Source organism: Strongylocentrotus purpuratus, unplaced genomic scaffold (assembly GCF_000002235.5).
Source record: "Strongylocentrotus purpuratus isolate Spur 01 unplaced genomic scaffold, Spur_5.0 spur5_scaffold_12, whole genome shotgun sequence".
In the NCBI taxonomy this organism is placed as follows: Eukaryota; Metazoa; Echinodermata; class Echinoidea; order Camarodonta; family Strongylocentrotidae; genus Strongylocentrotus; species Strongylocentrotus purpuratus.
The window spans coordinates 4,685,457-4,757,545 of record NW_022145597.1 but is presented as its reverse complement, the minus strand read 5'-3'; the positions used below and the strand labels follow the sequence as shown (position 1 = coordinate 4,757,545).

Here is a 72,089-nt window from a genome sequence, read left to right as displayed (position 1 = left end):
CAGGGGAAAAAAAGAAAAAGGGGAAAGAAAAGAAAAAAAAGGAAAGGAAAGAAAAAGGAAAAAAAAGAAAAGGGAAGAAAAAAAGGAGAGAAAAAGAAAAAAAGGAAAAAAAGGAAAAGGAAAGAAAAAAGGAAGAAGAAGAGAAAAGGAAAAAAAAGGGAAAAGAAAAGGAAAGGAAAAAAATGGGGAAATTAAAAAAAAAAAAGACCATGGCCGTACGCACCAGGGGGGGGGGGGGCAGTTGACCCCAGATATTTTGAAAACGTACAGTTTTTTTCCTGCAAATGTAGTGTAGGCCTATACCAAATCCTTCAATTCTACTTTTGAAAATGCAAAAGTACCCTCATGACCAGTTCGGTCGCTCGAACTCCCTTCACTCCTTTTGCTTTTGAGATTCTTCGAAAACTTTTAACGCATCTTTCCCCCCTCCCCCACCAGAAAAATATTCCGCATACGGCCCTGAAAAATTTAGACAAATGAAAATATGAAAATATAAGTGATATAACAAATTCGAAACTCTTCGCTGGCGCGAACTGCTTGCTAGCCTATTTTGTATTAAATGTTTTCACTTGCCCGTCCCCCTGAAAAAAAGAAAAGGATTAGCATTGCCTAGAATACAATTGTGCCTGCCCCGACGGGCCCCGACCTGCAACCATGGCAACAATAACACACAGTGTATGTACCAAATGTTACTAAAAGAGAGTAATTCATTTTTCTCGCTCGCTACACTTGCTCGCGAATAAAATGAATAGATATTGCTTTGGAAACATTTGTGCCCACCCTTGACCTGCAACAATATCATTAAAAATGGAAGAGTTTTTACGCCCTCTCGCCAAAAAGGAATTGAATCGCGTTAAACGCGATTGCGTCCATTCTGACCTGCACCAATAAAAACTAGTTTATTTATTAATTTCTATTAAAAGAGAATTTTGTTTTGCTTGCTCGCTATGCTCGCTCACCAAAATGGAATTGACACCGCTAACGTGCCCGCCCCAACCTGCAACAACCAGTTAATAATTATGTACCAAACGTTATTCAAAGAAGTTTTGGTGTGCTCGTGCTCGCCAAAACGGAATTAATATCACCTTAGACATGATTGTGTAAGCCCTGCCCTGCAACAAAAAAAATGTGAAATTTATGAACCAATTATCATTACAAAAATTTTGCTCGCTCGCTACGCTCGCTCGCCAAAATAGAAATAACACCGCTTTTAATAATCACGTCCCTGACATGGAACAATGAACCCAAGTTTATGTACAATATTTTCCCTATAAAAGAGAAGTGATTCTTTTGCTCGCTCGCTACGCTCGCTCGCCAAAATAGAAATAACACCGCTTTTAATAATCACGTCCCTGACATGGAACAATGAACCCAAGTTTATGTACCATATTTTCCCTATAAAAGAGAAGTGATTTTTTTGCTCGCTCGCTACGCTCGCTCGCCAAAATAGAAATAACACCGCTTTTAATAATCACGTCCCTGACATGGAACAATGAACCCAAGTTTATGTACCATATTTTCCCTACAAAAGAGAAGTGATTTTTTTTGCTCGCTCGCTACGCTCGCTCGCCAAAATAGAAATAACACCGCTATTAATAATCACGTCCCTGACATGGAACAATGAACCTAAGTTTTATGTACCGCATTTTCCCTATAAACGAGAAGTGATTTTTTTTTCGCTAGCTCGTGGAATTATGTGCGCACCACTAACCTGCTACAATATCATTAAAAAGAGAAATGTAGGGGGTTGCCTTCCCGCCAAAATGGGATTGACATTGCCTTAAACACGATTGTGCCCGCCCCCGACCTGCAACAATGAAACAAATTTTATGTAGCAATTCATTGAGAGAAAGATGTATTTAGGCTCGCTAGCTAAAATGGGTATGAAATCACCATAAACACAATATTGTTCCCGCGCCCTGCATGGGACAATTGAACCAAGTTTAAGTGGCAATTATTAAAAAAAGAGTGATTTTTTTCTTGCTCGCTACGCTCGTTTGCAAAAAAATGAAATTAACGTCGCTAACAAGTGAATGTTCCCACCCCAACTTGCAACAATACCAGTTTATATACCAAACGTTACTTAAAGATTTTTTTTTGCTCGCTCGCTCGCCAGAAGTGAAAATTAGCATCGCCTTTTTTGTTTGTTTCGGTCGCTTGCCCCCCCTGACGCAGTACCCCAGGTACGCCACTGATTGTACCGAATGGTCGTACGTTTTATGCTGCGCAAAGATTCAATCAGTTTAATTTTGGCCATTACAAGAAGTGGGTTATTGATGTAGACAAATGCTCATGTACCCTTTACAGCTCATTTTATGTATGTTATTACCACAGAAGAAAACAAGCCAATCAGTCACTCAACAGTGTCTGACAGTGAAGTCTAGCAAGTAATCGGGTTTCCTTGCATAATTTGAATAAAAATTATGCTGACACCGCTTACGTTTAAATTTAACAGATATACATGACATATTCATAGTTCCTGCAAAGTTCTACAGAATTTGATGTTGGCTGCAAAAGGGACTGAAATCTGTTGTACGGCCGGGGTGCATTAAACAATTATTATCGAATTGGGATGATTCGATCTGCGTCCTGTATATAGCAGAAAAGAAATGAGTACGAGTGATAAATTCGCCTCCTGGGCATCGCCAATTTAGTCCTGGGACGTACGCCGAAAATTAGTTATATTAATGGGCCATTTTTTCAAATTGTTCTTAAATTGCCGCCAAAATTGACGCAAAATAAGATAAATTCACTATCAAAAATTGTCAACGGAAAACAAAAATCCTTGGAAAATAAGTTAATTTTGTTCAAAACGTGATCCCAAAATCATGCGATTGGTGATTTATTAATGGGCTTTTGGAGTTTATCTAAATGTTAACTAAAAGTATTTACTAAACTCGCATGAATTCAGTTTAAAAAATACACAATAAATTGTCCCCACTCACTAGGACTACATTTCGGTACTTAAGGTATTATTTACCTCATTTTATAATACCCTCGAAATCTAAAAAGATATTTCGATTATTGAAACGATTTTTTATTTTGCGAGTGCCGAATGGATGTAATCTCGTCATAGCGACTGTTCATTAAATATAGGCCTATGGGAAAAGGCTAGTTAGCCCGGCTATCGAAAAACGTCAAGGTAAGTAGGGTATAATTACGTATCACTGAAACAAATTGTAAGAGGACACTTATTTTTTTTTTTTTTTTTTGTCTCGAAATTTGGAAATTTGACATTTTGCTCCTTTGGGGGGGGGGGGGGGGGTAAGGTCAGCTTCTTTAGGTCGACCATGGGATTTTTTTTTTTTTTTTAATACATTTTTTTTTTAATCCAAAGGGGGGGGGGTTTAGGGGGGTTTAGTGGGGGTTTACACACAGAAAAATACCAAAGGGGAGGGTTTAACCCCCCAAACCCCCTCCCCCTGTGTACAGTGCCTCTCAGGAAAACAGTTGGAATACTGAAAGAGTTACCCCGTCTAAATAAAACGAATGAATAAATAAATAATAAAAAATACGTACAACACTAGCAAAGATCATCGCTAGATGGCGTGCTTCATCTATGATGGTTTCTTCCAATTAAGCTTGCCTATATAGCTAGGCGGGGGACGACCTCGTTTTTATAGTTTCGTTCACTACCCAGGGCAGTAAGCCTAGTCTTTAAAATAGAGGTTACAAAAAACAAACAAAAAACAGATTCCCAAAAGTCGTATCAGGAGAATTACCCCTTGGACAATCACCCCCGGAAAAACTACCCCCCCCCACAGGACAATTACCCCCGGACAATTACCCCCATCCCCAAGGAAAGTTAACCCTTGTTCATTGAAGTTGGTTTTAAGAAAAGCAGATTTTGTTTTCAAGGGGTAATTGTCGAAGAGGGTATACCTTATGTGTGTTTCTAGCTAGCTCTTTTGTTCGTTTGTTTTCAGTTTCGTCATAATTGTTTTGTTTCGGTGGCCGTTTGATTTAATTTTGTTTTATTTTTTTTTATTTTTCTGATCTGAGAAGTTTGGCTAAAAAAATGTACCCCCATTTGCTTTCTTGCTTGCTTGTCCGACGGGAATCTGGCAGCCTCCCCCCCCCCCGTCGCTTTTTTAATAAAAATATCAGTTCATTCCAGCTGGTTGTTCCTGCCTATACCCCCTACTGATGACCTAGCGGCTACCTCCCGCAGGCACGCAGTCAGCAACTCAAAGCAACAAAATATCTCACAAGACAACACTCAAGCAAAGGCGTCCTGGAAGAGAACATCAACAATCCATTCTAACTCCCTGTATCAACCAAACAGACGTAGATACTTATATACTCTCAGTTCAGCTCATAATATAGTACTCATTATGCAAACGAGAGCTTGAGGACCTTCTACCGAACCATGCCACCAGGAGCTAGAGCACATCGTCTAAAAGAGAAGATAAAGGTACCAAAATTCCAATTGACCCTGTAGCCTGTAGGAAAGGAAATAAGTTTTAGGCATATATCAAAGACAATAACGATGTGTCGAGGATTAGTTTAACCTATCATCACGGGGGTCTCAATCATGTAGAAATACTGTAAGCATGCGTGACCACAGGTTTTTCCAGACACCACCTATACGAAGATTTCGCGGGTTTTTTCCCCGAACTCGCACCCTACACGGGTATTTCAAAAAAGTGTACCACCCCCGTAAAAACTAGGGGTTCGGGGGTTCGCGCTAACCCCCCTAAAAAAAGGACATATATATATATAAATATGTTTTTGCTTAAGAAGGGGAAGGGGGTTTTGATTTAAAAAAAGAATTTGTGCTCCATCCTAAACAAGTATTGTTAAATTGTAACCCCTTTAGCAATTTGAAGTGCGATAGAGATTACCATTGAAGTTGTTGACAATGTAAAATAAATCAAATTGTACTTGTGATGTAAAATTCATAATGTAAACGTTTATTTCCAGAGAAGAGCAATAACACCAACCTGAAACAAAAGGGTTTAACCCTAATAAGGCCGGGGGGGGGGGGGGGGGGCCATTATGGCCCCCTCCCCTCCACGATTTTTCTGATTGCTCGAGAACGCATATGGATGGCGCCCCGCCACTCGCTGACTTTTTTCTTTCGAGTCTTGCGCAACTTTTAATAGATTTTTTTTGAAAATCGGACCTACGGTTACAAGGTCACGTGACCTTTTGTCTTTGCATGTCAGCCCGAAAATCGCTCATTTTCGTGATTTGTGTACAAAACATATGGAAAAGTCATTTTTCCTAAAAACAGATCAAACATGGGTTATTGGGTTTAAAGTTTAGGTGGTTGATTTGGGTGTCAAAATAGTTGAATTGTAGTAAGAAATGAAATAAAACAACAAAAACAATGAAATACATTAGTTAAAAAAACAATAAAATACATAAGAAATTATCAAAACAAGGGATAACATAAGGAATAAACTGGCTCTTCCAAATTGTGTTGTTGTATTATTATTCAGAATGGTCTAATGAATATATGTAGTGAAAAAAAATGCCTAATGATGAATAATATATGATTTATGGGTAAAAATGTGAGTTTTATGACTTTATTTGCATAAATTACCATAAATATGCAAATGAGTGAATTTTTCAAGAAATTGAAATAATCATATTATTCTATATACTTCATTTGACATGCGTGCAAATTTTCGCGGCGATTGGCCGCTTCGCGGTCGAGATCTTAAGGGGGGGCATAATGCCCCCCCCCCGGCCATACTAAGACCTCAAATAGCCCGGCCTTATTAGGGTTAATGCACAGCCATCATAAGTCCCTTTTTTGGAAAAAAATAAGTACATCTACAATTTTATCTATTTTATGAAACGTACATGTAGTGTTTACAAAAAGTACACCATGTACAACGAACGATTAGTATTCTACTATGCATTATAATTTAATAAGACCCTATTGGTGCATGCAACATGCTACCAACTCGCGCTAAATATTTTAAAGCTACCTCTCGCGGCCGTCGTCCACAGAGCTGACAGAGCGCCTATAACCAACTAGCAAGGCGGCAGGTGCAGGTGGCGGACGACAGGCTCGCCAATGGGCAATTGCTACCGCCCCCCCCCAAATCTCGTTTGAGGGCTAGAAAAAGTACCCTCCAAAAATGACCCAACACCGCGCGGCGCGGACCGCTTCCCATCTAAAAAAAAACACCCCTTTATGCTCGTTTTCTTGGTCACGCATGCTAACAGCAAACAGCATTTGTATTTGCCTGAGATATCGGGCTTCTCATTTAGCCAAGTGAGCATGCGCCTAAATATATCTACTTCATATATTTGGCCTAACAAAAATATTGTTGAAAATAATCTATTTGTGCATTATTTTGTTCATCTATAATCTCATTGAACACTTGTGTAAAAGATGGACAATATGTTATGCGAGGTCAGTGGGATAACCAGATTTTTAAACGGGGGGGGGGGGGGGGGGGGTGGGGGTGACGTACAAAATAACACAGTGGATTACCTTTTTTGTAGTGAATGTACAGATGGGGGTGGACATGGCCCTACTTGCACCAAGGCTAGATACTGTATATGCCTATCTCAGGCCTAATGAATTGCAAACTTATTTTCTCTCGTACTTTTTATTACAATGGCCCTATAGCTATTTATCAGAGTGCGGGGAGGCGGGCACACTGTTCTTACAAATTACAATGATTGGAAGAAAACAATTAGTAACTTCATCTTATTTGATCTTCCCGATGGTTTCGATGAGCATAGTATTTAAACTTGGACAGTAAATATTGTTATGAGGTTAGGTTTGTCTCAGTACAAGAACAATTTTTTCATTTCAATATAGCAGAAATTGAGACATCAGATAAGAAAATTGGGAAAATTTAAAAGAAAGACAAAATGTAACAATTTATGAAATTATCAAAGTTTTTTTCAATTAGCCGTATAGATAAACTTCAAATTTGCCGAATCGGTAATGTCACAGTGATGTATTGCTATGCCATACAACTTTCCCCAAAAATCTGTTCCAATACACACACAAATAAAAAAAAAGAAGGTCTATTACTTCTAGAGGACCTATGATAATCGATCTGGCGCTGCTCAGTGGCTGCCGGGCTCACGATCAATTGGGCAAAAAGAATTTCCGTTTCGGTTTAATAAAATTTGGAGTGGACTATTAGGCTATTATTATTATTAATATTATTATTATTATTATTTCTTTTTAGTAGTGTCAAAAGGGAGAAAATATACTTTGTAGAAAAACAAAAATTATTAACGGGAAAGTTGTCCATGAATACCTCATAATCCACTGAAAAAAAATACTCATTTGAGTTTCGCACAGGTTTAGTGATCTCGTATTTCAACATTCATAACTATTATTGGTCTACTTTATTTCATACTTTCGCCATTCTGTTCTCTGATTTTTCTGTTTTAATTCTTACAAAACCTTTAACAAAGGGTGGATCGTCCTTAAAACATCTTGTTTTCATGGGGGGGGGGGGGGGGGGCTGTGCATGTATAATTGTGTTTCAGCCCCCCCCCTCCCTGACGACACCACTAAATAGAGAATAGCAACATTTTGATTATTTAAGCAAAGACATGTGCCCACTTTGACCCCTCCCCCTTCAACATTTTCTAAGAAATTATTTATAGATCTACCGTGTGATTAAAAAAAAGTTTACACCTAGAGACTTGCTAATTATTATAAAACTCATCTATGAACAGTAAATTATAATACATCTCATGAAAGAGTGTTTTACCCCAAATCATTTGGTATCATTTTTGTGTGGTATATTTCCACGCTTGGATGAACAGGGGGCATTGTTTACGAGAGTGCAAAAATCGACTTGCGCCAAAGTGATGCCTACAAAATGTATTATGTTAGGATTAGCGGAGTGAGAGAATGAATTGAATGTATCAAATGAAATGCATTGCATATGCTTTTTGCAGAAGCAAAGTCACACACGCACACACACACGCGCACAAATGTTCTTTGATATTCGATACTTGATATGTGTGGCATGATTAATTTTGTTAGGGATGTTATTTGGATCTGCAAAAACCGATTTAATTTCCCAATCCCAATTGTTTTATTCAAACATCACATGAGCAACTTTGGCGCAAGTCGATTTTTGCACTCTCGCAAACAATGCCTCCTGTTCATCCAAGCGTGAACACATACCACAAAAAAACTGATACCAAATGATTTGGGATAAAACACTCTTTCATAAGATGTATAATAATTTACTGTTCATAGATGATCTTAAAAATAATTAGCAATTTTCTAGGTGTAAACTTTTTGTGACTCACACTGTAGTGGAAACGGTCCTTGATTCTCTCTCGTTCACTTAACTTTCCTTGCTTGAAGATGAATGTACGTTAAGGACCCTATCCGATGAAAATACAACTTTTTATCAATGGAAAACCGAAAGAACAAAATATTCCCCCGTTCAGTATTGCACAAAAGCGAATTAAATCCTTATTTTCTGCACCTCTCCGAATTGCAGGTCAAGGGGAGTCAAATTTGCCGGAGTTACAGTGACGGCATAATAATTACGTGTGATCCGCCTATATAGCTGATGCGATGAGTCGTGCTTAATGAATGTAAAGTCATTGTGAATATGCGTACTCCACATACGATTTTTTCTTTGTAGCATTTTTGTTTTGTATTCATTCATTCATGTCATCAATTCGATAGCTAGTTTTTAGGTCAACAACTCCCGATATCCAAATCTTTAGATTTAGAGTTTTTAAAGAGCTGTTACTCGTCTGACAGGCGGATACCGGCGCTATATAAATAACCATATTATTATTTTATTTTAAGTAGCATATAATTGGTATTTTGTAATCTATGGCTTGTAAGCTTTCCTTTGATATAGAATTCATCAATTTCATTTTCACTTCCGACAGGCTGTAGTTGGCTGTTCTGCCTATACCCCGCCTAGACCCGCCCTATCCCAATACGCAGTCAGCAGCTCTTAACAACCAAACATCTCATAAGGTCAGACTCAAACCAAGGATTCATGGATAAAAAGAACATCAACAAAACACCCGCGCTAAACGCGCATGTACAGTAGATATTCTCAGTATTATCCGCAAAACACAAAACACCACCAAAAACAGAAAACTAATCTGCACTGGCAAAAAGAATGTATACATATATTTATATATTTATATATTTATATATTTATATATTTATATATTTATATATATAATAATAATAATAGAATCAGTATTATAAGACATGCATAAATGATGACATAATAGATGCCATCAGTATAACAGAATAACAAAATACATGTAAATGCATTTAACGAGTTTTAGCAAAATTCTATACAGAAATCATAAAAACAATCTTCATTTGGTAATTTTTTGTATAAACCATCAATAAAATAATTTAACAATTCGATACATACATGATGATAAACGAACACTCAGAGAAAGATACCAAATAAAGAGGAAACTCGACAGAGGGAAAGAAAATGTTGCACCTAGGGTAAATAGATGATTTTTTTGCAAAATAATGTTTATGAATTTAGTACGATGTAAACAAAACCTAGAACAGTTGATCTATTATCTGCCAACATGTCTACTTTGAGAAAAAAAAATTATTATCACAATGATTATTTCTTCAATTGCTATACTCTATACTCATAGGCGTAGATCAAGTGATATAGAGAAGGTATATGATGCTGTGAAGGTATATCCGAATATATTTATAATATGTACACCACTATGCTCCTAAATTGATAACACTGAGATTGCAATCTTTTATAGACTATATTACTAGAATTTGGGCTTGTTCCTGGTTAACTTTGTGCACAATTCTGAAGAGCTAGAAAAATCCCTTGATTTATTGCATAATATAGGGATACGGTGTATATATCTCGTTACATGCTGAAAATCTGGCCATAACAGCTCAGTTATCACATGTGCATTAATTACTCCATGATTAAAACCATCTTTGGGATAGTTTGGTATAGTTGTGTGTACTAGTACTATGCAATGTTGGTCCCACACATAAGTTATTGCTACATGATCATATCAGTGGGGTCCATTTTGCCACGGAGTGGTCCATATATCCACCACGAAGTTGGACCCACACAAGCTACATTGTGTTACTCATTAAATCCCACTAAAAAGTATACACAGTGATCATGAAGCACTTGATTCTGGCTTAGACCATTTGATTTTCTGTCTTCTGACTTTTCCACCAAGACAGATCTTGTGCTTTTAAAATCATTCCTTTTATTATTGTTCTCAAACGGAAGGTGTACATCTCAGATGTTGAAACGAGTCACCATCTTGCATTAAAAAATAGGCAGGCCCTGTGACATGACCAGTTTGAATGATGGCAAAGTATACCAGGCAGTCCAAATTTTCATCTTCTAGGCAAAATTTGAGTAAATAATTTTCCTTTACAAACCCATACCTATATTCTGTGATGTGAAGAAGTAAGTTTTATGTTCTATCACATTGATCTTTAATTATTCAAACATCGATCTCCTTATCAGGCTAATAGTAAACTCTTGCACTTTTTCTGTCATGAAAACATTAAAAAAATGTAACCTTTGAGTACATCGATAATGCAATAGTTTTCCCTAACACTATATCACTTGATCTATTTATGAGTACGTGTATATCAGTAGAAGGCAGACAAATATATTACATTTAGTAGACTTCATTAGTTGTGATTTTCCCTCTGTTTTCAAAATAAGGTATTGTATCACAAAAGTTATAATGCTGTTTATAAACATTGCTTTAAAATATCATTGTTGAGGCTGAAGTGACTTTTACCATGATGACATAAATAAGATGACATAAATAAGATGAATTGAAACAGTCATAATGCTGTTTATGATGACATAAATGAGATGAATTGAAACAGTTATGATGCTGTTTATAAACATTGCTTTACAATATCACTGTTGAGGCTGGAGTGAGTTTTACCATGACATAAATAAGATTCACAAATAAGATAAATTGAAACAGTCATAATGCTGTTTATGATGACATAGAATAAGATATCATAAATGAGATGAATTGAAATAATTATACAAGGCTGATAGAACATAGGAAATACTGTACATTATACAGTAGGATCCCAGATAAATCCAGGAATATATACACGTATTTATTTTTCCTTTTTTTTGGAGTAAATAAATCTTTGAATAACATATTTGAATACATGTACAAATGAATATCATAAAACTTCAGAAAAAGAAATCTTGAATATAATAAACGAGGACTGAGAGCAAAACATATTAATAATAATATAATGGTAATACTATACATATGAGAACATGATAATAAAAAATGTGCAAAACCCCCCCCCCTCCCCCCCAAAAAAAAACCCTCTCCCCCCAAAAAAACACCTCTCCCCCAAAATAAACAACCTCTCCCCCCAAAAAACACCCCCTCCCCAACACCCAACCCCCCCAAAAAAAAGAACTGTAGAATAAAAACTGTCTTTATACATGTTTTGTTTGGTTTCATTGAGAAACGAAATGATGCTTTAAACTTTAATAATTTTGACTAAACAAAAATATTATTTTTCTCGAATACAAAAATCTACTCCGTCCTTCCAGACAATAAAACAACATATCATGAATATTTACATAAATGAGAGGCAGCTAGTTAGTAAACTTTCTAACAAGACTGACAAATTTGATAATATTTACACGTATTGTCACAAAACAATCCGCATGATTTTTGAGCTAAAGTAAGAAATTAATTGGTCTCGAAATTTGAAAATTTGACATTTTGCTTCGTTTGGGGGGGGGGGGGGGGGGGGGGTAAGGTCAGCTTTTTTAGGTCAGCCATTTTATTTATATATTTTTTTAATATCTTTTTTAATAAATAAAAACTAAATAAGAAAAAAAAAATCTAAGGGGGGGGGGTTAACCCCCCAACCCACCCCCCCCCCCCCTGTGTACGCGCCTGTAAGTGCCTATAACCACCCTTTACCTATGATGATTGCCCCTATTCAAATCTGAAAGGTGCCCATTTTTACTTTATCAAGTGCCCTTTTAATTTTTGATAAGTGCCCCTTCCCCTTCTAAAGGTGCCACTTCTCTCCTCTGCATGATATATGTGCCCCTTTTTATACTATGTCGGTTTCGTGGAACGCTGCATGCATCACCATTCTTTTAACACGTCGGCGAAATTTCGATTGGGCTTCTTTTAGCGACCAATAAGACTTTCGGTCAGCGACATTTGTGGTCTGCAATCTGGGGCTCGTTCCTAGAAACCAACGACAAGACAGTCATAACTTTATCCGCCAACTACGGAGATGTCTCTGATCTTCCTAAACCGTTTCACGAAGAGCTTACTAGCTAGTATCTCGTGAGATCGATATTATCGGCGAGAAGAGGAGCCGAGAATTAGCCTTAGTCGCAATACCACCAGATTATTACAAAATTAATATTAGGGAAAATGCAATTATTTAAATGAATTAGTAATAAAAAAAGATTAAAAATGATACCAAGAAATAAGAGATCCAATATACTTCCAAATTTGTGTAGATTAAACAATTGAAGTACTTGTAAAATATAATTGTGAGTTTTTCATTACATGACCAGTGAATCAGTTTTGTTGTTGAGATGGGCACCCCCCGAATATTTTCATTTAATAGTTTATAAAAATACACCCTTATATTATCCTTTGAAAAAATACGATGTAATGAAATTTGTGTTCAATATTTTTGGCGTCAGCACAATATAAAAATTACAAAACTTCAATATTTCAAACGTTAAAACATATGTTTAAACCATTCACTTTGCATAATTGAAAATAAAATTCATCTCGAAATTAATATGGGTCTGAAAACTAAAGAATACACTTCAAACTATGGCTTGCCTGCCGTGGCAAAATACATATCCCTTCGACGAGTTTACAATGTGGAAATAAAGGCGTATAATCAGTTTATTTAAGTGGGAAAATCCTTAAATACAAACATGGCATATTTTCATGAGATTATCAAATACAAAAAACGATAATTCACTGTTTAAGTGAATGTGTAGAAAAATCATAGTTGGAGGATTTATTGTCCTTTTTTGCCAGCCATAGTCTACCCAATAAATGACATGTGATGGCGCTGCCCATCGACTAAATAGTTATGACAGAGATACGACTGTGTCAGAGGTGTCATAACTCCTTAGTCAGGATGTTGTCGTTGATCTTGGCAAAGAGGGCTTGGTGAAACACGTAGCGGACAAGTTGTTCACTAACGCTGATTTAGTCAAGAAGTTAGACTTATGACGGTTTGTAGGAACGGGCCCCTGTCTGCAATGCATTTCTTCTGTACTACCGTCTTATTAGTCGCCAAAGGAGCAAGATCAAGTTCAGTCCGCCTGTCTGCTTTTCAAGACTGGCTGGTTATTATCTGTTAAAAGGAAAGGAGGTCACAAGATCTATAGGTAATATGTTCAATTTCACCGGATAATGGAAATAGTGACGGTTACTCCGGACTCTTTTTTTTCTCCTCCATATATACGCTTTTTTTTAACATTATTTTTTTGGAGATTGTTGAGCATAGTCCCATGTGTCCATATTGGTGTAAGTGAGCTATAAAAAGATAAATTCATTAATTATGTTCGTCCCACACCCACATAGATGCATTACTATCCTGGCTGTGCTATTGATTCTTAACATTTCAAACACCACTGTACAAAACTCAACTGATTTCATTAAAAATTGGTACTTTACTTTTTAGTGACGATTGATGACACCTAGTAGAATCTAACAGTTAGGTCTAGACCCTAGATCTAGATCTAGACATCTACATGTAACATTTACTAACAAAAGTTAGACGTCTAGATCTAACTAACTTAGATTCTAGGCTAGAGGTCTAGAAATCTACTACTAGGTCTAGATCTAATAGATCTAGACATAGGTCTACTAGATCTAGATCTAGATCTAGTAGTAAATTCAATTTGTTCAACTTTTCAATGTTAGAAAGAATAACTTAAAAATTCAAATTGTGAGTCCACTGTCAAACTTGCAGATCACCACATCGGCATGATTGTGTGCATTTGTGTGTTATGAGTGTATTGACTATATGTACATACATACTAGACCGAAAACTTCAGTCTCTCTAGTCGTCGGTTGTTCCACTGAGACTACGTCTGGCTCCACTAGACCTCCGATTATAGAGACTGAAGTATGGCCTATCGGGACTGTATGGGACTGTACGGAACAAATGGTTCGGTTCGACCGGACCGCGATGAATGAGATATGCAACGAGATTTTCACTCTTTACATCCTCATAACTGCTGCGATTATAATAAAAATTAAAAATAACATATATATAGCTTATTTGACTTTCGATAGCTTGCTCATTTAGATCCTAAATTAATGATTAATCCGAGAAAGTCTCGTCGTCAACATTATCCGTCTTGGTTTTAGTTGATGAATATTCATTTTTTCTTTTCGAACGTCCAATAGCTACCGTAGCTACGTACGAGTCAGCCCGGTTTGACCAACGAACTCCCACGAAACGAGTGCTCTGATTGGCCATTTGGCTATGTTTTGGTAGGTTGACCTGGAAATATTTTGGCCGCCGGGTCATATAGCCCTATGTTCGAGTGCTTGAACGTACTGTTGCACAGTTCTGAGATACAAATTGGATAATTCATATAAGTAAGTCCGTAAATTATACATTTAATATTAAGTTATCAAATTTTGATAACTGCAATTAGGACAAATGACATACCGACCTAATTTACATCTGATTTAGAAATCAGAAAATTAGATCTAAATAAAGAAAATCGGGGAGAAAATGTTTTGAATGAAAAGATGTACATTGTTGGCTCTAGCTACCCCCACGGTACGAGATCTCTGGGTTACCATCTGTATTGGGGAATGTCAACAAATGTCAGTTTTATTAAAGAAATGACCCAAATCAGATGGTTATTTCTGTCTACATACATACATACATACATACATATTGGTATTTATTTAGCGCCTTTACATGAACATGCTTAAGGCGCTTCACATTTTAAAATACAAACATAATAGTTATATACTCTCCAAGTGCATTACACTCTAAAAAATGACAATTACAAATAAAACAAATGAGTTATTAAACGTCTCTTAAATGATGCGACTGAGGTGCAAGAACGAATGCTTAAAGGGAGACTTCCAAATGGTGGGACCAGAAAAAATTATATTTTGTTGACCCTTCTTCGAATTGATGCGGGGGATTTGCAGAAGAAGGGGGTATTCAAATGCTGCCTATTAAGACGTAGTGCAGTGCTAGAGGTCAATATACATTAGAATTGACTCTCTAGTCACGTCTCTACTCTGCTTTGCTGGAGTGACTAGATATAGATCTATGTCTACATCCAGATGTCAAGCTCAAAGGAAAAAAGATTGCCCTTGACACGCCCCTATTTGATTCTTATAGAGGTGAAGCGGGAATGGTCGCTGAGCAGATAAAATGATATAAAACCAATCTCCACTTACCGACTTTATGCGTGTTGAGAAACTGCAATGAATCCTCCAAAATAATATACACAGTTCCAAATATTGCACCTTTTCCAAATGGCTCACAACAAAATCACCACAGATAAACTTAACTTGGCTAGCACAAGCGATTGTTCTCTGGGTGAATGATAGAGAAATGATATATAAATGATGATCCTCCAAATGAATTGCCGGAGATAGATTTGTTCCAAGTGTATGCAGGAACAAAGTATGAAGATGTTCTTGAATTGACGTGTTGCTTCGATGAAGATTTTTGAGAAGTCGTGTAGAGAAGAGAGTTAGAGAGAAGATGTTGTTTTCAATTTCAATTCAATTCATATTTATTTCATTTCCAACAGAAAGGTAAACGAAGATAGACTATTATATTTTTTTCATACAAAAACATAGACTCATTTTTTCTGGAAACTATACAAAAACACTTTGCACATAATAAAATTATTACAAGACATGCATTCTTAATTTATGAGGAAATGGGGGAGATCCACTAAAAAGCAGTGCTTGTAGTTCGTGGATCCCCCCCAAAAAAATATATAATTGTTTCAAATTTTGCCTACGAAGACTTGGAAAACACAAGACAATATTACAAAACAAGTCGAGTGGATACATCGCCGAACTAACGATCACAAGGTCCGCTGTTTACATGTAAGTCCCGCCGCAGCGTTGATGTCCTTAGGCAAGACATTGTTCTACATTTGCCACACTCCACCCAGGTAAAGTATAAATGGGAACCTGGTAGGGATTTATTCCTTGAAAAGCAGCACGTGTGCCAGCTACACTGCTAAAGCCAGGATAGACCTAATTATGCTGCTTTATTGTCGAGCGCTTAGAGACTTCTGATAAAGTAGGTATTAGGCGCTATATAAGCAAATAGAATTATCATTATTATTTCGAATGAACTAGATGACTCAAGTCAATACAGAACCTCTCACAGTCTCACCTGCTTTGCTCACATTCAGAGAATTAAATGTGATGTTACAAAGCACATATCATTATCAAGTAACACACATTGAGCCACTCCAGCAAAGCATAGCGAGTCGATGCTAATGCGTATTGACCTCCAGCACTGCACTACGTGTTAATAGGCAGAATTGCACTCACGAATAGTCCATACACACATAAATGCACGCAATAAAGACGATGTGGCTGATCGACAAGTTTGACAGTTAATTTACAATTTGATTTTGAAATTACTCTTTCTAACATCGGTAAGTTAAAAAAATGTATTTTACTGCTATTTAGGTGTCATCAATTGTCACTAAAGTACCGATTTTGAGTGAAATCAGTTGAGTTTTGTAAAGTGGTGTTTCAAATGTTGAGAATCAATGGCACAGGTTTTAATACACAGCCAGGATAGTAATGCAGCTAGATGTATGTGTGCATTGAGCAGGGACTTGTTATAAGTATTGATTCCTGTTTATTTTGTTTACAGGTGGATGTTAATTCAGTACCAGTACCACTATACATGTGGATCTTTATGCTGATGAAAACTTTGGAGGAAAAATAGACAAATAACCTTGGAGAAGATGAGGTTCACTGGTGCCCCAGCTGTCGTTTGGATATTTCTATTTGTAATAACACACAGAGTACACTGCAAGACAACACTGGGTGTTTTCAATTCTCTGCAAGCTGCAAAGGCCAAAGGACTCTTCGTTACAGAATTCTGTTTCACAGGTACAAAATCGAATCATTGATTGAAGATCCTGGATTTATGCTGGTACATGATGTTGGCTTGCATATTTTGGTGTACCTGTACAAGGTACATTTAAGTGATTGGGGGGAAAATCAATCAAATCTATATAAATGACTAAAAATTACTTACAAATTTATTCATTAATTGTTTTTGTATCATTATTATTATTACTATTATTATTATTATTATTATTATTATTATTATTATTATTATTATTTTATATTTATTATTTATATATTTATTTTAATTCATTTATTTTTCTTTTTTTTTGTGTGTGGGGGGGGGGGGGGGATAGTACTATTGACTTTGCTGATTAATCAAAAACAATGTTCTTATTTTGTCATAACCCTCGAAACCTTCAAGGCTTGCAGTGAAAATGCTATTCTGCAATTGTACTGCCATAACACATGTATATGAATGAATATTTATTTGTTCTGAGACTAGTTTTTCTTTCATATTGAAATTCAAAATGGGTTCATAAATGTGTGATGCAGTTTGATGCCATGGAATATGTTTGTGAAGCATACCAGTTTGTAAACTTGGGGTCAAGTAAGAATTAGAATTGAATTACTTTATAGTGAATAAATATTATTTTGTAATAATCTTAAAGTGATCTAGATTACATTCATGACAACCTATTATTCCCATTTATTTAGATACCACAGGAGGACTGAATTACACCTTGAATGCCACAACTCCAGGAGGCAAACTTTATTTCTACTCAAAGCAGAGCTGGGCTGAAGCAGAAAGCAACACAGATTGTGCACATAAGTTTATCAAGGCTGAATATAGTGGTGAGATGTAGAAATTAAATCGTAATCTGATGATTTTGGGCAAGGCCAAGGCATTTTGTCCCATAGTATACAAATAATACACAGCAGCGAGGGCATTAGTAAGAATTTCCCACACAAGGTACCTTTGGAACACGCCTAACGTCTAACACGCCCGAGTTGATAGCCGAGGGTGTTTGGACTGTTTTGAAGGTACAGAGTGTGGGTGATACTAATTTTACTAATGCCCGAACAAAATGATGTGTATTATTTGTTTTATAAGATTATGTTTTATTTGTTTTATAAAATTATGTTTTACAACATAATTTTACTAATGACCGATCTTTATCATTTGATAATGACCGGTTGTTATAAAAATTACGTCTTTGGCCAAATAAATGCCTGGTCACGTGTAGGCTCTTAACCATTTGTTTGATTAGGATCCACGTTATCATCTTATAATATCCATTAATGACACCACATTTTCTCGTATACCATAAATCTTACTTTCATTTATTTATTTATTCAATAATTTATTTATATATTTATTCATTGCAATCAAACCTTTGATTTCAAATACAAATAATAGCCCAAAGCAATACGTAACAAACTTGCAGTGTTAGTGTTTACATGATAAACTTATTAAAGTGTGTGGCACATTGAAGAGAAAATCCAGCCTTGAAAGCAAATTACATTAGAGAACTGCAGGAAAATCAAAAAAGTGGACGGGTGAAGTTTGAATGAAGTCATACCCCAAGAAATGAGAAGGTTATAAATTGTTAAAAGTTGTAGTCATTATAGGTGTGGTCTCTGTGATGTAGTGGAGGACAACTTTCCAATTTTTTTTCCAATACACAAAATGGTTATATTACAATTTTTCCCCCAAAATGTATGAATCTGGAGGGTCTTTTTCTTGAGAGGAACTATGATAATATGTTGTCCACAGTGTTATAGCTAGAGATTTTTTAGTGGTGGGGGCGACTTCATCAACACCATTTAAATCTTAAATCCAAATTTGCTTTCATATAAATGAATGTACATGTATTACAAGGCCCAAGTAAATTAGATGCTAGAACTAGATGTCAGTAATATTCCATAAAAAATAAAAACTAGGTGAGGTTGGTATATTTTTAGCAAGTTAGGATCAAATAATAAAGAGAGCATAGATCTATGTTAAAAATGACTTAGATTTATAATAAACGTTAAAGTTGATTAGGAGTGGTGGTACTAATATTCGTCTTTCTCGACGGTTTTTCGTTGTAATATGCACCACATTTTATTTACATCATCTCTAATATTAACTGTAGATATCATTCTTTATATTATTAAGTTGATCATGTCAAATTTATTTTAGAATTTGCCTTGTGTAGCCTTCCATTCAACAAAACGATTTGATATCTGTGTGGCCCTGCTTGACTATATTCTGTAATTTTTATTTGAAAATTTAAATGTAATCATATTTTTTTAAACAGTCAATCTGGTCCAAAAAGGAGGAAATCACACTACACTGCAGCTGAAACACGCAGGTCGCTGGCGAGTGATGTATGGAGACTCGTATACCTGTAGTCCTGTTTTACCACAAGAGAATCCAGTCTATATCAGTTATGATATTCGTCTGTTTAACTTGGATTCATTTGGCAAGCCGCTCAGTCATTTTGAATGCCAGGACAAAGGTTAGTCATAATACAGTAAATGGTGGTATTGACAACGATTCATGAAATCGATTTTTAAAAAAAGGTAATAATAACAATAACTATGATATTGTTAATGTTTATTATATTTTTGATCAATGAAATCTTGTTCAGTGATTGGTCAACAGAGCATCACGTGATCCAACATAACATTGCTATGATGTAACCGTGACGTCATCCATGGTATAGTGCACTATACCATAGCACTATACCATGGATGACGTCATAGATATGCAATCGATCAAGATCAATGTGCTATCGGTCCTGGTCGCGTTATGTCCGTCAGCGCTGCTCTCACCAGCCAGAGCACCAGTACTATACTCAACTTCAGTGTCAGTAAACATTATTATTAATATTTAATATATAAGGTTGGTTTGAAAAATATAAAACAAATATATCATGCATTATATACCTCACTTAAGAAATCCAGCCATCTGATTGGTCGAAATTGCAGTCATGGTTTTAGCCATTCCCGTTAATAAACGAAAAATGCCACGCCCATGTAATAGTTTGAGGGTAAAATTCAAGTTACATGTACGTGTGCAAAGAATTGGTTGCTAGGGCTAGCTTAATTTACCAATTTTTAATTCAGCGCAGCGCAGACGACCGTCCGTAGGCCTACGGCAATCTCGATCGTACTGAATTCCAAACAAGGCAAAAATGGCTGAAGAAACTCTCCCAAGATTTCAACTTCTTGATAATGATAAAATGCAAGACTTTATTAAATCTGAAGAACACCAAAAGGGTACGTGAAATTCTCCATAAACTTATGTTTATTTTGCGCTATATAAATATTGTATTATTATTATTATTATTATTGTGTGCTAAAACCTTCCCATAGAGATTGCACACATCTCTAGATCTATGCAGTCCAAGTGCATTGCGCACTCATGCTAAATTGGTCGATGTTTTAATTACCAAAATGAGATTCAAACCAATATTGCTCGTGATCCTGAAGGTGATACTCAATAAGTGAGGTGTCATATGAAAGAGCAGGTTTTTCTCCATATTCCCCACAGGGGCCCACCCCCCAAATTTTAAAATATCTTACTTAGAGTCAGAGTAGAAATAAACTCTCAAAGATACACTCATAAAAAACAACCGTGCAGATAAACTAGAGAAAGGCCAAGGTGGTGTCATAAGTTGACACTTTTTTTCGGCATATAAAAGTATTAATGACTGCTTTAATATTCGAGAAATAGTTGTTTTTATACGCTCTCGGGAAGGTTACAATTGGGCTATTGTAACCTTCCCTTGAGCATATAAAAACAACTATTTCTTTCAAAGCAGTCATTAATACTATACTATTTCAAGCCACTAGTGAAATTATGGATTCCTCAGCGACAGAAATAGCACTATTTTCTGAGGGACGTAGTGCTATTCCTGCCACCTCGATTCATAATTTCAACTAGAGCCTCTAAGTGCATGGTATATTTGTTTATCATACAACGCCTACTATGATTCTTGCAACCTCATTGGTCAATTCTTGATCACATGACATGCGCTAAAAGTACCATTGAACGGCATCATTTTCCAGCAGTGCAATTTTGTTTGATCCTTTCGCACCATTGCACTCTGACGTCACTAACGATGTACAAAGTATATGGTGAGCTAAGTGACGTCAGAGTGCAACGGTGCGAAAGGATCAAACGAAATTGCACTCCGTGTAACAATAAACATAAAGGTTGGTACGCGCCGTGCATGGTACGCCCGTGGTTTGCTGCCTGTTTAATAGTGCGCGCTCACTATCAGCAGTTTCATCAATTGAAAACAAACAAAAAATCGCTGAGATTTAGGCCTACGAAAACTGTTTTAAGCCCGTTAACGTCCGAGGTGTTGTATAAAACAAATAGTGAATGGTCTTTATTCGTGCAATGGAACAATATTTTGCATTCGGTGAAAGATGAGACGCTCCATTCAACTCGGCTGCGCCTCGTTGAATATAGCATCTCTTATCTTTCACCTCGTGCAAAATCTTGTACCATTGCACTCATGACCATTCACTATTTTTAAACTATCATATGAGAGGCTACAGCCTTTGCCTATATGCAATGGAGCTTCTACATTAAATTAATAAGGATGATGATAATCATGGTGATATTCATAATTCCAAATATAATGCTAATGTTAAAGTAACTTTCATTATTATGATAAATGTTATGATGATGATGTTTACATTGTAATGATAATTTTACTTGTATTGATTATTATGTTAAGAATGATTTATGAACATTGTTGCAATTATGATCATGATAATTCTAATAATCATAATGACAATAATTGTAATATTGATTAAATGGATTAAGAGTGTACATTGATTTCAATGATAATTTTTTAAATATGGTTATACTCATGATATTCAATGGTTATGATGATAATCATTATTATTATTGTAATAAGGTAGATTATGTGTACAAGTACAAGTACATGTATGTCTAGGGTATGTACAGATATGATATGTAATCTCTGAAACCAATCATGAATTGAAGTGTTTTTTAATGCTGGTGCTAGTATTTCCTTGAGATCAGAGAATGTGTAGTCACTGTAGTGTAGTGTACGGTTGACTATTAATCAGAGAAAGCATATGGAATGAAGCTTGCAGTATGCGAAATGCAACTAAAAAAAGAGTCGTGTTTGAATAAGCAAATAATTACCAAGTATACTGGGGATGGAACAAACTATCATTGCCGGCAGGCAGAGGTGGTCTTAATACTACATGTATCTTCTCCAGCTTAAGCTGAGATCACCAAGGCAATTATAGTTTGTCCAGTCATCAGAATATAGAAGACCTGCGATGATTTGCTTTATATTCCAAATACACAATACTTTTAGGTCTAGATCTAACATTAAATTGGTTAATGTTTTATACCTGATTATACAACTCACTCCCAGATCCTAATCAAATGATTGGTCATGCGCGGTCACATGTGATTCATTTACTGAGCCTATATTGCACTTGTTTTCATGAAAAGGAGTGCAATATTTTCCAGTACTATTGAACTCATTTTCAGAGCACAGTAGTGCGCGTATAGGTTAGAGCACTTAATAATGCGTGAGCATGAGCCCATCTTGGAAGGACAGTAGGCCTTCTGCCGCTTCTGGGTTACAGGAGAATGTTAATGTCCAATTTTCTAAACTTGTACATTTACCCGGTACATACACGCTATATATATCCTGTTTCTTGTTTCCTGTAAAACCCCCTTTTTCCTTGTGCTCCCTCCCCCTCTCTTGCTTTCTCTCTCCTTCTATCTCTTTACCATATTTCTTGACTCTCCCTCAATCTATCTCCACTCAACATTCTCCCACTTGCTACCTCATTTTCCTTTCAACGGCAGTAATCAGTACTTGGACAATTTAATGATTTGTCAATTGCATGTTTTGATCATACCATATGTTTATAATTAGTTACACTTTACAATTTTGTATTCAGTAATTAATATTTATTCTTTTTTTTTTTTTTTTTTTTTTTTTTGTCCAGGTCTGCTGACATACTATGAGCTTCTAACATTTGTGTATTTTGTCCTGGGTTGTATCTGTTCTCCTAAAGTATATGAAACACTCAAGAAAGGAGGGCCAATGCACGAGGTAAGTCTCATTTTATTCTTGATCATTTTGTTAAATTGATTATTGTGAAAATTGCCTTGTGCTTTATTAATTGTAACATTCATTATGTACTGTGGATGTGGATCTTAAGTCAGATGGCTCATTGAGTTTACCAAAAGCTTCAATCAATTTTACTTGATTGTTTACTCATTAATCCCCGTACTGGAGCTTTGAAAAAATACTCTTTGTGGTCTAAACATCCAACTTTGGTGGAATTAGGGATTTATGTATATACAAGTCTCCAAGTCAGCAAACCTCATGAGGTTTCATAAGGTTAATATTTATTGTCCATTTAGTGATGAACATTCATGGTGGTTCAAGGTTCCCTTAAAATATTATTTACAACAAAACCCTTTTTCCGTCAAAAGGGCCGCTTTTTTGGATGCCCCCTCTGATTGAAGGGGTGTTTGCATCAATTAAAAAAAACACCTCTGAAATATTGTGAATTATGATAAAATCTTTTGAAAAAATGAGGTGTGCTTAGTTTATGTGGTAGTGGCAGGCAACTCAAAACCTAAGCACGATATTTGACTTTGGCCCTCCACTTATATTTGCATTTGATATATCCATGTTGCATAAATAGAATGTTAACTAGATTATTCATACCCCTTGTAAATTTGATGTATTTTGGTGTTTTTTGTAACTTAAGAATGAAAAATGAAGGGTCTTTGTTGAAAACCTTAAGATTCTAGCTTTAATATGTCACATTCTCAAGAATGTAATATTAGGCAAACAACAACATTTGAAGGGACACAGGAAAATTACTTGAGATCGTCTTTGAATCCCAGAGCTGGCTTTTGAGGTTGTTGATGGAGGGTGCAGTGCTTTACGTAAGAGTAGTTAGTCATAAAAGTGAAGTCCACTCTCGGTGATTGAACAAAAAAAAAAAAGGTGTCCAATTCCCTGTGAGAATACACAGTTATGGGAGTTTAAAGCGACTCTGTAACATTGTTGAAGGTTGATAAATAAAACTGTGTAATTTTTTGATGAAATTTTACTATATTCCTACTACTGTACTAACCCTCTAACATGCAAACCATCCTGAAAAAATTCTCAAACCACAAAGATATTTATGATTTTCTTTGAAGGACTGTGCGACACCCTCTAACAGTTAATTCTCCCAGCCAATTTTGAATTTTTCCCAACTGTTTTTCCATGAAAATGAGACATCAGACAGGCTTCTAAAAATCTTTCAAATTTTAAATGTCTTGAATGGTAAATAGGGCAAATTCATTGCTTTGTGACGATTTACATTCACCTAAAATGTAATTAAATTGTAATAATATTGTTGGGAGAATTAAGGAATTGATCAGGTCAGTTTTATCCCAATTTTTATCATTAATGATAGTCTGTTTTCACTCAAACTTTCAGATTATCTTTAATTGTACATCTAGCATTGAAGTCATTACCTTAGCAACATTTTCTCTCTTTTGAACATTGTTACAAAGTCCTTAAATAGTTCAAATGATGTCTTTGTTCTTGCAGGTTATGAGCATGCTGGCCTCAGTACTGTCCTTCCAGGCTCTTGGTGCTTTCTCCATGTTACTCAATCTCTACAGATACTCCCAAGATGGTTCAGGATCTTCTCTTATGGAAAATCTAGCGGAATGTGAGTCCATCATTTATAGGACAAATGAGAAATATATTCAACTATGTGAATGAGTGCTTTTATTTTTCAATTGCTTGATCTATCTATTGAATATTTCATGTGAAGATTCTTTTTCTTTGTCAGAGTATGCATGAATCTAGTCTAAGATAATGAGAAAATTTGGCGGCATAATCATCAAGCAGAATTACTGTGACTTCAATTGGACTGTAGCATGTTTAAAATTTAAATCTTGACCTGACCTCTAGTGTTAGGTATTATATTTTGAGTATAAATGTCTAACTCATTGTACATTATGATCTTACTGGGCTGTCAAGTACCAGCATCAGTGTTAGATCATGCTAGTATTAATGTGGAATTTTTTGTTTTTATTATTGAATATCTTGTAGTGTTAGACATCGTAGCTCAGTTTATGATGCTGTATATGATGGTCAGTCTGTCATTGGGATGGACATTGACTTCAACCAAGACACAACTCAATGCTCATGTATGGAAGACATCTTTATTAGCCAAGATAGCAGCAGGTATAACTGCTTTACAGGTATGTCCAAAGATAGAACCAATAATCATCCTATTTGTTTTTCAATTCAATTCAAGGCATACACAAAATAAATTGGAAGGACCCCTTAGCTTATGAGGAGGGGCGGGCCCTGTACAAATATATAAAGAAAATGAGGTTAAATTAACTGAAGGTTTATAATTATGATTGCAGCATGAGCTGAATCCAGGATTTTGTTCAGAATCTGAGACAAAGATACCAAACCTCTATATAGCAAACAATGCCTAACCGGTGACCATTGGTCTCCCATGATCCTCTTTTTCTTATGTCATTTGAGAGTTGATTTGATGAGATAACCACCTGTCAGTGACCATGAAGGGAGGTCTAATCCCTCCTGGCCAAACTAGTGCAGTGGGGCTTAAGAAGTATAAATGGATAAGATAAAGGAAGCTAAAAGTATATCCGTATTTATTGCTATTCTTTGATTGTGCAGTACCTATCATGAAGTTGCAATCTAACACCTTAGTTCTTCTTTTGTTTTCCATTGCAGTGCTTTTCTATCTTACTGGAGCAGTTTCTCTTTACCCAACACTCTGCATACCACAGTCATCAGAGTGTGTTGGGTGTAGTGACCATGTTGGGCCGGGTTTGTTTGGCCCTCATCTTTGCTCATAACCTCCATCAAGTAGTATCCAAGGAGAAGAGTATAGTCAGAAGAGAATTCTACACTAACTTTGCCAAGGTACACTCACATTAGGCCTAACAAAAAAGATCTTCTATTGCCCTTTGTGACTGACCCACAAATCTTGAAATCTACAGTCGGCTTTTAAAAAAGATTTGTTTAAATTAATTTTTTTACTGTTTTTGAGAGAAAAAAAATATATTAAAGCATTTAAAACTGAGAAATATCAGCCCAAAGAGGGAGAGGAAAAAAAAAAAAAAAAGATTTCTGCCCGACCGACCCATGTTTTGACACCTAAAGGGCAATACAACATCTTTTTTTTTAAAGGCCTTATCACATCTTCATTCTTTTAATTAAATGTAATGTTAATTGTTATTATATAATTGTGTAAAGTGGGGGCACGCTACAAGAGTCCTATCTCGCACCCCGGGGCAACGTGTCTGACACGGCCGGTTGTAGCAACTACTCCGAAGATCAAGATACAGATCTAAGGAGACACGAACGAACGGAATCTTCTGTTTGGAGCCAGAAGGGAGAAGGGCAGGAGTTCATATACTTTAACACAGAGTGAATAATGCCCTTCTGTTCTGACTCTGAACAGACAATATTATTTACATTTTAAGAGAAGTTGGGATTTAGCGATCATGGATTCATACGTTTTGTTACTTTTGTTTTGAATAGATTAGTGATATGATAACATTATGTGAGCAGCAGTGAACCAATTTGATTGATCCATTTGGGAGTTTCCTTTCTAGAACTGCTGGTGTGACAAGCTGTCAACAATCATATGTAGGTACCTGAAGTGGCTACCAATCGCAGTTGCACAATTACAGTATATATGTATACGGGAAGAAAGAAAAAGCCTGTATATTACTAAAAATATTATTATAAAACGTTCAACCAGATGTTAGCTGGGTTGTTAGCTTGACAGCAATGGGTTACTTGGAGTTTCTGCTTAATATTCATATTCAACCTGAAAAGATTGAATGATGGTCAAGTCATTGCAAACCAAAATAACTTTATACAATAACAAATTAGGAAATCACCATCTTAAAGGTAAAGACCAGTTATGGTCATGCGATTGCATTGTGAAAGAAACGTTGTGGAATCTATCAGAAAAGGTTGATCATCTGGCATCTAGCATCTGCAAGGTTCTGGAATCATCAAAATGATAAGAAATTTGGCCCATTCTTTGTAAAGTTACAAGCACTATACACAGAAAGATGTATATGGGACTACCCTATATCTCTCACAGACCATGAGAGAAACAAATTTACCAAATATATGAATTAGTAGGCGGTTTCCCTGCAAATTTTTTATCATCATGTATTAGTCTAAACATATTCTTTCACATGATTGGTAATGAGAGCTTCCATTTCATTGTTTGAAATTGGGGCGTTTCCAATACTGTTCTTTACCTTTAAGTAAATAGGTAATGAAGAGCAAATGAAAGCACATCTTTTCATTTACCTTTATGTTGTAGTTTTATGCACATGAGAAGCTCTTCCAGTGCAGTAGAATATAGTTTTGACCAATCAAACTCCATATGCGGTAGCGTATATTTAATAGTCATTGTACCACCCTTTTTAACATGTGAACGCTCTTCGATAATTAATTAGTTTTAGTTTATAGATTTTATCAAAATAAGTGTCCTGCATTTACCTTTTCTTTTTTTTCTTCAGATGTCCTTTATATGGTTCTTTGCATATCCAGTTTTAGTCTTTATTTCATTGCTGTTCTCACATTACATCAGAAAACGGGTAAGACATTTAAGTCCATGTGGCTGACATGACACCTACTATATAAACTACTCATTTTATGACAATAAAATAATTATTTATGTATATTGAACTCTTCTGTATATAAGTATTATTATTATTTAAGTATATAATAATTCTGTTGTCAAATTTTCTCAAATTGATTTTTTTTCTTCAATATGAGAACTTGTTATTTAAATTATTTGAAATGTTTTGAGTATTTCATTATAATTTTTGTTGTTGAATTATTCAAAAAATAAAAATGTGCAGTTTGATTGATCTAAAGACAAAATTGTCTTGTCCAAATTATACTCTTAGTCTACCATTGTTGTTATCTGTTGTATTGTGTTTCACAAAGATCTTTTTTTTATGTTATAATGAATAGTACTCTTACTTTCTATCTACCTTTTATCTATATCCCTTGGTTACAGTTTTTAATCATGACTATAACGTCTGTGCAAGCAACCATCGTAGTGCTACTCTATCGTCTCTTCCTCTCCCGAAGTCTTTACTGGGAAATCTCATCGTTATCTTCATCATCATCCTTACCCCTACGACTAGAGAAGAACTTCAGTATGAAAAATTATTCATCATGACATAAAGCATCCAAAAGATTAGAATCATTAGATAGATAAACATGTACTCCTATTTCTCTTGATCATGTATTATTATGAATCCTTATATAAATGGAAACATTTTATTGAGCATGAGGTTTCTTGTACCCTTCAAATGTAAGACTGCAAGTGTTTTTTTTTTTAAATCCATATATTGTAGCAAAATACAATTCTATGCTTTCTCCCTCATTTTGTGGAACTAGGGTTTACGTTTGATTCCAGCTTGTTAGGTATTGTGCGAAAGCCCTAAATATTTATTTTTGGGGAAAAATAATGGTTTATGATAAAGTTGGGTATTTTAGTATGTCATTGCACTGTATTAAAGAGAAAGTGTCTTTTCAGAATTCACGATTTTCAAGGTGTTCATATATGCACTGAGGAAAGGTTGAAATATAAGGAAAATCCCTGATTGGGGTGTGAATATATCTTAAATGTTCATATATATATATGTAAATAGAATAAAACTGTAATACATGTAATAGTTTTTGTAGAAAATAAAGAGTATTTATCACATCGTATCTTGTTTTTTCTCCCAGGCATTACTCTTGATCCATGTATTGATGTGTGCAGCTAACTAGCTAAGACATTGCAAGGAAGCATGGACACTCAATATAATGAATCTATTATCCACGATCTATCTTGCAAAAGTATTTGTTTTATCAACTGCCTGTCCATGTTTAAAACTATATTGATGGTCTTCAATATCTTTTCAGCAATTTTGATGCTTTCTCTAACCATTTTTATTTTTTTGCATACCGGTATTACATTGTGGTAGAAATGTGTGCTTTAAATTTATGTTTTTAAATCATTATACATTTTTGTCTTTATATCCTTGTGTTTGTAGATCTATAAATGTATTATTAGATTCCTGATGTTACTGTAGTAAACAATTAATAGTTACTTGCATCCTTTTAAGTCTCAATAGAATAGTGATTAGTTGACGTATTATTTTTCCTTAAATCTTGGAAATACATGTATAGTATGCTAAGAATAAGAGTGGCATCTTTTATGTGCCAGGATATTGTCAGAATGTTTTTAATTACTTTTCTGTTCATGGGTTGAAAATCTCATCCAAGAAAGGAAACTTTCTGTTATACCAAGTCATATTAAAAGCTAAAATTAAAGATGAAATCCAGCAGTGAAAGTTTGAGCAAATTCTGATTAAAAATAAGTAAGTTATGATCTTTTGTAGTTGCGATCAATCAAACACACAATGGCAACTCTGTGACATATTTTGCGAGCTCTCTCTCGTTTGCTCCGTACATAAAATGTCATAAAACTTTCATTTTTTTAGAGAGAAAAGAGAAACAAATAGATCAATGTACATCCATCTACAGATGTTAACAAAGAATACTAAATGCAGTTGCCATTTTTTGCAATTTTATTTTTCTCACAACTCTACGACTCAACCGGCCGGCTGGGAGTGAGTTCTAGTTTGTTTTGTTTTGTTTTGTTTGTCTGTTTTTTTTTTTGAGGGGGGGGGGGGGGGGGGGGGGAGGTAATGAGCTCTAGATTTTGTTTTACTCTACACCCCCCCCCCCTTTTTTTTCTTAAAGCTTAAATTAACGTTACTATCTATCAATAACATAACATATTACATACATGAAGAATAGAACAATAGAAGAAAAATAACTAAAAATAAAGGACATATCTGTTTCTCAGTTCAGTAATGTATTTGTTTCCTGTGAAAGAAAATTGACTTCCTACATTTTTTGCGTGGATAGAGCAAAGCATAGTAAACGAAAAAGGGGGACCAGCACAATTATTTTGTGTGAATAGAGTTCTTTTGTATTTGAATTAACCTTTAGTGCCAGGTGATTTATAGTAATTAAAGGCAAATCCAACCTTGTTTGCAAACTAGTCTAGATGAAAGCAAAAACATCAGAGAAGTAGACTGGTGAAAGTTGAATCTACTGACCAAACTGGCAATTTGATATTTGTATAGACTTGGTGATCTCATATTTTGAACATTCAACACTTTGTTATTATTGTTGCAATATATTTCAAACTTTCGCCATTTTGTTCTCTGATTTTCTGCTTTCGTACAAATGAACTTATTACAACGGTTGGGTTGCCTTTAAAGAGCAATCTTTCTTAACAAAACATGCAAAATGCTATGAAGACACTTATAAGAATTTAGCAGTAAAACTACACACATATATAGCTTTTTTTATAAAACTTTATTTATAATTATATATCTTTATTTAGTTAATCAGGGTCAAATGTAGGATCAATACTAATTATCTTGGTGGGGGGGGGGGGGGGGTTATATCCCCCATTACCCCTTTAAGGACCATTACTTAAATGTGAACTTCTGTGGGTATTATAGTTATGAGCTAGTACAGGTTAATTGTAATTTAAATGGTAGCTTCCAAAAACGTACATGTAGAAATGTGTGTAGTATGCTCTCAAGTACTCATGAGCGAATACATGCTGGCTGTATATTAGAAATGTACAATGTATTTAAAACATTTGACTGCAGAAATGTAAATAAAATAATAATTTGTATAGAAATGTTGTCTTCCATGTATTTGCCAAACTATGTGGTGTATATCTTTCTCATTCATTTGATCCTTGTTTTTGGTTCTGTTTTTTTTGCTAGTGCTTTAATTTGTTTATATTCTCTTCTGAATTATTTTTCTATCAAGTTTAGGCTATTTATAATTTTTCACCAGCTCATAAGAGGTCTTGATTGTATTCAGCTGTTAGTAGGACAGCTGCACTATACAATAAGCGGACAACAACGATGACATATTTTACCCGATTTGGCCATGAAGTGCGACGATAAACTTGCCATATCCCTTCATCCAACCCCCCCCCCCCTCTATCCCACCTCCTCAATAATCCAAGGACCACATCTCTCAGAAGTTGACTTCTTCATGCGAGGATTAAAGATGGTGTTTATGTCCCGTTTGAGGGGATCGAGTTGTTTCCTATGTATTAGCAATTATCTAAACGTCTGTATGTTGCAAAATATGAGTTGTATGCAGCCCTGCACATCAACAGGAATCATCGTATATTTGAATTTCACCCTACCTTTAATTGATTTTGACCACTTTTTTCTAGCATCAGGGCACATTTTATTTTATAGAATAGGCCTATGAAATCTCCTTTGTCAAGAAAAATGATTACATGTAGGTAGCGCTTACCAAAAGTGACCATGATGGCCATTTGGGGACAAAATGTGGACAAAATGACCAAAACATAGTGAGAAGGGTCAATAATCTGTGCAAAATTTCACCCCGGAACGACACATCTGAAATTTTTGTCCCATAATGCATTACGTCAAATAACAGTGGTGTCACTAGATGGCACTGGATTTTGAAAAGCGATCAACCCCCATACATGTACATTCTACAAACATCACCCTTTACAAAAAGTGTAACACTGTGCCAAGCAACATGGGAGGAAAGAACAAAAATATTGTTTAAAATTCTTTTATATGTTATTCTTATATGTATGCTGTGTATGCTGTATATGCAGCCTATACAGAATAGCTTATCAGCTTTAATATAACAAAAATATAACAAAATTCAACACAAATCACATTGGTATATATCTCATGACACATTTGTGTAATATATACTTCTTACATAATCTTTACAAGAACATGAATATGAAAAAAAATGATCTGATTATTCAAACCTAAAATGAAATCCCCTGTCACCATATAATTTTTTCTCTCAAAATCACAGATACCCATGTACTGTGTTGTTATCAGAGAAACTGAAAGATTGTATCTAAGGACCGGTACGTATCACAAAATTGCATTCAAGCATTTGCCGGTGTTCTACATTCAATTCTCGCTACCCTAAATAGGTACGAAAATCTCGAAATTCGCGAGACGAGGCAATTTTCACTCTCTCGGGTCGTCACTACAACTTCCGGTATAGAGTCCCATCCCGCTGGCGCTAGCGCCTGTGTTCGCTGTGCAGAGTTTTCACGCACGCTAAAATCGATGCCAATCAGTGTAATTTGTACAGATTATAATATGCAATGGAAAGCTTCGGGCAGAATTAGTGACTTTAGCACAAAAGGCCGTTAAACTCTACCGTGAAAGAGAGGGTTGTGATCACGAACGCCTGCACAGGAAGCTGTAATGTCGAAAAGCTATCCCATAATGCAATGCGCGTTTTCAGGATTTCCCGGATCTCGGCAGAATCGCTATTTGGGGTAGCGAGAATTGCAAGAAACTCTTAATACATTCCAGCTTCAAAATCTCAATAGATATAGTATGTCCAGTGCAGTTACACTATATCGTCTAATAAAGTAATTCCCTTTCTGCCAAATAAAAGTATTGTAAGAGTCATTTACATTATCAAGGGAATTTTTATCAAAGTTTCAAATGAAACATTTTTAGCTTATTATTCAAATGGTATGTATACCCAGACATGTAAACAGTAGTATGCATAGCATGGGTGCCTTTTTTTCTTGTTTTGTTTAACAACATATGATTGAAATTCATTAATAGAACTGAATGAAATAAAGTCATTTTTCTATCAGTGTTGTGATGAGATGGTACATGTCATTGTACATGAAGTTTGTCAAATTACAGAATACCTGCAGGACAGAGATCCTATTAGATAGTAGATACTTACAAGTAGATCATTAAATGAGTATTTCGCTCATGAAAGCCTCTCTTCCAAATACCACCCATTCCATATATACGCTAAACTTTGCATGCCAATATCTAGGAAGATCGTAAAATAAATCCATTTCTACATGCAAGTGATGTGTATATGTAGAAGACTATATATGAAAAATAAACTAGATAATTAAGCAAGTGTTTCTCTATAGGCATTTTTTAATCGATTGGGCTAGACGATTTTCGTAATGTAATCAAATGTAATGCACAAACCTTTGTTAAGTGTATCACATTATGGCTTGTCCTACCTAACATTATCAAATATATGCAATTCACATTCTGACTATTGAAATACAAGTATTTGTAACAGGTGAATAAAATCATTTGTAACAAGGCACTTAACAAAGATTTGTGCTTTAAATTTGATTACATTACGAAAATGTTATATTTTCAGAGTAGATAAACGCTATTGCACTAATAGTAAAGTCTTTTAATACTATAAATTCTCTTCATTATAGCAAACTATATAATTTTTCCTTAAATAGATTCATAAAGGAACAAGCATGTACAATGTACAGTTTTAACAAATGCTAATTTTAAATAAACTTAACCTCTTTGAAAAGAAAATGGTGCTTCCATTACAGAAGCAGAGCCTGTTTGGTTATATCTGAAAGTGGATTTCAAAATAGAACTCACATGGGAAACAGTAAATGAGACTGATCAATTTACAAACATCAGAAATGTATAAGACGGGCAAATATAGAAATGTAACACATTTCATTCATTACAGACAAAATATTGAGAAGACAAAGTTTGATATTAAAAAAAACATTACTATGTGTGACATTTACAGTGAAGTAAAAGTGGGGTATATAGTGATAAATCTTCAATTGAAAGCAGCATAACCATACTACATGTTTATATCTTGGCTCCTTTTTCGTGCCTTTTTCTTTATCATGGAAGCACTCGTCATCAATTTTACAATAACAGAAACAAAGCTTTTTATTCAAGTTAATTTTTTGGAGCGATTTGTGAAATCAGAATAATTTTCAACCGAAATGCCTGACATATGACATATTTTCTTCGACATCCTGATCCACATGTACTAACACTGATTTTGTTCACGAAGCCATACAATGCTGATACTGCAGTCCCACTCACCTAAAAACATGTAGGTTGGAATGAGGAGACAAATGATTAACTCCAATGGCATGATGAGTTGGGCTAACATGTACATGAAACGTGATCTCTAGTCTGAACATGGCTCAACAACAAATGCAAGTTGTGCATGATGCAATCCAGACAAGCATTTTGTTTTTCCTTCCATCGAAAACGTCTTCTAACCTTCGTAATATGTTCCATACATTTGCATCAGGACCGCAGTTCACAAGAGATGATTAACAAAATGTCTTTTGTTTTAAAGATGGTATGTGACCTGAGCAAGTTCTATTTCTTTGCCAGGGCAATTCCAGCTCCAACTAGACCTGCCAAGGCTACTGCAGCTCCACCTACTATTGCCATTCCAAGAAGTCCATCTGCAAATAAAATGAGAGAAAAAAAGAGATGTGCAGTATGTAATAATAACAATAATATTGGTTATGTAGCGCACATATCCACCATGCAAGGTGCTCAAGGCATTCTGAATATTACCCGGCTCTGCTAGGCTGCCCGGCGCTGATAGCATTCAAGGAATTACAGTTACTCTACATGCAGGTTGCAATTAGAAATGGGATAATTGTACAGCTTATGTTCAGCATCTACTACTCTGTGGCTAATTTCTAACACTAAAGTTCCCAACTTCTAACTTGGATAAACACTATACCTGAACCTTAACTTTTAAGTAGTCACCCAAAGAAAATTCACAACTGATAATTATGGACAAATCATATCGGGTGGAAAGATTTTCTCTTAAAAAACATGAATAATTTGCTGAAAAATCATATAGATATCATGAAAAGGCGTAAAATGCTTAGTGGCTAGCTGTGTCTCGCATGTGACGTCACAAATCTTGACACTCTACAGAGGACCGCTGAAGGCAGAAAACCTGGATCTCAAAATTAACATTTTTGAGAGATGATTACTAAGGGCCCAATATTTTGAAGAGGGAAGTTGTTATATTTGATCAATAAGGCTCCTCGTTCGCAAAGATATGAAGTTTGCATCAGTTTAAAACATATTTGATTCTTTCGGTGACTACTTTAAACCAAATCGCATCTAAAACTCTAGTCCTGTATTGTTGAGCAAATATAGCTGCATCAAAAGTTTGATCACCAATGGGGGGTAGAAGGCATTGAGGAAGGGTAAAAAGGAATGACTCAAAGAGTGCTATCTATAACATTTGGGAGAGAGAGAGGGGTAAAAAGATGGATAGAAAAAGAGGAGAGGGGGACATGTACATTAACACATACAAAGGCACAGGATAGACAAAAAGATACAAACATGAATATAAACCCCCAAAAGAGAAAAGGAGCAAGAGATACCTATAGAAGTGGTATAGGAAAAAGGGTATCGTTTTTGATCGCCATAATGAAACATCCGGCTTATTCTTGTCATAAACAAATCAAGAAAACTGACTTCAAGCCTGGCCTGAATTCATTTCTAGTGACTCATCAATCAAGTAACAACCATGCTACAAGAATTATCATACCGTAAATAAGAATATTTAGCAAATTATGATGCAAATTATGATGCAAAGTGACAAGCTTGAAGGGGACATGAAGATATGTAACCCGACTAGGACAGTATAGCCTTACATGTAGACGTACAGTATATCACCTTAATTAATGAGTCAGTTAATGATAATCTGTTCTTGTGTACATTATGTCAATGTCCCTACGTGCTTCCAAAGGGCTTTGGCAATTATCACCTACCGGTAGCTTTAGCTCCAGCAGCCCTTATGAGCGCACAGTGCATCGTGAGGAATAATCCTACCAGGTACTTATTTACCTCACCAGGGTTGAGTATTGCAACCACAGATTAATGTCTTGCCAAAGGACGCTAGTACTGTGGCAGGGATTCGAAACCCATACCTACATGTAGTGGTTCACAGTCCGCAAACTTATCCACTGGACCACGACACCTCTATATTATTACTATTAATTATATCTATTCATACTGTCGTTAGTTCCAACCAGGACACTGTACAACACACAGGTTTATACAAGTAATAAATACCTGATTTCATCTTTTTCTTTATCAACCGTTCAAGCTCTGCTCCTTGTCTGTTGTTTGGCTCTATTTGGAGAAGGCCTTGAACATACTTCAGGGATTTTGTATAGTCCTAAAACAGCATTAAAAGGAGGCAAATATAGGAGAATGGTCTGAGGTAATAAAAGATTTCATTAACAATCAATATCATTATGATATGCATGATGGGTGATCAGAAAAATCAATGCCAAATAACATACTCTACCAGATCCTGTGCATTGCAAATATTTAATTTGTAATCATTTTTTAAAGAAAACTGATTACACAACTTTATACCATGATCTTAGGCGCCTTGGATCAATTCGAGTGGCAGTCATCACGCAGCTTTATGCAACGCGGCCTAGTTTGCGTGAAAGCCACAATCGTCCGAAACCCTCTATTAAAAAAACCCGTGCGAAAATCCCGCATAAAAGAGCATACGCTCCGACTCCAGAACAGAGCTCGACCTACTCATAATGCTTTCAACTGATACCAGTTGACCGCCCTCTATAGGCCATGTAACTCTCAAACTATTCAGGAGCTGCGGAAGCGGGTGGCTGTGGCTTTTTTTTTAGTAGACACGTTTCATAAAGCTCCGAAAAAGGGTTTATAGATTGTTCGCATGCTCAGACCTCCCCCCCCCCCCCACTCTCAAAAACGCTCTGCGGCCCCTGCTATTTAGGGTCAGAATTCAGATTCCCTTCCTCAAAGGGATAACTTATTAAGAAAAATTATTTATCACACATTTATACAAGTCATACATTAATGCTTTTTCTTCCTTAATATGTTTCGCTTTGTTGTAGCTTCATTTGTCTCGTTTTCGTTTCCAAACTTCATTAATCTGTGTTGGGTTATCCTAAACAATATTTGACTTCCGGAACATTTATAAACTTATGGGCAATACGCTTGACTAATCATGAAAAGATTGTTTAATAGTTAGAAATGAATGGCGCAAAATATGAGCTTTTTTAATGAAAGCGCCGTAAAAAAAGTAACAACAACAACAGCAGCAGCCCTCATTTTTTCTTTTATCCTCAAGCAAGGTTTTTATTTCCATAATTTCAATACATATTTACATTAATAACTCAATGATTGAGTGAAACGAGTGAAACATAACATAAAAATTAAAGTATATACAACAATTCTACAAGCTTAGTATTATTTCCTTTGAATGCACAATCATGCCTAAAAAAAAATCTTACCAACGACCCAGACTAGATAATCGTTTTACGTAACATTTTATCAACAAAGAAAATGGATATTATATTTAGAGTTCAGAAATAAACAATATGGAATGAAACAATAGGAGTGATCGAGAGGAAGGAAAAAGAGAGGTAGGAGTTGAAATAAGACAAAAATAATAGAAAAAAATTGTGGGAGAGAATTCAATAAAACAATCAACTTGAAGTTCATGTGAGGAACAAAAGAAGACCAAAAGTCTATCAAAGGTTTCAAGAAGATTCAAGATTCAAGATAATTTATTGTCATGTAAAAAATACATAAAATTTGCCTTCGGACATTTAAAGGTGCTTTACATGTACATACAAATATAAATATATAAATACAGACAAAATAATTACATTTCAACATAACATTTAACAATCATCACAATTTTAGGAAAGGTTACATTAAAAGAACAAGATAAAACTGAGGAAAAGGCAGTGCAGTTTAAAAAGCTTGTTTTGTTATGTTATTGATCTCGTCCATCCAGGCACCTCCATGCCGGAACACCTCTCCCGCTAACACGCATCAACACACAGAGAAAGACACACACAACACACCCCTAAACACACCCATATACACACCCCTATGCACACCGCTTACACACACGCACAATATAATCGTACACGCCCTACACATACACACGGACACTGCAATCAACATGAGAAGTGCTCCGGCATAGAAATGCCTGGATGGAGATGATTGAGACAATAAATTATCGGGAGTATAAAATAGCTATTACGCAACGGCGACTTTGAAAGAAGAGAGAAGAGAAAGGAAGAAAGAGAGAAGAAGAGACATTCATGCAAATTACAAATTACTAAGCTGGGGTGTGGAGGGCAATGTAATGCATTTGCAGATGACTGATGAGTTATTTGTTATTTGATTTGTTTCATTTTTATTTACAAATATTATATGTTCAGTATATGATAACAAAACCAAATTATTTTATTGCAGAATTCAAATATTTGTGTTCATTATTGAAAAGGCAAGATATTTGGTTCTGACAAAAATTTAATAAGAAAGTAGTTGTTATAGGATAGATTTCCTACGAAAGAGAAATCTGCAAATGCGTTACACTGCCGTCATTAAAATTAAGTACATAAGTTTTTCCCCAGGTATATGAAATGAAAAGAATCCAACACAGTTTATACACAGGTAATAAACAAATTTAAAATAAGTGGTGAAGTGTGATGTCATCAATAATCTATGTTTTGAATTTATCAATTTTTCTTTATTTCCGAAAAAGCATCAAAAATAATGTCCTAATATTGATAACAATTGAGTATAAGTATTGGCTGAGATATGACCATCTGAATAAATATATTTCCTATAGGAACTCAGTATTATTTGCTCTGGCTCCTAATGATTTATCTCGGACATTCAATGTTGCCTTTGCCCAACTCCGCGCGTTAAACAGTAGTTTATTGAATAGACCCCTCCCCCCCCTTTTCCCCTCTCCTCTCTCTATCAAACTCGCCTTTCATGTTTGTGATTGTGATAGATTTTGAGCGAAAGAATGGTAATTAGATAAGAAAAAAGTATTAAACAGGGAAACAAGAAGATGGCTTTCATATTTAGAGTTCAGAAATAAACAATATGAGTGAGAGGGGTTGGAGAGACAGAAAGTTGGACGAAGTCTGTACTGTATTCATTATTATGATATTTGTCTCTCTAATCACCCTCCCCCCCCCCCCCCGGCACTTTTTTTTTCTTTCTGTTGTGTTTGTTTATATATTTTCGCTTATGTATAATGTCCGACGTATATTAACACCATCAATATAGCATAATAAACATTTTTTGTTAGTTTGATGCAACAGAGATTTATATTCAAAAGTCTTAATTCTTATAATTATTATAATATTCTTCTCTCCGTTCATTTTAGCTTCTTCTAAATGTTTACACTATATTTCTTAATCTCTTGATGAAATATAAACACCAGAAGCTAGTATTTAGTTGATGCAAACAAAACATTGCAGCTGATGGGTTCGAAAATCCAAAACATGAATAGACTTTCTGCTTTTTCACTGCAGATCATAACAAAGCGAATGAAAATGGGCAGACCATAGTTCAGATAATCCGGCTATTGTTTTCTATCATTGGAATAATCCACCAGCTCCATCTTCTCACGCAAACAGGCCGGTGAATGTACTGTCATTGTTGTTGTTGTTTTATTTAGGCAAGTCAGTCAGTTTATGACCACTATTGCCGAATAATATGAACAAGTTTGTTTTTAATTCTAATTTACGTATATGCACTCACATAATATGCGTGTATATTATGAATAACATATGAATAATATTTGTTTTTAAGATATATAATTATATATTACATTTTTTGGTCATGCTTTGCTTAAAATAGATTATGATTATGTCCATCATACGGACAGAATGAATTGAATGTGTATTTTCATTATATTATATTGCAAGCAAATGGCGGAATAGAAAACAATATGAAAGATGAAGATGGAAAACGACATTGGCAGATATAGACAAAGAGAGACAGACAGACAGAGAGAAGAGAGAGAGAGAGAGAGAGAGAGAGAGAGAGATGAGAGCGAAAGAGAAAGAGAGAGAGAGAAAGAGATAAGAGACAGAGAGAAAGAGAGAGAGAGAGATGAGAGAGAGAGAAAGAGAGAGAGAGAGAGATGAGAGAGAAAGAGAAAGAGAGAGAGAGAAAGATGAGAAGAAAAAAAACGTTGAAAAAAACGAAATAACGCCTTAAATGCCGATGTTGGCCTTTTTGTTGGCATTTTCGTGTTGCTTATATTACCTACAATTAGCTGGCCCATTTAATTTAATAATTAATTAATGGTCGCCGTGTTTTTTTTTAAGTGTAGCAATTGGTATCGTAATGGCTAAATTTCACACATTTTGGGGTCTAAAATTACCCCCATAGCAATTTTAGGTTCTAACAGGGCACTATAAATGTCATACATGTAGATAAGAATAAGAGCAATAACCATGCACTTTGAAGGCATTTGCGGTCTGAAAACAGAACTCAACTATCCCTTTAATACAAGCGTTACAAAATACCCGGTCATTGGATACAGTGCCCTCCTTTCGGGATACAAACACCTGAAGCTAGTATTCATATTCATATTCATATTCATATTTATTTCATTCCCAACAGAAAGGTAAACAATTACATTTGATTTCATACATAATTCATTTTTTCAAGAAACTATACAAATAAACTTTGCACATAATAAAATTATTACAAGAATTTCTTAATTTCTGAGGAAATGGGGGGGGGGGGGATCCACTAAAAACGCAGTGCTTGTAGGTTGTGGATCCCCCCCCCCCCAAAAAAAAAATAGAAATGTTTCAAATTTTGCCTACGAAGACTTAGAAAACACAAGACAATATTTCAAAACAACATACAATTTACAAACACGAAACGAACAAGGAGAAGTAAAACAGATAAGAAGGAAAGGGGAAAGGGGGGGGGGGGGGGGGGAAAGAAGAAGAAGAAGAAGAAGCAAGGACAAATCATGACCAGAAAAAGTAAGTTATAATGTTAATTTGGGGAAGGTAAGATCATAAGACCAAATAAATATTAAATTAATCAAACAGATGATGAAGACCTAAATGAAAATTAAGATGATTACCAACTGTTATCAGATTATTCTTGTATATTACTATAAGATTTGAGCAAAAATGTTTTTAGATTTTTCTTGAAAGAATTTAGGGATGGACTATTTTTAATACTTTCACTTAGAGAATTCCAAAATCTAGGACCATCATACATAAAGACTTCTTCGCTAATAAAGTTCTAAAGAATGGAAGGTGAAACTCGTTTGACCGTCTAGTTGGGTAATCATGAAATGACCGATTTAGGGGGAACATGGCATCAAATATATGTGGAAGGGTCTTTTTTGAATACTTATACATAAATTGTCCTAAGTGAAGTAGATACAGGTCATTTGTTTTTAATAGTCTGCCATTAACAAATAACGGGTCTGTGTGTGAGAGTGGAGCAGAATTGTAAATAATATGGAGAGCCTTCTTTTGTAATAATAAGTCTATTTAATAGAGTTTGCTGCGTGTTGCCCCAAGAAGTATTCCATAATTCAGGTATGGTAAATCAAAGATGAATAAAGCATGAGTAGGGATGATGTCGGAAAATGAAATTTAAGTTTATTTATTATGCCAATATTCCGTGAAATGATCTTACATGTATTATCTATATGGTATTTCCACGAAAGTTTGTTATCAACAGTTATGCCTAAAAATTTAATGAATGAAACAACTTCCAAGGGGGTATCGTCAAAAATGATATTCTTGGGCAGTCTGTCAATAGAATTACTAAATAACATATATTTATTTTTTTGGAGGTTAAGGGATAGTTTGTTTGCTTTTATCCATTGGATGACTTTTTCAAGTTCAGAATCTACAACGTTGACTAGGGAATTTGGATTTCTATGGGAATAAAATAAATTAGAATCGTCTGCAAAAAGTATAAATGAAAGGACATCGGATGATTTACAAAAGTCATTAATATAAATAATAAACAATAAAGGGCCCAACAAACTTCCCTGCGGTACTCCACAATTTACGTTTTGCATAATGGAAGTATGATCATTCAAGAATACATATTGTCGTCTATTGGATAAGTAACTCCTGAACCACTCCAAGGCCTTCCCACGCACCCCATAATGAGAAAGTTTGAATAATAATATGTCATGATTGATGGTGTCGAAGGCCTTGGAGAATTCCAGGAAGATGCCAACCAGGTGAGAAGAATTGTCTAAAGCATGCGCTACTTTGTCAATAAAATTCAATAAGGCATGTTCTGTATTATGTTTTTCTCTAAATCCAAACTGAAAGTTGGAAAAAATACTATGAGTTTTTAAAAAGTAAACAGTTCTACGATAAACAACTTTTTCTAGAATTTTCGACAAGGAGGATAATAAAGAGATTGGTCGATAATTACTGACATTCAACTTATCACCTTTTTTGTACAGGGGTATGACTTTTGCGATTTTCATATTATCTGGGACTTGTCCATTAAGTAACGATAGATTAAGAATGTGTACTAAAGGATTTACAATTGAAGATATTACACCTTTTAGAATAAAATTATTAATGTCGTCATAGCCAGGACTCTTTTTGTTATTCAAATTAGATACAATATCAATGATATCTTCTTTAACTATAGGAGTGAGAAAAATAGTATTGGGGTTGGGTGTGCCTAGGTAATCAGAGAAATGTTTGGCTGAAGGAGGAATACCTTCAGCCAAGTTTGTCCCTATAGAGGAAAAAAGTTGTTGAAAGTATTGGCTATGTTTTCAGGATCTTCGACAATATCATCATTATACCTAATTTTAGTTATATATGATTTGTTATTGGATAAATTCATTGCTTGTTTTAAAATCTTCCATGTGTTTTGAATATTGTTCTTATATAAAGTTAACTGGTTAGTAAAGTAGCTTTTTTTTGCTTATTGTATTGTTTTAGTTAAAATATTTTTATAACTGTTGTATCTAGCTTTTGCCTGTTCAGTACCTTTCATTTTACATTTAAGTTATTTTTTCTGTTAATTGAATGTAAAAGTGATTTAGAAATCCATGGAAGTCTCGGTGATTTTTTGTAGGTAGTTCCTTTGTCTTTAACTTTAGGAATGTGAATATCTAATTGATCATGAAATATGTTAAGGAAATTATTAAAAGAAAAAAATTACGTCATTATTATCGTAAACACACGACCAGTCAGCAGAGTCTAAAGATACGCCAAGAATGGCAATGTTTTCATGGTTAGGTCTGCATCTTGATGGTCTGTGATGATTAACTAATGAGTGCTTAAGGGTAAAATGTGACATAATAGGAAAATGATCCGTTATATCAGATAGAATTACAGAAGAGTCTGGGGTAGGAAGAGTATTGCAAAAAACATTATCAATAAGGGTGGCGGAGTGATTTGCCATACGGGTGGGTTTCGATATCAAAGGCAAAAACGAGGCAGTCAAAAATATTTCAAGAAATTCATGGGATATATTGTTGTTATTATGCTTGTTGTTAGTATTCAGTATTCAGTGGATGCATACAAAACGTTGCAGATCACTGCAGATCATGACAAAGCGAATACAATGTGGGCAGACCGTAGTTCAGATAATCCGGCTATTGTTTCTTTCATTGGAATAATCCCCTAGCTCCATCTTCACACACAAACAGGCCGGTTAATGGGCTGTTGTTGTTGTTGTTGTTTAGCAATTAAGTCAGTTTATGACCATTATTGCCGAATACTATGAACAATTTGTTTTGAATTCAAATTCAAGTATTTACACTTACATGAATAATATACACAAATATATATATTTATATTAAAGATATACTAATAATATAATGATTTTCCTTGGTCACGCTTTGCTTGAACTAGATTATGATTGTACTATGTTCATCGTACAGACATAATGAATTGAATTTGTATTTTCTTTATACTATATTGTTTTCTATAATACAAGCTTGAACAGAAACACATAATAAATACTTGAATTTATATAACATTATTCATTACTTGACTGAATGGCAAAGTGATCGCGATCAATATCAATCATGTGCATTATTAGTTAATAACGCTTTCTTTCATACAAGTACTCCCAACAAAGCTCCAAAAGCTTAAATGCATACTATTTCACAAGAATTGATAAAACAATATAAATAATTGTAATGATACAATCACATGCAAATGCAAGATCTTTTTTTGAGTTTCTTTCTGCCTGAAAAAAAACTAATATTCATGTTAAAATTTATTGTTAACATGAATATTTGAAGCGATGCTAGAATTTGAATTTCACCTATCTGTTGAAAATAGGGGAAACTATTATTAACAGTATATCTAAACGTTGTTTTGATTTATTCATGATATTTATTAACAGTGTCATGAACATAATCATTCATGATCTAAACATTATTTCCATATAATAATATGGTGATCATTGAAGAATGATGATCATGATCATAAAGCGTTCAAACTTTTTAAACTTAACTTGCAGGTTTTATATTACACGTGTTTAATAAAAACAAATATAAAAAAGGGCGTGTGTATATAATTATGTACGAGTGTTGTATGAAGTGTAAACATGCGCCTGTGTATTATTGCGAGAGGATGGGAAGGCGTGCATGTGTGTTTTATTAGGGGTGAGAAGACATGAGCCCCTGGAGGGTAAGCCCTCTGGAATGTTTGCCCGCCCGCCCCCCCCCCCCCCCCCCCCACCCATCACAAACTGCATCCAGCGCGCCCGGCCGGGTTGTCTGTTCGTTCATCCCGCTTTTCCGTTATCTCGATATCTCAAGAACCACTTAAGATATGAACTTCAAACTTAATGATATTATGCATCTCCAAAGAAAAACAAACTGGTAAGATTTTTGGGACAGCAGGTTGAAAGAATAAAAATCGCAACTGAACTTTCTCCCTTTTCCCTTTCTTCTTCCAGTCCTCTTCTTCCTCTGTTTTGTATCACTTTTTCTTTTTCTTCACACTTCCGTTTCCTTTCCCTTCCTTCTTTCTCTCTCTCCCTCCTGTTTTTTTTGTTTGGGGTGGGGGGGGGGGGTGTAATGCCCACTCGGCCCCCCAGCGCACCTTGTTGGTGGGAAAACTCGCAACTGATCTGCCCTTCTTTTCCCCCATTTCGTTTCTTCTTCCTCTTTATTTTCTTTCTCTTTGATTTTTTCAAAGACTGTTGTAATTAGAAGTAGACCCTAAATTTTGTGTTGGAACTGGTTTTATTCATATAGGGCCTACCGGTTGCCGGTTTAGAAGCCATATTATCATGAAAGGCAATGCCATGCTCAGTGTGATGTGTGTTGTGGATATTGACAATAACAATGACAATGACAATCATACAACGTTTTTTTTAATTTCTTTAACAGCCCCTTCTGGGGCATGGAAGAAATACAGTTGAATAGTACAAATATAATGTTCAACAATGATATTCATATAAACAATTTTTAAATTGTTTTAATCAAATTAAATCGGCCAGATTCTGGAAGGGGGGGAGGGGTACTCAGATTATAGTTGGACGGGGGTGTGCGGCAGAGACCTCCGAACCCATACCCATATCCAAGGGTCCTTTTGCTGTAAATGGGTACCCATGTCTAAGGATTTTTTTGGGAAAATGGACCCATGTCTAAGGATTTCAAACTTCAAATATTACATTTTTTAAGCTGTAATAATACACTCCAGCAAAGCATATAGAGAGTCAACGCTCATTCGTATTGACCTTTAGCACTGCATTACGCGTTAGTAGGCAGCATTTAGATACATGAATAGTCAATACACTCATAACACACAGGTGGACACAATCATGCCTATGCTGCTGATCAGCAAGTTTGACAGTGGACTCACAATTAGATTTTTTTAATTATTCTTTCTAACATCGGAAAGTTGGAAGAAAATCTATTTTACTGCTATTTAGGTGTCATCAATTGTCACTAAAGTACCGATTTTTAGTGAAATTGATTGAGTTTTGTACAGTGGTGTTTGAAATGTTGAGAATCATTAGCACACCTTTTAATACACAGCCAGGATATTAATGCACCTTTGTGTGTAATAATAATGGCCAATGATTTTGCAGTTTCTCGATAAAATTCTTTGTTAGTAAACTGTACCATACTACATGTAGTTTACAAGTAGTTTATACACATAAAGATGAAAACATCATGCAACATAATTATACTGTGCTAGCACCTCTAGCATCTGTTTTAATTGAAGGACTTTTCCCGTTTTAATATAAAAGTACCCGTACGTACACGAGCTCTCAAGCGTTGGCTATATAGCTCCCTGCTTGAGCCCCGCTGCTGGCCGGCTGCTGGGCAGAGGGTACGCAGGGTATAGCTGCCGATCATATCATTTTCAGCGTGCGAAGCGCTACAAGTTCCCAGGGGTACGACCCCTATAAGGGCGGATACCATACCTAGCGCGCATTTTGCCATATGAGTACCCGGTATAGGGCCCATGGGGTCCTGATATATGTGGTAACCCGGGGTCTAGTTGAGTTTACGAGCTACGTACACCTCGTACACTGGAAATGCTATCACCGAAGGATTCTCCAATATTGTTTAGGCCCCGGATTTATTTAGAGATGGGAGAGATGTAGGTATTTATAATGTAGGCTCGAGTATTTTGGAGCAAATCCCAAAATCCGGAGAAAATGAGGGAGAAAAGAGGGGAAAAAATTAATGAAAAAAGGGGCCCAAGTTTAAGGATTTTTTTAATGAAAAGGGGACCCATGTCTAAGGATCTTTCCTGAAAAAGTCACCCTTCCGAGCGGCATATCCCCGTATACCCAATATACGTGACTACCCCCCCCCCCCCCCCCCCCCCCCCCGGGCTTGTACCATGCATTATATGTCGCAATTATGGTTATGGACAAGTTACGACCCAGGTAGTCATTCGTTTACGGTAAGCCTCCCGATATTCTTGTAATGTCATTTATTTTAAGTAAATATAGCTTGGCACTTTAATTTTTGGATGAAATCTCAATATTTGATAAATTATCGCATCAGTTTCTGGGTGCGTGCGTATCATGAATATTGATGATACCACATGACGTATATATACACCTAAAGTACCACAAGTGTCAATACTTTAAATGTAATAATGCATATTGGTGACAGCCTTTAAATTAATGTAATAATTTTTATTGACATGATTGACACCTCCCAGATACCCACCAGATAAAAATCTCCTTTAAAAAAAAATAATTCGGTTAAACATAGAGAAATCGTTGTTAAAAATTCTAAGAGTTTATTACAATATGAACTATGTAGACATCTGGTTGTTCAGATAGTATTGTAAACAACTGATTGCATTTTCAAACAGGTTGTATTGTTTTTAAACAACCCTTTTAATGAGATCACGATTCGACGTACTCCTAAATAAAAATAAAAATCTCTGTTGCATCAAAACAAAATTATATGTTCATTGTATGTTATTGACAGAAGTAATATACATCGGACATTATACTTAAGCACAAAAGGGTTATCTATAGAAGAAGGTGGACAACATTATAAGAGAAAGAATAACGATTTCTCTTTTATTTATACAAACATTAACAGCATAAATACCCTTACAAAAACAGAAGAAATCTTGAAGAGAGACAAGAAAAATGTGAAAAGGACCGAACAAATAAAAGTAAATAAATAATTGGATTCTAGAGCGGAGGATGATAGGGAAAACGTAATAGTTTGGTAGTATTGGCAAATTTTGACAATAATAGTTTGTAAGTAAATTGACAAAGTATACAAACAAAAACGACACAAAATGTTTGAAAGCATTTTAGAACTACCGGTATATAGAATGATTATATGAAAAGAGTTATGTATGAGGCCTATCTACATCTATGTTAAGTAAGAGGAACAATGAACTTGGCCAAAGGTAGAGTTCGTTGTCATGGTTATAAACTCGAACAATAGAAGGGCGGATTATGAGATACTAGGGTGCTTGCCGTCATGAGATTTCTTCAGGGCGAGCGCGGATTACGCTGCTCCCAATGAAGTACCAGCAGTATCAGAATTTCATGTGACAGAAAAATGGACATGCTTATGAAAAAAACCGATTATAATGAATAATACAACAAACAGGAGCAATTGATAATGTTAGTTTATATTTTGCACGATTGGAGAAATAAAGTATCTTGAATCGTAATCTTGAATCTTGTGCAAGAGTATTGATTTATCCTAATAAGTTTTTGTTTGTGATGTGAGCAAAATTAACGCAAATTTCTAAACGAATGTCAATCAATGATTTGTTACCTTCCTTCCATTACCCCAACCTAACAACAACCAAAAAAAAAGCCGAAGACACATTAGTATACTTGGGGAGGGAGGAAGACAAAAAAATGTATAATGAGGGCAGTTTTCACATTTTAATGAGATTTATTGAATGGAAGAGTAAAACCAACCCAAATTTTTAAACGATTATAAACAAATTATTATAATTCATTGCTTTCCTTTCATTATTCATCACCCTCCCCATCTAAATAATGATAATAATAATAATATGATGATGATTATAATGATAATAATAAGCCGGAGAAACACTAGCGTACGGGGGAGGGGGGCACGGGGCAGAATGCGGATAGGGAGGCAGATTGCACCCATAATAGGTGGCCAGTGAAGAAACAAAAGAGAGAGTGGGGAGAAAAGAGAGAGAAAGAGAAGAGAGGGAGGAAAAGAGATGGACAGGAGCAAGAGAAAATATTTTCTTTGGAGAGGGCTTTATACCAAGTTCAAAGAAACAAATAATATTTAAAACCTTCCGTAAAATGTGTTTTGCCTCTATGAGTTAAAAGACAATGGAATAGCATAGTCTCCAAACAAGAATTCATGAATCACCACATTGGCTTTATGGCCAGCACGCAATTGTTTATAGAGCAGGTCCAAGCTATTTGGATTGTGACGTACGGGACATTCAGAGACTTTAAACAAGAAATAACAATGGATGAAATTATTTATACGACTATCTTTTGGTCTGAGTCTGTGGCTATTATGGGCTAGTTCATTTGTGGAAAGTTTTAGTTCTGACCAATTCATAAATTAATTTTTAATGTAATTAATGGGCTGCGTGACGTACGGGACCAGAGAATTTCTGACTTTTTCAAAAATAAGTTCATCGTAAAAGTTCTCTGAATTTATTAAGTTATGAGATTTATGGTAATGATATCTTAATTCATCATGGAATCAAGCATTAATCACAACTATTACCATATTTTTCTGACCTTCTGTTGTTATGTAATATACCAAAACATAAATGTGTGTATGTGACGTATGGGACATGTGACGTACGGGACAACTTTTCCCTATGGGAAAATGCATTGAAATTAAGAATTTTCGTTAAAATTTGATAAATTTGAACATTATAAACTTAAATCAGTGACAGTTAGAGTGTTTTAGAAGCCAATAGATCCTCTGACCCTCACTTAATATCCTCTGTGTTAATTTATGAGGTAAATCAATCCAAATATTACTTTAATAAAGAAAACAAATTGAATTACAATTACATTCATACACACTACATTACCATTTTTATTCCATTTACCCATCTACATGTATCATGTACAGTCATGCTTCTTTTCTCATTTCTTTCATCCATTCCATTCAGCATTGCTAAATGTTTTTAAATAGTAATTAATGAAGAAGATGAACTTGAACTTGAAACCTTTTATTTAAACTTGTTTGAAACACAGGGGCACACTCGGCACATCATATTTTGTCAAAGAACATTTCTTATGCTCTACATGTAAGTGTTTGTGAACAAAGATACATGTACATTACAAGTATGAAGTCTTTTCTTCATAGCTTGTTTGAATTACTTGATAGTAATATCATAGAATTTTGAAGGAATTCAAAGATGATGCTGAACATATTGTCTTTTTGTATCGTTTTATCACAGATTAGAACATGTATATGTTGTTGTCATATATTCAAGAATTTTGATGTACATTAATGTACATGTTTGTGAAAGATCAGGGTTGGCATATTTCCGGCTTCGGAGGCTTATTTCCCGGACGCCGGGAAATAAGCGGTATTTACCGGTATTTACCACTTTTTACCGGGAAATACCAGGAAATACCGGGAAATATATTTTTCCACTCACTTGTTCATAGGGATTGTCCAATTTTGAACATAATAACAATGGTGGTGAGTATGGTTGCTCTTGTGTGTACTATTTGTGTGTGTGTGTGTGTGTGTTTGTCTATGTCTGTAATTATGTAATGCTGGAAAAAAATACAGGAAAAAGATACCAAATATACACCTAATCTTGATATGATGTTCTTCATTAAAGGGAACCAAAACCTTAATACTAAGTTACTTTTATTGTAAAGTTTAAGATATTTGAATAAAATCAGTGAAAAATTGAACAAAATCGGGCAAGGAATATGGGTTAAAGCTTTTTAAAATGACTAGTCACTAGAGGGCGATATTCAATTGGATGACGTCATTTGTGGACAACTCTCCATGCCTTTTGTACATCAAATTTCACAATTCTTTCGTTTTTTTCCTGTTTATTTGTGTTCTTGATCGGATTTTATAACATGTGAAGTAGAATATCATTTTGCATTCTATTATCTCAATCACAAGAAAGAAGGAAAAACATGAAATTTGATGTACAAAAGGCATGGAGAGTTGTCCACAAATGACGTCATCAAATTGAATATCGCCCTCTAGTGACTAGTCATTTCAAAAAGCTTTAACTTCCTTATTCCTTGCCCGATTTTGTTTAAATTTTCACTGATTTTATTCAAATATCTTAAACTTTACAATAAAAGTAACTTGTATGAAGGTTTTGGTTCCCAGTTGCTAATTACCATATTCATGAATACCTATTAATTAGCATATGAACAAAATGCCATTTGTTTGGGTGTGTACATGTATGCAGTGAGGATTTTATAAATCTGTTTGTTTGTTCCTACTATGAGTATTTTGCAAATGCAGGCACTGCGATTGTGTTGAGACACTGAACCATGTTCTTAATTGCTGTTCACTATTCCTATCTCAAGGGCGATACACCTGGCGCCATAACAATGTACCAAAATGCTTTGTAGAATTCATCACAGAAAGTACTTCGGCCGATACAAAAATCCTTCATGATATTCCCTATTTAATCGGCTACTCCCCTGTCTCAACAATCCCATTGTCTTGTACCCAAACAAACCTGAGACCTGACCTTTGTATCTACGATGAAAAAAGTAAAAAAATCATGATCATGGAACTGACAATCCCATTTGAACTTAGAATCGATAAGGCCTATCAATATAAAGTTGATAAATACTCGTCCCTCGTCAGAGACATTGAAGATAATGGCTATGAGGTAGAACTTTTGGCAATTGAAGTCGGTTCTCGTGGGTTCATTTCATCAAGCAATACCCAGAGACTAACAAAGATGCTGGGCTACTTGCATAAACGGAACACAAAACAATTTCGGGACAAACTAAGTAAAATGGCCCTTGTGTCGTCCTTTGCAATTTATTGCGCAAAGGGTGAACCCTCATGGCAAGACTGTAAAAATCTGTAATAACTGGATACTAAATGATAATAATGAATAATAATATTAATAATAATATTAATAATAATAATAATGACAACAATGATAATAATAAATATAAACACAATAATAATGATGATAATTAAAATGATGATGATAATGATGATAATAATGATGATGATAATGATGATAATAATAATGATAATAATTATAATAACAATGATAATAATAAAGCTAAAAATAATTATAGTAATAATAAAAGTAATAGTGCCTATAAGTAATAAAGAGGGCTATCGTGGTGCAACCGTGGGCTGAATGCATGCCACTGAACATGTTATATTTTGTTGCATCACGACCACGTGAGCCCTCTATTCCTCCAAAACGATTAAGCATTTGTATACATTATTTGAGTAAAGTGAATTATAAATTGTGTATTTTTCTTAATCTGAAACGAAACAATTTGGCATGAACACAACTACTGTTAAAGATCTCGGCGATCATGTTTTATAACATCTTTATGTCTTATATGTTTTGTATTGTATGCCCTGCTTTGGCAGTTATGAGCCATGACCTGGACTACTCTTATTATATGTCTGTGACTGTGCAATTCTTTTATGTTTATACCATGTTCCTTTATTGAAGATTGATAATAAAGCTGATACAAAATCAAAATCAAGAACAATATTTTCAGTTATGAGGCTCAAAACAAGTAAAATTATTAATAAATAGAGAATTAAAATCATATTTCCCGTTTTTTACATATTTACCGGACGCGCATCTTATTTACCGGATGGTATTTACCGGTATATACCGCCGGTAATTACCGCCACCGGTATTTACCGCCCAACCCTGTGAAAGATGGATACAAAAATATAAATCTTGAATGTATTTTGTATTGATTAAAGACATCTTATTAACACCACCAGATACATGTATATGAAATTAACCCTAAAGGTTTGTGTGACCTTTTCCACAATGCAAAAGATTAAGGTGTAAATCAACAAAAATGCATGGGTGTAAAAGTGATGAAAATCTTAAGTGGGTGAGAGTGTGAAATACTCAAATAGGCTATCCTTCCTTAAAAGTTATGATTTAGTTTTTAGGAGATCAGAATTCCCGAGCTGAGTCCAAACATGTACAGTGTATGCTGTAATCCTTTACCATCATACATGGCATTTAAATAGAATATCAAAAAACAACCTCGCATGGTGAGCTTGATACCATGTGTTATTCTTACCTGCAGCATCTATGAGTTGTAAAAGCCAGCTTCTGGTGCATCTACTACCATATCATTTCATTAGACTCATTCCATGAACTATTACACTATTATGATTTACATATTTAGCATCCTGCCAATGTTGGGGACATCAACTGGCAATACCAGGGGTCTGACTTGAAGACTAATCACATCAATAAATATTCATGATTGAATGACACATGCCTTTCAGACTAAAACAACAACAACAACAACAGTACAAGTAAATTCCTAGAAGGGACCCAGTTGGAATGTTCATATATCCCTGTATACAACAAGTTTCCTAACAAAGTATATATTCTCCTTTTGGTCATTTCCTTTTTCACATCTTGCATTGGTTTTATATGGGGTTGTCCCATACGTCACACACTTGTCCCGTACGTCACATTTTTAAAAATTTGATTATGTAATCAACACAGAATTTTTGTAATTTTTGTTAAACCTATTTTGTTAAAAGTATTCATCTAAATTAGAACTTCCTAGAATTTCTTTAAAAAAAAAAATTATTTTCATAATTAAAATTAAACAAATTAATGTCAAATTGTGACGTATGGGACATCAAACTTTGGAACCTACCTCATTTGCATAATTAATTAATTTTGAAAGTTTTTATATTTTTTTCCTATTTTCTAGCATGATGGTCTACATGTCCTGAGATATTTAATTTTAAAAAAATAATTCAAATGAGATACAAAAATAAAAATGTAATGTCCCGTACGTCACGCTAATTAATAAATATCAAAGTTCGTGACCTTGGCATTCTTCGTATTTTGATAATTTTTTAGTTTTTTTTTATCAGATTCATAACATTCATAGTTTCAGCTTTAAAATGATGTATAGTTTGTTAAATATACAGTATATAAAGATGAAATTTGACCCCCAGAGGGAACAATAGCTTGGACCTGCCCTATACTGGCGAGAGAGAAAAAAAACCACTAGTCTTTATTTCCGTTAATTGCTGGAGAATTAAATTTGAATGGGGCTCTCATAACCCGTGTGTCTAGATTGACACCTCCAAGTTACCTCCCCGAAAAAAAATTATTTTTTAAAAATTCATTCGGTTATATATACACAGATAAGCTTGCAGCTTTTCGTGGGCAAATCGTGCATCCGGGACTAACTCAATCGGCTTTGATGCATGCGCTCTCTGGTTAAAAAGCTGCAGCTTCTCGCACATGAGAATTAATCCAAGGCGCCTTATCAACTGCAAAAATAGTGATTGTGCTCCAATGTAAAACAAATATAGGACTATTTATTGAAAAAAAAAAACCAACTTTGTTTACTTCTTCAATCGATATAAGGCCATGTAAAATTGATTTCATGTTGATCGTCCCCGCCCGCTTCCTTTTTGAGGGCCGCCTCCTATTTTTTTTTTTTTTTTAATTTTATTTTTTTTATTTTTTTTTTTTAATTTTTTTTTGAAAGAAAAAAAACATGAAAAACACTGCTAAAATGGCTCTATTTCTGATTTAAAAAAAAAAATTGTCGGCGGCCATCTTGAAAAAAAAAAGCCTCGACTGTCAGGGAAAATCACTGATCTCTACGGAAAATTGTGGGGAAAATGTACCGAGCGGCCATTTTGAGCGGCCATTTTGAAATATCAAATATCAAATAACATGGTACACCCTCCTCCTCTTTTTCAAAAAATCCGGACGATCAACATGTAATCAATTTTACATGGCCTAAGAACAAATGAACAAGAAAATTGCCTTGGGTTATGGACTTCAAAAGCATATGCAATAAGCTCAAAGCTAAGTGTATAAATGAATAGAAGCTTTTGTGGTACCAAAAAACCTACCTAGGACCAATGGGATTCAATAGTATTCTGAATCATTCTACAGACAGACGGACTGTTTGTTTTAATATACAATGATCCCTGTACACCAGATTTGCTGGTGCATGCTCCTACGTTCTTCCCTCAGAGATGCCAACCTTCTTCAATAAAAAAAAGTATTCTTAAGAGCAAAAAACAATATTTAAAAAAAATCTCTCACCTTGAGATATCGCCCAATCGAGCAGCTAAAAAAACCCGGCAGTATCACGTATACGTACCCGGATCGGAGCGCGACGTGCATACATTATACATGGGTTGTTCGCAATGTGCGCAGTTTGGGGCCCGTATCACCATCATGCGTGCATCGTTTGAAGACAAAGGTGCATAATACACTTACGACACAAAGCCCATGATCAGAAATTAAGAAAAACGTCAACAACAAAAAAACGGAACAAAAACGGAACAGTTGGCATCTCTGTTCCCCCGTCCCTCTCTCTAGTACCCCCCTCTCTTTTTAAACCAGAGCGGTCTAACAGCGAGTGTGAAGGCACAAATGTGCCAGGAAAAGTATCTCTGGACTGGTTCGTTTCCTAGACCGCTCCAGACCACTCAACACCACTCTAAAGGCAGTGTTAAGGCAAACAACGCTTCGACCAGTATAGATGTGTTTCTAAGTCAAAGATTGCTCAAGTCAATGCAAGTCCTTTAAAGGTATTAACTTACGCTAGGTTGACTGTAATTTTGAACATTTTATAAATCTAACCTTGAGTCTGTAGTATCCTATGGCTAGATAGAAGAGACAATCCCGTTGGACCTGAGGGCTTCCACCATGTAGCAGTTCCTCTAGTAGTACTACCCCTCTCCTCATGTCATCTCTATAACGGCTTCTCACCAGGCACCAGGCATACTGGAACTGAGTCCCGACTGTCACCCTCCCCTGGGCAAGCTCAGCATTGTACAGTTGCTCATGTTTCTGTATAAAACATGAAAAAAGACATTTGAGCTCCAGAATTTGGAGAAGAATGATGAAAATTCCATTGCCGATTTGCCAGGTACATAGAGGGATGAGGAAGTACAGAGAAAAGCCAAAACTGTTACTCATGATCTTAGGATTACACAAGTAAGATTTAATGACTCTTGCTAGCTACATAATGTCTGGAGAATCTGGCACTGACAATCAACTGAGAGGGGGGGGGGGGGGGGGTGAGGAGTAGTGACAGGAGAATACTCTGGAGTGTACTTGGAAAATTTGAAGAAATTATTGACACTGGCCAACTCAAAGGCCTACAAGTTTGGTAAACAGGACTATTCTCAAATTGAATCTGAGAGCCTTAAGGATTGACGGAGGCAGAGGAACCTAGAGTCCATGAAACTGTATGGGTTTTTACACGTATGTGCATATGGACACATATGACACATATGCACATACAGGTCTATGGGCTATGGGCATATTGGCATATGGGCATTAGATATGGACATATATCTAATGCCCATATATCTAATTTATCTAAAGACGTTTAAAAATCTGCGCATGTCATTACGCAGGGAATAATTTTCCTGGTATCGCATCGCAATTTGCTATGCATTTTTGCATGACTGCTATACAAAATATCTTTTGTGTAGCAGTTTTCTTCCATAGAAATGTACAGAATTTCATTTGAAATATTTATCCATCGGCTGAAATTGCTAATCAGAAAATTTGAGGAAAATTATTCCCTGTTACGAACTCTTAGCTCGTTCACAGTTTTTCCGTTATAATCATTTTGCCTTTGTCGTAGACTAGAAGGGATGAGATTTAGATGACGTCATGCGCAGCGAGGGTTTAAACTACCGCTGCAAGATTTTTATCATGGATGTCGATTTTGACCCATAATTTCCTAAAAATGGACCATTAAACGGATTGTTTCAGTCAAGTTGGTAAGTGGAACCGAAGTAGTTAACTCTATACCTAATTTATAATATAAAATGCAGCGGATATGCATCCTGTGAAAGGAGTAATTCGGGGATAAGTTTTGCAAGTTTGGTGTGAAAGTTTACACACCTAACCTACACATTTGGCGGTATATAGTCCGTTTCCATCTCTAAAGAGAGAGCCAACCCTACCCAAATAAGAGGCTTAACGAACGAAAGAGATGGAAAATTCGGTCTAAGTCTAAGTAAGTCCGCAAATTTGCAATTTTATAATAGTTCGTCAAACGTTAATAACTGTAAATAGATAGATAGATAGATAGATAGATAGATAAATGGTATTTATTGATTCATTTCCATGTATCGCAGTTACAAGTAACTGAATTGTGCATGAATAAAACATTGATGGTGAAGACAATTATACATTTCAAGAGATATCACAGTAAAAAGTAACTGAATTGCACATGAGTAAATTGCTGGAAAAAAGCAAGTATACATTTCAAGATGTCACACTACAATCTACATAATTATGAAGAGCGTGTATATACTATATACCATTCATCTTATACAATATTTAAATTAAAAAATTTGAGTTAAAAAAGAAAGAGAGATGGGAAAGCAGGAGAGAGAGAAAGAAAGAGAGAGAAAGAAAGAGAGAGAAAGAGAGAGAGAAAGAAAGAGAGAAAGAGAGAGAGAAAGAAAGAGAGAGAAAGAGAGAGAAAGAGAAAAAGAAAGAGAGAGAGAGAGAGAGAGAGAGAGAGAGAGGGAGAGAGGGGAGAAAGGGGACAGATGGACAGAGAGGGAAAACAATTATGTACATGCTGATAAAATACAAAGATACATTGCAAGACAAATTTATGAATATTATAAGGTGAACATTAGAGATATTAAAATATAAATATAGATATGCATCGCATTCTTCATGTCATAAAAAATACATTGACAAACTTGGTAAAAAATCAGACCTCAAATTTATGAATTAATTATATACTAAGGAATATGAAATTGTAATTTGACAATTCAATTTGTTTCAAAGTATATTAAATACAATCATAAAAAACTTTTGTTATATAAACGGATCAAATCTGGGATTGGGCTATTCTGCATACGTTTAGTTTTGCACCTGGGTTAAGGGATCTTGTTAGTTCTTCTCAAAGTTCTATTGTGTGCTCTTTGGGGTATAAATTGTTTGAACTGGTCTGTGCATGATAGAGTTTTTTTAAAGAAGGTAACACATAAGTTATTTTGACGACTTTCCAATGTTTGTAATTTCGAATTAGTAAGAGCGTTTGCGTAACTATGGTAATCCTTTCCAAAGATAATCCTCAATGCACGTTTTTGTAATCTTTCTAAGATGCGTTGTTTTTGTGCACTAGTGAGGCCTCCGCTCCAAACTTGAGTAGCATATTCAAAGATTGGGCGAATATAGCCAATAAAAATAGTAATCAGATCTTCATGTGAAAGACCAAACTTCTCAAAAGAACGGAGCATATATATTTTGCATTCGCTCTTTTTTCAATATCTCTGACATGGGCTTCCCACTTCAAATCGTTTTGTATCATGACACCAAGTAATTTCACCTGTGAAACAGTTGAAAGAACACAATTTCCGAGAATGATGGAAGACTGATTGACTGGTACTCTAGAAAAGCAAATGTCCATTTTGATACACTTCGCAGGATTCAATTGCATTTTATTAATATCAGCCAACAAAGATAGACATTCTACAGCTTCTTGCATGTTTGAAATTTGGTTTGTTTTATGACACTCAACTAGGGTTAGATCATCAACATATTTAAACATATGTATGCTTTCAAAAGATTTGAAATAGGAGAACAATACATATTGTCTTTTTCTATCTGATTTATAAATCAGAAAATTAGATCTAGATCTAGAGTCTAGTCTAAATATTGAAAATCGGGGGAGAGAGTTCGCTAGTAAAAAGTGGTATGGCGGTGTGACCAAAGTTCGCGCGTGACCAAAGTTCGCTTTCTCAAAAAATCGGTAAGATTTCGAAAATCTGATATCACCAATGGAAAGAGGGTCATAAAATTACCCAGAAACGAAATTTTCTTTAGAATTGGGTGCGAAATTGTGAAAATATTGACAAAAGATCGGCAAATTTTGCAGTTATTTGCGTCCGTTCCGAAAAATTATCAACTTACCGATAAGGGTCTGGAAATCTTCATTTTGAGATTAGAAATCCTCAAAATTGTAAGTAAAGAGTGGTACTGACTGATTGTACGATATCTTGTCTTGCAAATTATGATATTACCTTATTTTTGATGGATCGAATTTTTTGATAAATCAACTGTAAACCACCGTGCGTGAAGTTAGGTCTCGTTGTTTTTATGACTTTTTTAGATGCAGCGCGCACGCACGATCGGACATCGAATTTTTAGATCGCGATATCTCCGAAATCCTTCGACGGTAAATTTTTCTAGTAGAACCAATCTGTAGTAAAAAACTTTGCCGTCCATTTGGTAATAATTGAAACAAATAAAGTTGTGTAGAATGTGAGAAATCATAGATTGAATATCACATTTTGTAATATGTTCTAAAATGTCCGCGAACTTTGGTCACCACTTCATACAGAAATCATGGAAATGGACCAATCTATCCCCCGGTGCGAGTCGTCTGGAGTACCGTCTGTGTATGGGGAATGTCAACAAATGTCAGTTTTATTAAAGAAATGACCCATATCAGACGGTTATTTCTGTCTATGACTCTCTATGCTTTGCTGGAGTGCCCCAATCCAATCATACCTCATAACATTATTAATACATCAAATAGCATTAATGGGACTGCACGTAACTTCACAATTTTTTTTCAAGAAGGTATTTTTTACATTTCTAAACAAATAAAACGTACGATTATCTAGTTGAAAATGATTAATGATACCTTTAAAACTTCCACTGCTACAATCTCCTCCACTATCGTTTCCATTATAGGATTATTTTCAGCTTTCTATCGAGCGGAGACAGCGATCAGGAATCAGAGTTCTTGAACTGAAATAGCGCTGAGCTGAATTTGGCGACCGCTAGTTCGCGACCACTAAAAGGTCAGTGTACGTTAAAATGGTTAAAACCTAGATAAAGAATAGTGCGTACGGTTTACGCACAATAGTCCCATCAGTATACTTTTCTGCGGGTATAAGATACTGTACAAATACTGCTGTGTCTTTCATCTCGCAACTAGAAGAAAGTTACCCTCCTCCCTACTTTTCGTTGACAATCCTTTTTCTTAATTATTTACACCAGGTGATAGTGGAGATAGTGCATGAGAACCCCATTATATTATACTCTTCTCAAAATTTGTCAGATTGATTTAAAGTTTGGGATAATTTCAGAATTTTTAGGAAATGATCACCGCCTTGGTGGTTAGTGGTCGCGGGGTAAGGGGAACTTCACCCCCTCCCTACCTTACGCCGACATTTCTGTTTCTTATTTATTTACAACAGGATATAGCGGAGATTGTGCGCAAGAACCCCATATGTGTCGAGTTCTAAAACACTCTCCTTAAAATTTGTCAGATTGATTCAAATTTTGGAATAATTTCAGAATTTTTAGGAAATGATCACCGCCTTGGTCGCGGGTTGGCGCCTCAATGGTTAGCGGTCGCTAGGGTGAACCAGGGAGGTGAGACTTTAAACTTCACCCCCTACCTACCTTACGCCGACATTTCTGTTTCTTAGTTATTTACACCAGGAGATAGCAGAGATTGATGGTGGTTAGCGATCGCGGGATAGGGGGAACTTCACCACCCCCCCTCCCTACTACCTTACGCCGACATTTCTGTTTCTTAGTTATTTACACCAGAAGATAGGGTAGATGGTGCACAAAAACCCCATATATGTCCAGCTCTGGAACACTCTTCTCAAAATTTGTCAGATTGTTTTAAAATTTGGAATAATGTCAGAATTTTGAGGAAATGATCACGGCCTTAGTGGTTAGTGGTCGCGGGGTAGGGGGAACTACAACCCCCTCCCTACCTTACGCAGATGAAAAAAATGTTTAAAAAAAAAAGAGATAGAAAGGCATAGCCGGGAATCGAACCGAGTACATCTGCATTGTGAAGCGATGTCTTATCCACATGTTGAGGAGGAGGGGGTGTCCCCTAAACAAAAAAAAAGAGATGAAAAAAAAAAACGCGAGGTAGAAAGGCGTAGCTGGGAATCGAACAGGGTACATCTGCATTGTGAAGCGATGTCTTATCCACATGACCACTGTGCTTCACTGATATTAACTTGTTCGGTTCAAGATGTTAACACTTTCTGATATTAATGACTTTAAAAAATGTGCTAATAAACTACTTGTACTCCTTTGTTGAGGAAGAGGGGGTGCCCCCTAAACGAGCAAAAAGAGAAGGACAAATCAATATGAAGAAAAAAAGGATTGAAAAAAAACGAGGTAGAAAGGCGTAGCTGGGATTCGAACCGAGTAAATCTGCATTGTGAAGCGATGTCTTATCCACATGACCACTGTGCTTCACTGATATTAACTTGTTCGGTTCAAGATGTTAACACTTTCTAATGTTAATGACTTTCAAAAATATGCTGATAAACTACTTGTAATCCTTTGTTGAGGAGGAGGGGGTGTCCCCTAAACAAAAAAAAAGAGATAAAAAAAAACCGAGGTAGAAAGAGGTAGCTGGGAATCGAACCGAGTACATCTTTATTGTGAAGCGATGTCTTTTCCACATGACCACTGTGCTTCACTGATAATAACTTGTTCGGTTCAAGATGTTAACACTTTCCGATGTTAATGACTTTCAAAAATACGCTCATAAACTACTTGTACTCCTTTGTTGAGGAGGAGGGGGTGCCCCTAAACAAAAAAAAGAGATGAAAAAAAAAAACGCGAGGTAGAAAGGCGTAGCTGGGAATCGAACCGAGTACATCTGCATTGTAAAGCGATGTCTTATCCACATGACCACTGTGCTTCACTGATATTAACTTGTTCGGTTCAAGATGTTAACACTTTCTGATGTTAATGACTTTCAAAAATATGCTCATAATCTACTTGTAATCCTTTGTTGAGGAGGAGGGGGTGTCCCCTAAACAAAAAAAAAAGAGATAAAAAAAAAACGCGAGGTAGAAAGGCGTAGCTGGGATTCGAACCGAGTAAATCTGCATTGTGAAGCGATGTCTTATCCACATGACCACTGTGCTTCACTGATATTAACTTGTTCGGTTCAAGATGTTAACACTTTCTAATGTTAATGACTTTCAAAAATATGCTGATAAACTACTTGTAATCCTTTGTTGAGGAGGAGGGGGTGTCCCCTAAACAAAAAAAAAGAGATTAAAAAAAACCGAGGTAGAAAGAGGTAGCTGGGAATCGAACCGAGTACATCTGCATTGTGAAGCGATGTCTTTTCCACATGACCACTGTGCTTCACTGATAATAACTTGTTCGGTTCAAGATGTTAACACTTTCCGATGTTAATGACTTTCAAAAATACGCTCATAAACTACTTGTACTCCTTTGTTGAGGAGGAGGGGGTGCCCCTAAACAAAAAAAAGAGATGAAAAAAAAAAACGCGAGGTAGAAAGGCGTAGCTGGGAATCGAACCGAGTACATCTGCATTGTAAAGCGATGTCTTATCCACATGACCACTGTGCTTCACTGATATTAACTTGTTCGGTTCAAGATGTTAACACTTTCTGATGTTAATGACTTTCAAAAATATGCTCATAATCTACTTGTAATCCTTTGTTGAGGAGGAGGGGGTGTCCCCTAAACAAAAAAAAAGAGATAAAAAAAAACGCGAGGTAGAAAGGCGTAGCTGGGAATCGAACCGAGTACATCTGCATTGTAAAGCGATGTCTTATCCACATGACCACTGTGCTTCACTGATATTAACTTGTTCGGTTCAAGATGTTAACACTTTCTGATGTTAATGACTTTCAAAAATATGCTGATAAACTACTTGTAATCCTTTGTTGAGGAGGAGGGGTGTTCCCTAAACAACATAAAAAGTTTTTTTAAAAAAACGCGAGGTAGAAAGTCGTAGCTGGAAATCGAACCGAGTACATCTGCATTGTGAAGCGATGTCTTATCCACATGACCCCTGTGCTTCACTGATGAAAAATTGTTCGGTTCAAGATGTTAACACTTTCTGATGTTAGTGACTTTCAAAAATATGCTCATAAACTACTTGTAATCCTTTGTTGAGGAGGAGGGGGTGTCCCCTAAACAACAACAAAAGTTTAAAAAAAACGCGAGGTAGAAAGTCGTAGCTTGGAATCGAACCGAGTACATCTGCATTGTGAAGCGATGTCTTATCCACATGACCACCGTGCTTATCTGATATTAACTTGTTCGGTTCAAGATGTTAACACTTTCTGATGTTAATGACTTTCAAAAATATGCTGATAAACCACTTGTAGTCCTTTGTTGAGGAGGAGGGGGTGTCCCCTAAACAAAAAGAGAAATGAAAAAAACAAACGCAAGGTAGAAAGGCGTAGCTGGGAATCTAACCGAGTACATCTGCATTGTGAAGCGATGTCTTATCCACATGACCACTGTGCTTCACTGATATTAACTTGTTCGGTTCAAGATGTTAACACTTTCTGATGTTAATGACTTTCAAAAATATGCTGATAAACTACTTGTACTCCTTTGTTGAGAAGCAGGGGGTGTCCCCTAAACAAAAAGAGAAATGAAAAAAAAAAAAACACGAGGTAGAAAGGCGTAGCTGGGAATCGAACCGAGTACATCTGCATTGTGAAGTGATGTCTTATCCACATGACCACTGTGCTTCACTGATATTAACTTGTTCGGTTCAAGATGTTAACACTTGCTGATATTAATGACTTTCAAAAATATGCTGATAAACTACCTGTAATCCTTTGTTGAGGAGGAGGGGGTGTTCCCTAAACAAAAAAAAGAGATAAAAAAAAAAACGCAAGGTAGAAAGGCGTAGCTGGGAATCGAACCGAGTACATCTGCATTGTGAAGCGATGTCTTATCCACATTACCACTGTGCATCAGTGATGAAAACTTGTTCGGTTCAAGATGTTAACACTTTCTGATGTTAATGACTTTCAAAAATATGCTCATAAACTACTTGTACTCCTTTGTTGAGGAGGAGGGGGTGTCCCCTAAACAAAAAAAAGAGATGAAAAAAAAAAAACGAGAGGTTGAAAGGCGTAGCTGGGAATCGAACCGAGTACATCTGCATTGTAAAGCGATGTCTTATCCACATGACCACTGTGCTTCACTGATATTAACTTGTTCGGTTCAAGATGTTAACACTTTCTGATGTTAATGACTTTCAAAAATATGCTCATAATCTACTTGTAATCCTTTGTTGAGGAGGAGGGGGTGTCCCCTAAACAAAAAAAAAGAGATTAAAAAAAAAACGCGAGGTAGAAAGGCGTAGCTGGGAATCGAACCGAGTACATCTGCATTGTAAAGCGATGTCTTATCCACATGACCACTGTGCTTCAATGATATTAACTTGTTCGGTTCAGGATGTTAACACTTTCTGATGTTAATGACTTTCAAAAATATGCTGATAAACTACCTGTAATCCTTTGTTGAGGAGGAGGGGGTGTTCCCTAAACAAAAAAAAGAGATACAAAAAACGCAAGGTAGAAAGGCGTAGCTGGGAATCGAACCGAGTACATCTGCATTGTGAAGCGATGTCTTATCCACATGACCACTGTGCATCAGTGATGATAACTTGTTCGGTTCAAGATGTTAACACTTTCTGATGTTAATGACTTTCAAAAATATGCTGATAAACTACTTATACTCCTTTGTTGAGGAGCAGGGGGTGTCCCCTAAACAAAAAGAGAAATGAAAAAAAAAACGCGAGGTAGAAAGGCGTAGCTGGGAATCGAACCGAGTACATCTGCATTGTAAAGCGATGTCTTATCCACATGACCACTGTGCTTCACTGATATTAACTTGTTCGGTTCAAGATGTTAACACTTTCTGATGTTAATGACTTTCAAAAATATGCTGATAAACTACTTGTAATCCTTTGTTGAGGAGGAGGGGGTGTCCCCTAAACATAAAGAGAAATGAAAAAAAAACGCGAGGTAGAAAGGCGTAGCTGGGAATCGAACCGAGTACATCTGCATTGTGAAGCGATGTCTTATCCTCATGACCACTGTGCTTCACTGATGATAACTTGTTCGGTTCAAGATCTTATACACTTTCTGATGTTAAAGACTCTCAAAAATATGCTGATAAACTACTTGTAATCCTTTGTTAAGGAGGAGGGGGTGTTCCCTAAACAAAAAGAAAGAGAAGGACAAATCAATATGAAGATAAAAAAAATGATTGAAAAAAAACGAGGTAGAAAAGCATAGCCGGGAACCCAACCGAGTACATCTGCATTGTGAAGCGATGTCTTATCCACATGACCACTGTGCTTCACTGATATTAACTTGTTCGGTTCAAGACGTTAACACTTTCTGATGTTAATGACTTTCAAAAATATGCTGATAAACTACTTGTAATCCTTTGTTGAGGAGGAGGGGGTGTTCCCTAAACAAAAAAAAGAGATGAAAAAAAAACCGAGGTAGAAAGGCGTAGCTGGGAATCGAACCGAGTACATCTGCATTGTGAAGCGATGTCTTATCCACATGACCACTGTGCTTCACTGATATTAACTTGTTCGGTTCAAGATGTTAACACTTTCTGATGTTAATGACTTTTAAAAATATGCTGATAAACTACTTATACTCCTTTGTTGAGGAGCAGGGGGTGTCCCCTAAACAAAAAGAGAAATAAAAAAAAAACGCGAGGTAGAAAGGCGTAGCTGGGAATCGAACCGAGTACATCTGCATTGTAAAGCGATGTCTTATCCACATGACCACTGTGCTTCACTGATATTAACTTGTTCGGTTCAAGATGTTAACACTTTCTGATGTTAATGACTTTCAAAAATATGCTGATAAACTACTTGTAATCCTTTGTTGAGGAGGAGGGGGTGTCCCCTAAACATAAAGAGAAATGAAAAAAAACGCGAGGTAGAAAGGCGTAGCTGGGAATCGAACCGAGTACATCTGCATTGTGAAGCGATGTCTTATCCACATGACCACTGTGCTTCACTGATGATAACTTGTTCGGTTCAAGATCTTATACACTTTCTGATGTTAATGACTTTCAAAAATATGCTGATAAACTACTTGTAATCCTTTGTTGAGGAAGAGGGGGTGTCCCCTGAACAAAAAAAAAGAGAAGGACAAATCAATATGAAGAAAAAAAATGATTGAAAAAAAAACGAGGTAGAAAGGCATAGCCGGGAACCGAACCGAGTACATCTGCATTGTAAAGCGATGTCTTATCCACATGACCACTGTGCTTCACTGATATTAACTTGTTCGGTTCAAGATGTTAACACTTTCTGATGTTAATGACTTTCAAAAATATGCTGATAAACTACTTGTACTCCTTTGTTGAGGAGCAGGGGGTGTCCCCTAAACAAAAAGAGAAATGAAAAAAAAACTCGAGGTAGAAAGGCGTAGCTGGGAATCGAACCGAGTACTTCTGCATTGTAAAGCGATGTCTTATCCACATGACCACTGTGCTTCACTGATATTAACTTGTTCGGTTCAAGATGTTAACACTTTCTGATGTTAATGACTTTCAAAAATATGCTGATAAACTACTTGTAATCCTTTGTTGAGGAGGAGGGGGTGTCCCCTAAACAAACAAAAAAGAGATAAAAAAAAACCGAGGTAGAAAGGGGTAGCTGGGAATCGAACCGAGTACATCTGCATTGTGAAGCGATGTATTATCCACATGACCACTGTGCTTCACTGATAATAACTTGTTCGGTTCAAGATGTTAACACTTTCTGATGTTAATGACTTTCAAAAATATGCTCATAAACTACTTGTACTCCTTTGTTGAGGAGGAGGGGGTGTCCCCTAAACAAAAAAAAGAGATGAAAAAAAAAAAACGAGAGGTAGAAAGGCGTAGCTGGGAATCGAACCGAGTACATCTGCATTGTAAAGCGATGTCTTATCCACATGACCACTGTGCTTCACTGATATTAACTTGTTCGGTTCAAGATGTTAACACTTTCTGATGTTAATGACTTTCAAAAATATGCTCATAATCTACTTGTAATCCTTTGTTGAGGAGGAGGGGGTGTCCCCTAAACAAAAAAAAAGAGATTAAAAAAAAACGCGAGGTAGAAAGGCGTAGCTGGGAATCGAACCGAGTACATCTGCATTGTAAAGCGATGTCTTATCCACATGACCACTGTGCTTCAATGATATTAACTTGTTCGGTTCAAGATGTTAACACTTTCTGATGTTAATGACTTTCAAAAATATGCTGATAAACTACCTGTAATCCTTTGTTGAGGAGGAGGGGGTGTTCCCTAAACAAAAAAAAGAGATATAAAAAACGCAAGGTAGAAAGGCGTAGCTGGGAATCGAACCGAGTACATCTGCATTGTGAAGCGATGTCTTATCCACATGACCACTGTGCATCAGTGATGATAACTTGTTCGGTTCAAGATGTTAACACTTTCTGATGTTAATGACTTTCAAAAATATGCTGATAAACTACTTATACTCCTTTGTTGAGGAGCAGGGGGTGTCCCCTAAACAAAAAGAGAAATGAAAAAAAAAACGCGAGGTAGAAAGGCGTAGCTGGGAATCGAACCGAGTACATCTGCATTGTAAAGCGATGTCTTATCCACATGACCACTGTGCTTCACTGATATTAACTTGTTCGGTTCAAGATGTTAACACTTTCTGATGTTAATGACTTTCAAAAATATGCTGATAAACTACTTGTAATCCTTTGTTGAGGAGGAGGGGGTGTCCCCTAAACATAAAGAGAAATGAAAAAAAACGCGAGGTAGAAAGGCGTAGCTGGGAATCGAACCGAGTACATCTGCATTGTGAAGCGATGTCTTATCCACATGACCACTGTGCTTCACTGATGATAACTTGTTCGGTTCAAGATCTTATACACTTTCTGATGTTAATGACTTTCAAAAATATGCTGATAAACTACTTGTAATCCTTTGTTGAGGAAGAGGGGGTGTCCCCTGAACAAAAAAAAAGAGAAGGACAAATCAATATGAAGAAAAAAAAATGATTGAAAAAAAAACGAGGTAGAAAGGCATAGCCGGGAACCGAACCGAGTACATCTGCATTGTAAAGCGATGTCTTATCCACATGACCACTGTGCTTCACTGATATTAACTTGTTCGGTTCAAGACGTTAACACTTTCTGATGTTAATGACTTTCAAAAATATGCTGATAAACTACTTGTACTCCTTTGTTGAGGAGCAGGGGGTGTCCCCTAAACAAAAAGAGAAATGAAAAAAAAACTCGAGGTAGAAAGGCGTAGCTGGGAATCGAACCGAGTACATCTGCATTGTAAAGCGATGTCTTATCCACATGACCACTGTGCTTCACTGATATTAACTTGTTCGGTTCAAGATGTTAACACTTTCTGATGTTAATGACTTTCAAAAATATGCTGATAAACTACTTGTAATCCTTTGTTGAGGAGGAGGGGGTGTCCCCTAAACAAACAAAAAAGAGATAAAAAAAAACCGAGGTAGAAAGGGGTAGCTGGGAATCGAACCGAGTACATCTGCATTGTGAAGCGATGTATTATCCACATGACCACTGTGCTTCACTGATAATAACTTGTTCGGTTCAAGATGTTAACACTTTCTGATGTTAATGACTTTCAAAAATATGCTCATAAACTACTTGTACTCCTTTGTTGAGGAGGAGGGGGTGTCCCCTAAACAAAAAAAAGAGATGAAAAAAAAAAACGAGAGGTAGAAAGGCGTAGCTGGGAATCGAACCGAGTACATCTGCATTGTAAAGCGATGTCTTATCCACATGACCACTGTGCTTCACTGATATTAACTTGTTCGGTTCAAGATGTTAACACTTTCTGATGTTAATGACTTTCAAAAATATGCTCATAATCTACTTGTAATCCTTTGTTGAGGAGGAGGGGGTGTCCCCTAAACAAAAAAAAAGAGATTAAAAAAAAACGCGAGGTAGAAAGGCGTAGCTGGGAATCGAACCGAGTACATCTGCATTGTAAAGCGATGTCTTATCCACATGACCACTGTGCTTCAATGATATTAACTTGTTCGGTTCAAGATGTTAACACTTTCTGATGTTAATGACTTTCAAAAATATGCTGATAAACTACCTGTAATCCTTTGTTGAGGAGGAGGGGGTGTTCCCTAAACAAAAAAAAGAGATAAAAAAAACGCAAGGTAGAAAGGCGTAGCTGGGAATCGAACCGAGTACATCTGCATTGTGAAGCGATGTCTTATCCACATGACCACTGTGCATCAGTGATGATAACTTGTTCGGTTCAAGATGTTAACACTTTCTGATGTTAATGACTTTCAAAAATATGCTGATAAACTACTTATACTCCTTTGTTGAGGAGCAGGGGGTGTCCCCTAAACAAAAAGAGAAATGAAAAAAAAAACGCGAGGTAGAAAGGCGTAGCTGGGAATCGAACCGAGTACATCTGCATTGTAAAGCGATGTCTTATCCACATGACCACTGTGCTTCACTGATATTAACTTGTTCGGTTCAAGATGTTAACACTTTCTGATGTTAATGACTTTCAAAAATATGCTGATAAACTACTTGTAATCCTTTGTTGAGGAGGAGGGGGTGTCCCCTAAACATAAAGAGAAATGAAAAAAAAACGCGAGGTAGAAAGGCGTAGCTGGGAATCGAACCGAGTACATCTGCATTGTGAAGCGATGTCTTATCCACATGACCACTGTGCTTCACTGATGATAACTTGTTCGGTTCAAGATCTTATACACTTTCTGATGTTAATGACTCTCAAAAATATGCTGATAAACTACTTGTAATCCTTTGTTAAGGAGGAGGGGGTGTTCCCTAAACAAAAAGAAAGAGAAGGACAAATCAATATGAAGATAAAAAAAATGATTGAAAAAAAACGAGGTAGAAAAGCATAGCCGGGAACCGAACCGAGTACATCTGCATTGTGAAGCGATGTCTTATCCACATGACCACTGTGCTTCACTGATATTAACTTGTTCGGTTCAAGACGTTAACACTTTCTGATGTTAATGACTTTCAAAAATATGCTGATAAACTACTTGTAATCCTTTGTTGAGGAGGAGGGGGTGTTCCCTAAACAAAAAAAAGAGATGAAAAAAAAACCGAGGTAGAAAGGCGTAGCTGGGAATCGAACCGAGTACATCTGCATTGTGAAGCGATGTCTTATCCACATGACCACTGTGCTTCACTGATATTAACTTGTTCGGTTCAAGATGTTAACACTTTCTGATGTTAATGACTTTTAAAAATATGCTGATAAACTACTTATACTCCTTTGTTGAGGAGCAGGGGGTGTCCCCTAAACAAAAAGAGAAATGAAAAAAAAAACGCGAGGTAGAAAGGCGTAGCTGGGAATCGAACCGAGTACATCTGCATTGTAAAGCGATGTCTTATCCACATGACCACTGTGCTTCACTGATATTAACTTGTTCGGTTCAAGATGTTAACACTTTCTGATGTTAATGACTTTCAAAAATATGCTGATAAACTACTTGTAATCCTTTGTTGAGGAGGAGGGGGTGTCCCCTAAACATAAAGAGAAATGAAAAAAAAACGCGAGGTAGAAAGGCGTAGCTGGGAATCGAACCGAGTACATCTGCATTGTGAAGCGATGTCTTATCCACATGACCACTGTGCTTCACTGATGATAACTTGTTCGGTTCAAGATCTTATACACTTTCTGATGTTAATGACTTTCAAAAATATGCTGATAAACTACTTGTAATCCTTTGTTGAGGAAGAGGGGGTGTCCCCTGAACAAAAAAAAAGAGAAGGACAAATCAATATGAAGAAAAAAAAATGATTGAAAAAAAAACGAGGTAGAAAGGCATAGCCGGGAACCGAACCGAGTACATCTGCATTGTAAAGCGATGTCTTATCCACATGACCACTGTGCTTCACTGATATTAACTTGTTCGGTTCAAGATGTTAACACTTTCTGATGTTAAAGACTTTCAAAAATATGCTCATAAACTACTTGTAATCCTCTGTTGAGGAAGAGGGGGTGTCCCCTGAACAAAAAAAAAGAGAAGGACAAATGAATATGAAGATAAAAAAAATGATTGAAAAAAAAACGAGGTAGAAAGGCATAGCCGGGAACCGAACCGAGTACATCTGCATTGTGAAGCGATGTCTTATCCACATGACCACTGTGCTTCACTGATATTAACTTGTTCGGTTCAAGACGTTAACACTTTCTGATGTTAATGACTTTCAAAAATATTCTTATAAACTACTTGTAATCCTTTGTTGAGGAGGAGGGGGTGTTCCCTAAACAAAAAAAAGAGATGAAAAAAAATCCGAGGTAGAAAGGCGTAGCTGGGAATCGAACCGAGTACATCTGCATTGTGAAGCGATGTCTTATCCACATGACCACTGTGCTTCACTGATATTAACTTGTTCGGTTCAAGATATTAACACTTTCTGATGTTAATGAGTTTTAAAAATATGCTGATAAACTACTTGTAATCCTTTGTTGAGGAAGAAGGGGTGTCCCCTGAACAAAAAAAAAGAGAAGGACAAATCAATATGAAAAAAAAAAATGATTGAAAAAAAACGAGGTAGAAAGGAATAGACGGGAACCGAACCGAGTACATCTGCATTGAAAAGCGATGTCTTATCCACATGACCACTGTGCTTCACTGATATTAACTTGTTCGGTACAAGATGTTAACACTTTCTGATGTTAATGACTTTCAAAAATATGCTGATAAACTACTTGTAATCCTTTGTTGAGGAGGAGGGGGTGTTCCCTAAACAAAAAAAAGAGATTAAAAAAAAACCGAGGTAGAAAGGGATAGCTGGGAATCGAACCGAGTACATCTGCATTGTGAAGCGATGTCTTTTCCACATGACCACTGTGCTTCACTGATAATAACTTGTTCGGTTCAAAATGTTAACACTTTCTGATGTTAATGACTTTCAAAAATATGCTCATAAACTACTTGTACTCCTTTGTTGAGGAGGAGGGGGTGTCCCCTAAACAAAAAGAGAAATAAAAATAAACGCGAGGTAGAAAGGCGTAGCTGGGAATCGAACCGAGTACATCTGCATTGTAAAGCGATGTCTTATCCACATGACCACTGTGCTTCACTGATATTAACTTGTTCGGTTCAAGATGTTAACACTTTCTGATGTTAATGACTTTAAAAAATATGCTCATAAACTACTTGTAATCCTTTGTTGAGGAGGAGGGGGTGTCCCCTAAACAAACAAAAATAGATGAAAAAAAACGCGAGGTAGAAAGGCGTAGCTGGGAATCGAACCGAGTACATCTGCATTGTAAAGCGATGTCTTATCCATATGACCACTGTGCTTCACTGTTATTAACTTGTTCGGTTCAAGATGTTAACACTTTCTGATGTTAATGACTTTCAAAAATATGCGGATAAACTACTTGTAATCCTTTGTTGAGGAGGAGGGGGTGTTCCCTAAACAAAAAAAAAGAGATAAAAAAAAACCGAGGTAAAAAGGGGTAGCTGGGAATCGAACCGAGTACATCTGCATTGTGAAGCGATGTCTTTTCCACATGACCACTGTGCTTCACTGATAATACCTTGTTCGGTTCAAGATGTTAACACTTTCTGATGTTAATGACTTTCAAAAATATGCTCATAAACTACTTCAAATCTTTTGTTGAGGAGGAGGGGGTGTCCCCTAAACAAAAAAAAAGAGATGAAAAAAAAAACGCGAGGTAGAAAGGCTTAGCTGGGAGTCGAACCGAGTACATCTGCATTGTAAAGCGATGTCTTATCCACATAACCACTGTGCTTCACTGATATTAA

General features: G+C 35.9%; 2 protein-coding genes across 2 annotated transcripts; one reads left to right on the top strand and one right to left on the bottom strand.

Moving 5' to 3' along the window:
- Positions 1-12,995: 12,995 nt before the first annotated feature.
- LOC100893518 (integral membrane protein GPR180) lies at positions 12,996-30,874 on the top strand. Its single transcript, XM_003727869.3, has 10 exons — positions 12,996-13,355; positions 16,853-17,094; positions 17,770-17,907; positions 19,356-19,556; positions 23,053-23,159; positions 24,663-24,786; positions 25,173-25,324; positions 25,833-26,024; positions 27,647-27,724; positions 28,153-30,874. The coding sequence occupies exons 2-10, from the start codon at positions 16,947-16,949 to the stop codon at positions 28,315-28,317; spliced, it is 1,305 nt and encodes a 434-aa protein (XP_003727917.2). The 5' UTR covers positions 12,996-13,355; positions 16,853-16,946; the 3' UTR covers positions 28,318-30,874.
- Positions 30,875-33,859: 2,985 nt separating this feature from the next.
- On the bottom strand, positions 33,860-59,319 carry LOC756336 (mitochondrial fission 1 protein). Its single transcript, XM_030981647.1, has 4 exons — positions 59,150-59,319; positions 55,105-55,314; positions 36,095-36,200; positions 33,860-34,455 (listed from the first exon to the last, which is right to left on the bottom strand). Exons 1-4 carry the CDS (start codon positions 59,192-59,194, stop codon positions 34,367-34,369), a joined length of 450 nt encoding a protein of 149 aa, XP_030837507.1. The 5' UTR covers positions 59,195-59,319; the 3' UTR covers positions 33,860-34,366.
- Positions 59,320-72,089: the final 12,770 nt, after the last annotated feature.

Bases quoted from the DNA above. Each gene is read 5' to 3' on its own strand.
- LOC100893518 (XM_003727869.3), top strand. From the start codon at position 16,947: ATGAGGTTCACTGGTGCCCCAGCTGTCGTTTGGATATTTCTATTTGTA. The intron at 24,787-25,172 runs GTGAGTCCATCA...AATATCTTGTAG, and splicing joins TATGGAAAATCTAGCGGAAT to TGTTAGACATCGTAGCTCAG. The intron at 25,325-25,832 runs GTATGTCCAAAG...TTTCCATTGCAG, and splicing joins CAGGTATAACTGCTTTACAG to TGCTTTTCTATCTTACTGGA.
- LOC756336 (XM_030981647.1), bottom strand. From the start codon at position 59,194: ATGGAAACGATAGTGGAGGAGATTGTAGCAGTGGAAGTTTTAAAG. The intron at 36,201-55,104 runs GTTAGATTTATA...ATGCTGTTTTAG, and splicing joins TAGGATACTACAGACTCAAG to GACTATACAAAATCCCTGAA. The intron at 34,456-36,094 runs GTATTTATTACT...TTTTATTTGCAG, and splicing joins AAAGAAAAAGATGAAATCAG to ATGGACTTCTTGGAATGGCA.